Source organism: Pipistrellus kuhlii, unplaced genomic scaffold (assembly GCF_014108245.1).
Source record: "Pipistrellus kuhlii isolate mPipKuh1 unplaced genomic scaffold, mPipKuh1.p scaffold_m20_p_10, whole genome shotgun sequence".
In the NCBI taxonomy this organism is placed as follows: Eukaryota; Metazoa; Chordata; class Mammalia; order Chiroptera; family Vespertilionidae; genus Pipistrellus; species Pipistrellus kuhlii.
In genome coordinates, this window is record NW_023425405.1 from 38,366,877 (window position 1) to 38,438,965 (window position 72,089).

The window sequence follows — 72,089 nt, forward strand, 5'->3', positions numbered from 1 at the left end:
TAAGTGGATAGAATGTCATTCTAGAGGGCATTTGACAATATGAATTAAGTAGTCTGTGTTTAGGAAGTGAAGAAAGGGAAAGACACATGTATAAGAATATTTATTACAGTATTATTCAAAAGAATTTAATGTTTAAATGATTATAGAATTTATATCAGGATTAAATATGATGCATCCAATTTTAAAAAAGCCAAAAAAAGAGAAAATTAAATTTAGTCAATTTCTATCATTTTTCTCTTTATAGAAAGATTTTAGATATTTTATGAATTATCAAAACCTTAAAGAGACATGTAACTTTAGCAAAGAAAAATGATACAATTCATAGCCCAGAAAGCTAAACAGCTATGGGCCTAAAACACAGAATGTATAAATATGCTGGAAGAGATTACTGCCTTTCAAATATATACCATTCAACACAAATGAGATAAAGTTCCTTCTGTGCAGAAAAAAATATACACATGTTCATCTTTCCAAAATAAAACACATTTCCATTGGGTTTCTATCCTGGACTGCATCTCTCTAATTATCATAAAGGAGCCTAATCTCTTCACCTCTGATTTGGGACCTACCACTTCTTATCTAATCATTAATTTACACCATCCATTATCACTTTTCTACTCTTTTGTATATTCAACCTTTCCGTTGAATGTGTTCCATTATATTTAAGTGTTTATTACCTGAAATAATAATAATGAATAAGCCCTCACTCAAACCCATGTCCTCCACCTCCCACTTCCAGGAAACTGTAGTCCTATCTCTAGCTCTCACTTCACAGTCAATCTCCTTAATATATTAGTGGCCCAGTGCATGGATTCATGCACATGGAAAGGAAATTAATTACTGTAGCTCAGCAGAAAACCAGATTTGGGGCCAACAGTGCCTCAACAAGAACATAACCCACAGCCGAAGATGGAATCAAGCGGTGGTCCTGCAAGGAACCGAAAACCACTACTGCCAAGTCACCACAGCTCCGCAGCTCTTGTGTTGAGCGCCTGCCCCATGGTGGTCAGTTTATGTCATATGTACTGGCTGGTCAGAAGGTCACCTAGCACACACACATGTTGATTTTTAGAGAGAGAGGGAAGAAAAGGGAGAGAGAAAAACATTGATTGGTGGCCTTCCACACATACCCTAACTAGGGATCAAGCCCACAACCTGGGCATGTGCCCTGACTGAGAATCATCAACCAACTAAGCCACACTGGCCAGGGCTCAGTCTGCTTAATTTTTATATTTGCCATTATAATTTTCACCTCCTGCTCAATCCTAAACTCACTCCAGTCTGGTATATGCCCCCATCACTCCATTAAAACAGCTCTCTCTATAAAATTACTGACATATATGTTACTAAATTCATGGATATTTTTCAGTATTCAGTGCAGCGTCTCAGCAGTAGTCCACACTGCTTATGCATCTTGACTTATGCCCCTTCCTGAAGCACTCACTACTCTTACCCTTCCCCTCTTCTCTAGCCACTCCTCTATTTCTTTTCCTGTGTATCCTCCTCTTCTTTGCTATTAAATATCATAGCTCAGATTTTGGCCCTCTTCTCATTCTTTAATCTCATCCTTGGTAATTTTTTAGTAGCTATAATTTCAATTACCACCTATATGCAAATAATTCACAACCCTAACTTCTAGCCCAGTGTTTTCCCCTAAGTTCCAGGAACACATATCCATATAGATAGATTGATGATAGAGAGATGATAGATAGGTAGGTAGGTAGGTAGGTAGGTAGATAATTTCTTCACTTCTTGGAGGTCTCTAACAGATCTCCATCTCTATTTAACCAAAACTTAATTTATGATTTTTCATCTTAAATATACTCTTTTAGTCCCCTTTTAGTTCTATAAATGGATCCATCACCAATCTAGCTATGAAACTAAAATTCTAACAATCATTCTTGATGCTTCTCTTTCTTTAACCATGTACATTTAATTCATCTCCAAGCTCTGTTGCTTCTAATTCCTGTCTCCTAAATCCAACTTCTTCTTTCCATCTCCATCACCATAGTGATTCAGGTCACCATTATCTCTTCTCTGCCTTATAATAACAGTCTTAGAAGTTTCATTAGTTTAAACAGTTATATTTCTTTTTTCTCCATCTGTATACCATGTATTTACTCTTTTGTCTAGACACCCTAGCTAGGACTTCCATACAATGTTGAATAGGAGTGATGAGAAAGGACATCTTTGCCTTATTGTTTTTCTCATAAATGAGAAAATAAATATCTTTACATTTCTTACACATAATTCATACATTTCAATGACCAAGAGGAACAACCAATTACATGGCATTTTAACAAGTGAGCTAATGGCAAGATTAGAAAACAAATTATGATTGATAAAAAGTAGTAACTAAATAACTTCAGTAGATATAAGTAAGTTGAAAATTACTCCCTACTTATACCTATTTTTCAAAGTAACAAGAAATACTCATGCCCTAAAGATATTGCTGGATAGTTACAAAATTGTTATGTATTATATAATAAATCTATCTTTTGTGCTAAAACTGTTGTCTATGTTTTGCTTTTAGTTGAATGGTGGAAGATAAAATGAAGCAAAAGGATTTAAAAAAAAAATCACACAATCAAGATCTGTCATACCTTGCCTGGGTTCCTGCCTCACTGCACTTCTCAAAATCTGCTTCCTTCTCCAGTCCCACTTCTCACCTGTACAGATGAGATTGGCACTTCCAAATTGGTGATATATCCAGTGGTGAACATATATTTTTAAAAGAATTACTTCCTCTTTCAGGGGAAGAACATCTTATTTGAAAGTATCTTTATTCCTTCTAAAATCATATTAACATTTCTTAGAAATTCTCAACCAAAATTTGATATAGATAAAAGCTCTGTCTATTTTACTTTTCAAGAAGAACACAAGATTTCAAAGGAAGCAAGTCAATCTCATCCAAATTAATATATGATGTTCTTTTGTGAAAAAAGAAATCTACATTGCTATTTCAAATTCTAACCACTTAGATGTATTCTATCCTGACCTTCCAATATCTTTGAACACATAAATGGAAAACAATGTAGAAACACTATCTTTCTTATGTGTACCTAATTGTGGCAAATCATCTCTAAAATTTATGGTAGTTTCTCTTTTTAAAACTTTAAATTCTTTATTGTTGTTTTACATATGAATCCTTCCCTCCACCCTCACCCCCCATTGACCTCTACCCAGCTGCTTCTACCCCCCAGCACATGCCCTCACCCCCCTATTGTCTATGTCCATTGGTTATACTAATATATTAATACATGCATACAAGTCTTTTGGTTGATCTATTACACACCCACCCCCTCCACACACACACCCCATCCTCCCCTGCCTTTCCTCTGAGGTTTGACGGTCTGTTTAATGTTTCTATGTTTATGGATCTATTTTTGTTCATCAGTTTATGTTGTTCATTATATTCCACAAATGAATGAGATCATGTGATACTTATCTTTCTCTGACTGGCTTATTTTGCTTAGCATAATGCTCTCCAGGTCCACTCACGCTGTTGCAAATGATTAAGAGTTCTTTCTTGCCAAAACCGGTTTGGCTCAGTGGTAGAGCGTCAGTCTGCGGACTGAAAGGTTTTGGGTTCGATTCCAGTCAAGGGCATGTACATTGGTTGCGGGCACATCCCCGGTATGGGATGTGCAGGAGGCAGCTGGTCGATGTTTCTCTCTCATTGACATTTCTAGCTCTCTATCCTTCTCTCCTCCTCTCTGTAAAAAATCAATAAAATATATATATATATATTTAAAAGATTTCTTTCCTTTTTTTACAGCAGTGTAGTATTCCATTGTATAGATGTACCAAACTTTTTTAATCTGCTCATCTGCTGATGGGCACTTAGGCTGTTTCCAAATCTTAGCTATTATACTTGTGCTGCTATGAACATAGGGGTGCATATATTCTTTCTGATTGGTGTTTTAGTTTCTTGGGATATATTCCTAATTCAGTAGTAGGTTCTCTTTTAAATCAATAAGCCAATTCTCACTTTGAAGTTGCTCAATTGCTATTTTATCACTTAGATTTGGTTGTGTGGTTTTTTGTTTGTTTTGGGGTGATTTTTTTTGTGTGTGTGTGTGTGTGTGTGTGTGTGTGTGTGTGTGCAAAATTCAATAAAGTACAACACAATCTCCAATTATTTTGTACAAAAGGTATCAGTTTAGTTAATTTTATGTTTATGGAAAGCCTTGTTCTTGATCTTAGGAAAAAAGCATCCAGTTTCTTACCTAACTATAGAGGATTTTTGTAGATATTCATCAAGCAGAGAAATTTCTCCTCTACTCCTAGTATGCTGAGAGTTTTAATTATGAATGAGTGTTGAATTTTGCCGTGTTTTTACTGTATCCATTGATAAGATCATATGATTTTTCTTCTCTAGCTCATTGATGTGGTAGGTTACGTTAATTTTCAAATGTTAGAACAACTTTCCATAGCTAGAATAAACCACTGGTGGTGATGTACTGTTCTTTTCAAACACTGTTAGATTCCATTTCTCTTTTTGAGCAATTTTGCATTTATGTTAATGAAAGATGTTGGTCTGTAGTTTTCCTTCTGATGTTTTTGTCTGGTTTTGATAATAGGGTAATGCTAGCCTCATAAAATAAATTAGAATGTTGGGGAGCACAAGAGACTTGGTTGGAAAGTTTGTAAGGAGGACATTATGAGAAAAGGGGAGTGTGTGGAAGACCACCTGCCCTGTTTTTCAGAATTTGACTTAGGGGAGCACTGAAGGTGATGCCCCTAATAATTCCTTGACCTTTCTAAACAAGTCTGTGCATGTGCAAACCCTAGGGTGTTTACTGGAATCCTTATCCTTAATCCCTGGGTGCCCCTGCCTAGATGACAATGTAAACACATGTGTTCTCCCACGATTACTCACCCTATTGAATGATTCTAAAGATAAAAATTCCAATAAAGCCTAACCAGGCAGGCAATTGAGTCTGCCTGGCTGTTAGCCCTCTCCTCCAGAGTGAAACCGTGTCAGAATAATCTGTTCATCCATTACTCAGGGGCTGCTGGTCAGCCCTGGCATTACAATGCATTCCCTTGGCATCTATTTTCTACTAGAGACTGTATGTATATAACCAGTCTCGTTTCTTTTTAAATGTCTGGTAGTAATCACTAGTGAAACCATAGAGGGCTTGTGCTTTCTTTATTGGAAAGTTACTAATTATTAAAGTAATACATACAAATATAAACCTATTCAGAATATCTATTTATCCTTTTGTGAGTTTTTAAAAATATATTTTATTGATTTTTTACAGAGAGGAAGAGCGAGGGAGAGTTAGAAACATCAATGAAAGAGAAACATCAATCAGTCACCTCCTGCACACCCCCCACTGGAGATGTACCCACAACCAAGCACATGCCCTTGACCAGAATCGAACCTGGGGCCTTTCAGTCCACAGACCAACACTCTATCCACTGAGCCAAACCAGTTTTTGGCTCCTTTTGTGAGTTTTAACAGTTTATATCTTGTAACAAATTTGTCTCCTTCACGAAAGATCCCAAATTTGTGGTATTCCTCTATATTTATAATGTCAGTGAAATAAGTGTATTATGGGTTGAGTTATAATCCCCCCCCCCAAAAAAAAAAATTCACATGTTGAAGTCCTAACCACAAGTGATACATATGACTTTGAAATGTGACCTTGGCCCTGGTCAGGGTTGCTTAGCGGTTAGAGTGTTGGCCTGCACACCGAAGGGTCCTAGGTTCAATTCTGATCAAGCACAGGTACCTGGGTTGCAGGTTCAATCCCTGGCCCTGGTTGGGGTACATGAGAGAAGCAACCAATTGATGATTTTCTCTCTCCCTCCCTCCCTTCACCCCTCCTGGCTTCTCCCATCCACTCTCTAAAAACTCAATGAAAAAAAATATCCTTGGGTAAAGATTAACAAAACAGAAAAAGAGAGAGATAAAGAAATGTGACATTATTGGAAAACTGCAGGAAACCGAAACCAAACATTGTCACTGGTAATAAAATGTAAAGAGAGCTAGCCAATCTTGATGGCTCTGAATGGTCAGCAATTAACTCATTGTCAAGGTTGAGTCACTAGTGGTAAAATGTAAAAAGAGCTGGCCAGCCTGGATGGCTCTGAATGGTCAGAGCTATTAACTCATAGTATAGTTGAGATAGTGGTAGTTGAGGCAACTTTAATTTGTTGATTATATGTAAATTCTTGTTGATTTTCTGTTGGAATTTCCTGCCTAAGAGATGTCTTTTTCTCAGAATCTCAATAAAAGGAATGGTAAAAGGCCAGAGCAATGGAGTAATCCTTAGAGGTGGACTCCCACCGGGCCCTCATTTTCCCAAATTAACTCTTTTCCAGTCCCAGTCTTTTTCTTCATTTTAGTGTGCAGCCTTCTCCAGAAACCAGACTCTGAGTGGGCCCTGAACCACACGGGTCGTGTTAAGGGATCCCACAGAAAACACAGTCATTGCAGATATATTTGGTTGAGATAAAGTCATACTGGAGTAAGGTGTGCCTCTAATCCAATTTAAAAAGAAGCCATGTGAAGAGACAGAGACACACACAGGAAGACTGTGCTCTAGGGAAAATGGGGACAATGAATCCCCTTTTTCTCTAACAGATCATGATTGGGATAATATAAGGAATATATATATGGCAGATTTTTTTTTTTTTTTTTTTAGTTATTTGTTTCTGCATAGTTGTCCTCTGCCATTTGAATAAACATGAACAGAAGCTCACATGAAAAGTTTAATACATGCCTAAACACTTTTCTGCTCATTATGTCCAAGGATAATTTGGGGGAAATGATGCCATGTATGAATATTTAAAGAGCTGGAAAACTGAGAAATATGGTCACTCAGAAGCCTGTCTGGTGCTCACAAACTCTGTTCGTTGGAAGAAATATGTCAGATCTCCCAGGAGTCCCACTTGCTATGCATCCTGAGTGAGTCAGAACTTCATCTATGAACACTGATTATCTTGGGCTCATGACTTAGCCAATCAATTTCAAGCTCCAAAATGCTTTAAATCTAGGAAAGTTTACATTTATAACAGAAAGAGACAGTTTCCAAGATAGTTCTTTCTCAGGAAACTGGGCAGTCCTGGTGTTAAGGGTAAACCAAAGGGGCACTCCCACTCGGAATGATAACTATACATGGAAGTTGCCTGAGAAATGAAAGCAATAAGCTGCCTCCATCCGGTATCTGCTCCCAAACACTAGAAGAAACCCCAGGGTCTAGGGATATAGGAGCTGCTGCAGGCACATTGCTTCCCTTAACAGATGGGAAATCCTATAGCATGTAACACCTCTTCTCTCACAACCTATACCTACAGACCTCAGCTCCACATCCAATTATACCTGATGGTATCTAAAGGGCTTTTCACACATCTTCTCATCATATATGCTCTTAACAAGATCTCTGTCACCCTCACCTTATTAAACTGAGACGAAAAGAGGTTAAGCAATTTTTATCCAAGATAACAAGACCAATATATTATTGAAGACTTTTCAGATTCTTCCGGAACAATAAATCTTATTTGCCTTGAATGGATCTCGAGTCTGATGCATTTTTTGGGTAGAATGCCATGACAGTAAATCACACATTCTGTAATCACTCAGACGAAATTCACTCCAGAGGCACTCCAGGTAGGAAGACAAACACATATGCACAGTGGGTCACCTCCAGGAAAGAGAAATTAATCCCAGGTGGAAGGTGTCTGATATAAGAAACTTACCATTAAGTGCCTGGCTAGAACCCCTGAAAGATGGTGTCATACTGAGGGCTCAGCATTAGTCTATGCTGTGGGTAGGTAGAGCAGGAGCTAGATCACACTTTGCAAGAGGGAGTCTATGCTACTGGGTACAAGAATAGCCTCCAAACCTATCATATGGCTACTTCATCCCAGGGCCTATTGTGCAAGTACTGAGGTGGCTAAGAACAGAGTGGTTGGCAGCTATATGCTGATTTACCCTGCTTGGTAGGCAGGTTGGTTGTTCAGTATATGTTCGCTGGTGGGCACAACATAAGGCAAAAAGGTCTACAGAGTCTGCAGTAACTCCCAAAGATCTTTCCATATTCCTCTTCCTCCAACTCCCCTGTTTCCAAGATTCCATTTTGCTTTTTCTAGGCCCATGAGCAGCCAGATAAGCCATTTGTCACTACTTAGGGGTCCACATATAGCCATACTTTAGGTAATTTCCCCCTTCTTACAAATGAGTGACCAACTGCACTACTTATAACTCTGCTCACTAGAAAGATTTCCCTTCACTATTATTTTAAAATCAAGTTTACTGTTGAGTGTGGCTGTGATGGGACAACAGTCCATTTTTGGTTAGTACCAATATATTGAGTTGACCCATCTGTGAACCAAGCCTTACTTCCTACCTGTTCTCTCTGTTAGCCATGAGGAATCTCCATAATGCCATAAGGATAACATATGAGTTAAAATAAATGATGTGGCATTCTGAGTCACCTCTTTCTGTAATTGCTTGTGATCTCTGGACTTGCTCAGCAATGATATGAATAAATTATTCCACCTTGAACCAACTTGACTTTATGATTCATTGAATCTGATAATGTATAGGTGTCTATGTGAAACTCTAGTCACATAATCACTTGATAGTCCATGGTGACTCAGTGTCTTCTAAGGCTCTTTTTCAAACATCAAGTAGCTGTTTTCCACAAAAATCCTATGATTGCTCCAGAATCGTGGAGAATCTGCAATGTGTCTTTCATCTCATGCCTTTCTATGGACTTCATGATGGATACCTGGGATCTGCTGAGCCACATGGATTGAATAGCAGAACAGCATGCACCACAGACTGGATCTTCTGCAAAGCTCCTTCTTCCTATAGTCTCCATAGAACATGAGATCCCTAAAAAATATAACTGATGTGACACACCCCTGAATTGGTGTGGTGTATCTTCTACACTCTGGTATGTGTTTGTCTTACTAAGGAATTAGGAGTGCTTGCCATTTCCTGAACACAAAGTCAATTAGTATGATGGCATCCAATACAGTGGACAAGTATGATGTTCTGTGGCATAGCAACATGATCCAGGTGCTTGCAGACTACATTAAAAGACTTCCTGCAGCCCTGGAGCAAACTGTTTTTATTATTGTTAGTGATAGAGATCAAAAGGAATACATTAACCAGTAGCTGCATATCAAATCCCAGAGGTTGTGTTAGTCAGTTGCAGTAAAGATACCATATTTGGCAGAATAGCTATAGTTGGGACTACCACTTAGTTAAGCTTATGGTAGTCCACCCCTGTATGATTGGTTCATCTACTTTTACAGGAAGCATACAGATGATATGAATAAAGACATGATGAGAACCATATCATATTTACCTGCTAAGATATTGCAGGGACTTCATCAAGAGAATGGACTCTAGATCTCTAAATGGGGTTAGGTCTCAAAAGTAGCTGTAGGAACATGATTTCCTAAGGTGGTGACTGACATGTGCTCTCCAGCTTTTGATCTTTTTGATTATGTAAGTTTGGTTACCCTTATCATACATAGCATAGTTTTTGACTGCCTCTGCATTTTATTCCTAAGAACACACTTAGGTCTCTATATTTCTATATCTAAGTATTTTGAAAACCATGCGTTCACACTGATATCTTCTATTGTAGTAGTATACCATCACTTACTCTCTTTCTGTATTTGTAACTCACTTCTCCATTAAAGAAATCAGATTTAGCACTAATTGTTTTGGCTCAGTGGAGAGAATGTCGGCCTGTAGACTGAAGGGTCCCAGGTTCAATTCTGGTCAAGGGCAGGAACGTTGGTTGCAGGCTCCTCCTGGCCCGGGCCCTGGTCGGGGCACACAATCAATCGATGTGTTTCTCTCACATCCATATTTCTCTCTGTCTTTCCCTCTCTCTTCCACTCTCTCTAAAAATCAATGGAAAAATATCTTCAGGTTAGGATTACCAAAAAAAAAAAAAAAAAAAAAAAGGGAAGAAATCAGTTTTAAATATAATTCCTTATTTGATTAATTCCTAAGTAATAAGTCTCCCAACCTCAGTGCTGCCATTCCCTGCCAGATGCAGATGCCACCCTCTCTTCCTTCAGCTCTGATGGCCTTACTGATCCCCTCAGCTTGACTAAACTTTGTACAGGCTTCTTCCTAGCCATAGCTACCTGTCGCAGTGCCTCCCAAATGCCTCCCATTTTTTAGAAAATCTGTAATTGAAAATTTTTTCTCTGCCTCTTTAAAATGTATGTGAATATTCTCCCAGTATGTTGCTAGTTTTACAACCCAGGATTGTCTTTCTCAAGCACCAGGGAACATGTCTTTAAAATGTAGACATAAAAAAAAAAAAAAAAAAAAATAGCACCCCTGCCTCCCAGTCTCTGTGGGAAAGTGGAAACCTAACTTAGATGGGTGCCAACTGGAAAAGCCAGAGGACCTATACACAGAGAAAAACATTTGCCAACTCAGGAGTTACTCAATGTGCTCCACATATCCCCTGTAGTTCAGTATTTTTCCATTAGCTCACCCCATAGCTTATAAACCTTCGTACCTTTTGCTTTCTTCAATTTTCAGTCTCTCTCCCTTGCTGTTGTCATTGTCTTGAGTAAAGTCTGTCTGGCCTCTTTAACTTTGTCCAGTACAATTTTTGTATTGACACTCCTCATTTCAGACTACCCTCCCAGAGGGACACCTGATTCTGCCTGTGCTCTGATCTCCCGCACTAGGCCAGCCAGCCATGTAGACACCTTGCACATGGTGCTTGAGCTCTGACACCCCAGCTCAGGTTTCCCCCTCCTCACCCTCCTCAGGCTCTGATTCTCCACACTGGTCACCCATGCAAGTGGATACTATTTTCACACTGTCCAGCTTCTGACTCCCCACCTGAGACCACTCCTCTGAAGAGCCACCATCTTGGGCCCTGTTCTGAGCCACTTAGACTCCCCCTTCCTCCCACCAGATACCCATCTTTCTCTGCCCATAGAGTGGTTTTTAGGACTGAGTTGTTTTAAAAAATGGGAGTAAAGGATAAAGAAGATAAGAAAGGGGAAGAGGAAGAGAGTTCGTTTATTTTATTCCAAATGTTCTTGCTCTGGTTATACATTAGTATAGAGGGCATCTGGGAAGGCACATGGGCATTCTTTAATTATTGTCAGCTGAACCCAGTGGTGTTGGCAAAGCCACACCCTGGGGACATGCTTTGCCGAAAAGGTAGATGTGTTCTCAGCATTGACTCTTCTTATCTTTGCCCAGGTGTAGGGGAGTGGGTTTTCATTGAAGTATGGCAGCAATCATCTCAGTAGAAACTGCGGTTTTAACTTTAACTTTAATCCTGCTGTTTTGGGTTCTGTACTTATTTGCTTGCTAAAACAATAGAAAAGTTATTCTGACTTTCTGAACTCATGTATGCTATCCCAATCGACTGAATACTCCATGGATGATGGTTTGAATATCCCATTGATTGTGATCTTACTGATTATCAAAGAACATTCTTCTGTATTTTGAAACCAGTACATCACAATTACCCTAAATTGTCTCAGTAGCTACAGATAATGTGTTTTGGTTGACTCAGTGGTCCCAAGATCAGGACAGCACAATTATTCTAAATGGCCTCAGTGGCTCCAGATAATGTGTTTCTGTTTATTCAGTGATCTGTAGACCCAAAACTATACTTAATCTTTATAGATAACTAACTTGCTCAATTTCACTTCTGTAACTGCTTTGTGCAAACCAGGTTCCTCATTCCAAACCCAAAGATGTAACTGATACCTTTGTGATATTCTGCATATATAAGCCATATGTGGCGAACCTTTTAGGGCTGCGAGATTTTATTGCCTCTCATAGCCACCGGCCTTTGAATAAATGACTCCATAATTTGACTTTTTGGGGAGTCCTTTGTGAGATTCAGAGTACACAACAAGATATGTAAACCCAGTCAAGCACCAGGAATGAATAGGACTTGAACCTCGGTTCTGGGTGAGACCTGAGGGACCCAGGCTGATATGGGGATAATCTAGACCACATGTGTCAAACACAAGGCCCGCGGGCCAAATCCGTCCCACCAGGCCTTGCAATGTGGCCCGCACCGCACTGTCATCACTGCACTCCACTGCGTTTCCATCACAATGACAGTTTAGGTCTGTTCAGTAAACCATTGGGCCCGCGATTTAGGCTGGATTTTAGATCTTGGCCCCATCTCTGATTGAGTTCAACACCCCTAATCTAGACTGTAAGGTGGAAACTCAGGGGAGCAGCAAAAGGCAGAGCCCCAGAGGCGCGCACGTAAATGTGCGCAGAGGACGGACTATTGAATATGCTGCTAGATTGCCTTAGCGGGAAGGAGACAAAAAGCTCTGGACTGTGCTGAGCCCCAGTTCTTGGCCAGACCCTGGGGACCCAGGCTCATTCGGAGAGAATCTGTGCTGTAAGACAGAAACTCAGGGGAGCGGTGAAAGGCAGAGCCTCGGATGCACGATATGAATGCACACAGAGGATGTACTGTTGACTGTGCCTCTGGATTGCCCTAGCGTAGGGGTGTCGAACTCAATCAGGGAAGGGGCCAAAATCTAAAATCCAGCCTAAATCGCGGGCCGAATGGTTTACTGAACAGTCATAAACTGTCATTGTGATGGAAACGCAGCGGAGTGCAGTGATGACAGCGTGGTGCGGGCCACATTGCAAGGCCTGGTGGGACGGATTTGGCCCGCGGGCCTTGTGTTTGACACATGTGCCCTAGCAGGATGGAGATAAAAGCTCCAGACCTTGCTGAACCTCACTTCCGACTGCACTAAACCCCAGTTTCGGGGTCACTGTGGGAGAGACCAGACATGGTAGTGGGAGAAACTCGAGGTCACCTTTCTCTCAAAAGTGCTTGCAGTGATAGGGTGGGGCTGACAAGAAGCCAAGGCTGTAGGCTCCACCCTGAAACTCCACTCATCCAAGCTGAGCACAGAGGCTTTTGCAATTTTGCAAGTCTAGTCAAATAAGGCTGTCTCCCGATGTAGACTCAGCTGATCCTCACAGCTAATTGGCCTAGAGGTCAGTTCCTCCCAGTGATACCAATAACAATCAAGACTTAATTACAACAAGGCTGTACACACAGTCCACAAAGGGGTGCACCAATAGTGTAACTGGGAGGCTGACCCACTGAACCATATAGGACACCTTAGCACACAAAGCCACCCTACCAACTCAGGAAAGCAGTGAAAATGCCGAGACAAAGGAAACAGGTCACAAATGAAAGAAATGGAGGAGAAGAAGCAACTGGGTATAGAGTTCAAAACCATGGTTATAAGGTTTTTCAAGAATTTCTTAGAAAAGGCCGATAAATTTAGTGAGACCCTCAAGGATATGAGAGAGACCCTCGAGGATAAGGAAAAGGACCAACTAGAAATTAAACATACACTGACTGAAATAAAAAATATTATACAGCCAAAACCGGTTTGGCTCAGTGGTAGAGCATCGGTCTGCAGACTGAAAGGTCCCAGGTTCGATTCCGGTCAAGGGCATGTACATTGGTTGCGGGCACATCCCCGGTGGGGGGTGTGCAGGATGCGGCTGGTCAATGTTTCTCTCTCATCGACATTTCTGGCTCTCTATCTCTCTCCCTTCCTCTCTGTAAAAAAATCAATGAAATATATATACAGACACCCAATAGCCAACTAGAAGAACATAAGAATCAAGTCAAAGATTTGAAATGCAAAGAAGCAAAAATCACTCAACTGGAAAAGCTAAAAGAAAAAAGAATCCAAAAATTTGAAGATAGTGTAAGAAGCCTCTGAGACAACTTCATACGTACCAACATCAGAATTATGGGGGTGCCAGAAGAAGAGAGAGAGCAAGATACTGAAAATTTATTTGAAGAAATAATGACTGAAAATTTCCCCCACCTGGGGAAAGAAATAGACTTACAAGTACAGGAAGCACACAGAACCCCAAACAAAAGGAATCCAAAGAGGACCACACCAAGACACATCATAATTAAAATGCCAAGAGCAAAAGACAAAGAGAATATTAAAAGCAGCAAGAAAAAAAACAGTTAATTACCTACAAGGGAGCACCCATACGATTGTCAGCTGATTTCTCAATAGAAACTATGCAGGCCAGATGAGGGTGGCAAGAGATATTCAAAGTGATGAATAGTGAGAACCTACAACCAAGAGTACTCTACCCAGCCAAGCTGACATTCAGAATTGAAGGTCAGGTAAAGAGCTTCACAGATAAGAAAAAGCTAAAGGAGTTCAACATCACCAAAACAGTATTTTTTTAAAATATATTTTATTGATTTTTTACAGAGAGGAAGGGAGAGAGATAGAGAGCTAGAAACGTCAATGAGAGAGAAACATCGACCAGCTGCCTCTTGCACACCCCCTACAGGGAATGTGCCTGCAACCAACGTACATGCCCCTGACTGGAATTGAACCTGGGACCTTTCAGTCCACAGACCGATGCTCTACCACTGAGCCAAACCGGTTTCGGCTAAACCAATATTATATAAAATGCTGAAAGGTATTCTCTAAGAAGAGGAAGAAGAAGGAAAAGGTAAAGATAAAAATTATGAACAACTAATACATACCTATCAACAAGTGAATCTAAAAATCAAGTGAATTAAAAACCTAATGTACAGAATAAAATGGTGAATATAATAGAATCAGGGGCATAGAAAGGAGGTGGACTAACAACTCTCTGGGGCACATGTGTCAAACACAAGGCCCGCAGGCCAAATCCGTCCCACCAGGCCTTGCAATGTGGCCCGCACCGCACTGTCATCACTGCACTCCGCTGCGTTTCCATCACAATGACAGTTTATGACTGTTCAGTAAACCATTGGGCCCGCGATTTAGGCTGGATTTTAGATTTTGGCCCCTTGTCTGATTGAGTTCGACACCCCTGCTGGGGAAAAAGGGTGTGGGGGGGTGCGGGAAGAGACTGGACAAAAATTATACACCTATGGATGAGGACAATGGGGTGGGTAAGGGAAGAGGGTGGGGTGTGAACCAGGTGAAGGGGAGCTATGGGGGGAAAAAGAGGAACAACTCTAATAATCTGAACAATAAAGATTTATTAAATTTAAAAAAAATGCAAATAATCTCCTTTGTCTTGACTTTTGGTGAAACTTCCTGGTATTTGAGGGTATAAAATAAACACTGCATGGGCTCCGGGTCACTGTCTCTCCATCAGAAGATGGCAGTGGCCCCAGCCCTTCCCAGCTTTTTCCTTCTATCTCTGTGTCTTGTCTCTTTCTTTTATTTTTCAATCCCCAGCCCCTCTACTTGAAGAACCAGATGATCTCTCTTTTCATGCTGGATGCAGAAAAGAGAGACCCATACGTTAGTACTGCTTAGAGATATTTTAAAAATTAATGATCCTTGCCCTAGCTGGTATAGCTCAATGGTTAGAGTGCCAGCCCCAGGACTGAAGGGTCGGGGTTAGATTCCTGGTGAAGGGCATGTTCTTGTGTTGCAGGTTCCATCCTTGACCCTGTCAAAGCACGTGGAGGAGGTAACCAATCGATGTGCCTCTCTTACATGGATGTTTCTCTGTTTCTCTCTATATACCGCCCCCCCCCATACCTTCTTCCCTCCCTCTCTTCCACTCTCTCTAAAAATCAATGGAAATAATGTTCTCTGGTGAGTATTAAAACATAAATAAGCCACTGATGTTTGGTCTTTTTCCTAGAGATATATGTCTATCTACTAGAGGTCCTATGCATGTGCTTCTTTGAAAATTTCCTAGTTGATGTTAAGTGGAGTCTGGGCTGAGAGCCACTTCCCTTCTTTCCTTCCTTCCTTCCTTCCTTCCTTCCTTCCTTCCTTCCTTCCTTCCTTCCTTCCTTCCTTCCTTTGTTCCTTCCTTCCTTCCTTCCTTCCTTCCTTTCTTTCTTTCTTTTTTTTAATCTCACCTTAAGATATTTTTTTTTTTTCTCATTGTTTTCAGAGAGTGGAAGAGAGGGAAGGCGGGAGGAAGAGAGAGAAACATGGATGTAAGAGAGACACATCAACTCATTGCCTCCTGCAGGCACCCAACCAAAGGCAGGGAATGAACCTACAACCAGGTACCTGCCCTTTGGTGACTGGCTGATGCTCTAACCACTGAGAAATACCAGCCAGGGCGAGAGTCACTTCTTATTAGGGACAAATTAGGAGTGGGATGTAGGGATGCAGATGAGTTTGAAGAGCTGGAGAATGGAACATGTGAGAAAGCCCATTTGAGGGCTTCAATTTTGTCTTTTAAGTAGAAAGAAATGTCATCAGTTGAGAGTGATGGTGGTCAAAATATTAGGATGTGGGAAGCAGAGAATTATGAATTTACTTATTCAGAGAGGGAGACAAAACTTAATAAAGAACTGTAGATTACTCAGCAGTGTACATTGCTTCTTTGAAGTTTTAAGCTTCAGGATCTGGTTAAGTTTCTAAATATTAAATTATTATATTTTTAAAGACATGTATAGAAAAAATGTAAAAGAAACTAAACAATGGAAAATGGAGACTGGGTTTGGATACTCTGGTTTTCTTTCTCATTCTTTATATATTCTGTATATCTTAAGTTTGAATGAATTCTTATATTCATAATGGAAAAAAATATTTTACTTTTCAAAAGATAATGAAATAAATGGTGATTCAGCACACACAGAAGACTTTAGGGACACTATGTTAGTTTGCTAGGGCTTACAAGGCACAGACTGGGCAGCTTAAAAATCAGAAATATATTTCCTCACAATTCTAGAGGCCAGAAGTCTGAGATGAAGGTGTGGCAGGGTTGTTTCTTTCTTTCTTTCTTCCTTTCTTTCTTTTTTTTTTTTTTTTTTTAATAATATATTTTATTGATTTTACACAGAGAGGAACTGAGAGGGATAGTTAGAAACATCGATGAGAGAAAGACATCGACCAGCTGCCTCTTGCACACACCCCCACTGGAGATGTGCCCGCAACCAATGTACATGCCCTTTACCTGAATCGAACCTGGGACCTGTCAGTCCGCAGGCCGACGCTCTATCCACTGAGCCAAACCGGTTTCGACAGGGTTATTTCATTGGAAGCCTCTCTCTTTGGCTTATGATGAGGTATCACCCCCGTGTCCTCACCTGGTCTGAAAGTGTATCCTAATCTCTTATAAGGACACCAATCATATTGGATTAAGGTCCATCCTAATGAGCTCCTTTACTTTAAATTAAAGACCCTGTCTCCAAATACAGTCATATGCCGAGGTACAAACGATTAGGACTGGGTTTGGAGGAACACAATTCAGCCCATAACAGATACTCAGATTATACTGAGACCTGAATTTCCTCTTGGTGTTTCTGTTTTCCTTTTTCTGCAGCTTCCTCCATCCCCGACCCCCACAGAGCCGGTTTCTTATTCTTATAACTTAAAATTCTGACTGGTGAATAGTTTCTAAGCAATTGTTCTAATTTATTGAGAATTTTTGCCATGTCATTTAAAAATATTTAATATTCTTCAAAACTCAAATGCGTTCTCAAGCAAAACTGAAACTGCCTGCAGTTGTGCTTCCTCCTTTGCTCCCTTCCCCATTCTGCCCGGCCCCCTGTCACGCCCTCAGGAAGAGGCATACCACTGGGAAACCAGAACACAACTTAACTCCTGGGCTGAATTTCTTTTAAAAACAAAAAAGATCCTCACAATTATATGTATCCTAGCCATCAGAAGAGGAATAAGAAAACAAAGGTTAAAAGCAACTGCTTCTCATATAAAAGTGGAAGTTTTCAAGAAAATCCTGGTAAGTTATTGATTCAAACTTTATTTTATACTTTTAAAGGTACAGCTATTTAAAAAAAAACAAAAAACAAAAAAAACTCCAGCTCTACCTTTTATATAAGCACATGTTTTTATACTTGTAAAAATACTGAAATTGGTTGTAAATATGAATGGACAAAATACACATGACTTTTAGAGAAAGTGTGAGGAAGGGAGGAAAAGTGGGAGGAAGGGAAAAAGAGGGGAAAAAAGAAATAGAGAGGGAGGGAGAAAGAGAGACCAACAGACAGACGTGGATTGGTTTCCTCCTGAATAAGCCCAGGCAGGGATGGGGATTGAACCTGCAACCCAGGTATGTGTCCTTGATCCAGAATTGAACCCATGACTCTTCTGTGTTCGGGCTGATGTTCTAATCACCTAGTAGGTCCTAGTCACACCAGCGAGCGCTGAGGCTAACTTTTTAAGTGTACTTCAGGTGTTGAGTGTGTTCCTGGTTGTGTAGGGAGTGGGAAAGAACTGGAGAAACAATGTAAAGAAGTTCAGGAATTAGAGCATAAAAGAATGTAAAGGAACCGGGGGTCATGTGAAATTATGCAAAATTCTGTCCTCAGTAACTTAAATGTTTCTGTGGAAGTGTTTCCTCCAAATCCATCTCATGCAGGAATCTGGTTAAAAACTGAAGTGAAAACAACTTCAGGAAATGAAACTTAACTTGTTTGTGGCCGTTTCTCTGCAGTCCTGGGAGAGAGCCAGGCCTCCTAAGTGTCCTTCCTGTACCAGCTCAAAGTCCTGCAGAGCAGAATTCCTCAGCGCATAGCTATCTGGGGGCCACTGAGGACCCCCCTGAGGTGAGGGTGGGTGGTGGCCAGCACTCGTCCCTAAAAGCTCTGCTAACTTGGTACTTCTCCTGCAATACTAAACAGGCAACTGATCACTCAAGAATGGCTTCCTGCTGCTTTGCCTGTAATTAATGTTACTACTACTACTAAGATTTATGTTCATGATTATTTCAAAACAGGAGGCTAAGGGCTCCTGGAAAACCAAGAGTTATGTCAAGTCATTCTCAATATTTTTCCACACCAGTCATAGTGATTTTTATCTTTACTTAGGCCCTACATTATATATGCAGATTCTCTTCAAGTTGACAAGTTATTGGAAAAGCATTATTAAATATAATAGCTTCAAATTATTATATGTTCACAACTGTTATCATGTGGAGTGAAGGAAGTTGAGAAACTTTTGACATTATTATCTTCAGTCCAAGGCCGTAATTAAAGAGTTGAATATATTATATTGAGATTTTTTTTCTTGTAACAGAAAGCAAGCTCCAGATTTGGAGGAATAAATGTCAGTGACCTTATTAGAGAAGAAGATTTCTGTCTCCCTTGTATCTATTAGCAGAATCTGATTAACAAGAAGTGAAATGACACTGTCACCTATTAGATGGCACCAAGTTCCCCTTGTGGCATCCCCTACACTAGATGTAGCACAAAATGAGCCACTAGCTATGTACAGGCCAAAGAGCTATAAGAAAAAGGGACGGACTACACTGGGAATTTCCTGATGTGCTGCTTCGTTTCTATAATGTGGAGCCCCATTTGAATATTGTAATAATCACTGGCTAATTCACAGAGAAAATCTGGACTCTACCCTCTCAGTCTTTACATTATTCTGAGAGGGAGGATGGTGAAATCGCTGAAAGAGGACTCTAAGGGAAGGTAGAGCATCATCAGACTTGAGGAGTGAGCCTGCGGAAAGGGGAAAGCCCTCCCTAGGATCAGTTCCTGGAGCAGGGGCAGCAGATGAAAACAGCGGAGGTGCTGAGGCTGTGACACCTGCTGCTTTGCCTGTAATTAATGTTACTACTACTACTAAGATAGTAGGAAGTGGCCTCCTCCGGGGAAAACAGGTGGGAGTTACGGCCTCATGTAGGGACATAGCAGAAAGCTGATACGGGACACCACGAAGGACTGCAGGAGAAAATGTTTATTAATTCATTTTCCTTTCCTTTTGAGAAAACTTCCTTTTCATTCTTTGTTACCAGATGACTGAAGTTAGAATTAGTTCTGGCCTACAGGGTAGCACAAAAGAGGTTTCTTCAGATTTCTGTCTGGAATTTAAGCCAAATTAAATAAGTGCCCTCGTCCTTTGACTTAAAAACATGGCAAACTCAAAGGTTTCCAAATATTTATTATTTTTAACTACTCTAGGAAACTATGCTATTCACTCAACAAATTTTTGTTAAGAAGCTTACTATGTGCTAGGCACTGGAAAATAGTGAACAAAATGCACAAAAGCTCTTGTTCTTATTAAGCTCACAGAGTAACGGGAGAGACAGAAAACAAACAGGTAAAAATATGTGAAATATTTGCTTGTGATTAGTCCTGAGTAGATTTTTTTTAAGCCGCAAGAGGAAGAGGAAATGTTGGGAGATGATTTACAGTTTTCTGTAGACAGGCCAAGCATTGCCTCAGTGAGAAGATGCCATTTGAGGAAAGACATGAGGGATATGTGGTGGCCGTGAGCTGTGCAGGTGTCTAAGGACCTCCTAGGGAGAGGAAACAAGTGAGGTGCCCCAAGCAGGAGCAGGTACTGCCTGTGTTAAGGAACAATGAAATCAGAGGGCTGGGCCAAATACATAGAGAGAAATAAAAGAAGGGGTAACAGGCTGCCAGGATAAGTAAGGCACCTATTAGTTCATAATGAGCTTGCCTCCACTCTGAGTCAAATGCAAAGCCTCTGGAAGGGATTGAACAGAATGTTGGTCTGTTATTTACATTTGAACAGACTCACTCAGGCTGCTATTTTGAGCTGTCCCCAAAGGGATCAGTAACAGCAAGAGGAAAACTAGTGAGGGTGCAACTCCTATAATGCAGGAAGAGAAGATGTGGCTTGGACTGGGTGGCAGCAGTGAGGTAGTGGTCGGCAGTCAGGTGCTGGGCATGTTTTGAAGATAAAGCCTATAGGATTTGCTCCACATTGAACGTGGAATGTAGAAGAGAAAGAAAGAATGCCTGCAACACTTTTCTGATTGCTTATTGATTTTATTAAAAATATTTAAATATAGAAGAGATGTGCTAGGTGAAGAATGTTTCTTTATTCTTTTCAATCTTCTGTATGTTTAAAAATTTTAAAGTAGAAAGTTTAAAGGAAAAGGTGTCCCATAAACAATTCCTAAACAACAGTCCAATCATTTGCATTTTAATTTGCTGGGTCATACTTTTTTTTGATGTAACAGATTCTCAACAAATATATCTCAGGACTAGGTCTGTTCTGCCTACATCTCTACTTCCTTGTAGGTGCTTTCCGGAACATGACTCTTGCAAACTCAAGAAAAGGTGACTAATCTAACAAACCAAAGAACCTCATGAAGACTTATTTCAATAAGCCGATAGAAAAAGTGGAAGTTTTCAGTAAAGCTCTGGTATGGGCTTTAAAGATATATTTCATCAACTTTCTTTAAAGGTTATATTTTAAACTAATTCTAAAAACTAATTAGAACTATGAAAACGAATATACTTTCAAGTGTACATGAGCTATTTCTAACAAAGCAATTCTGAAAGGATGAGAAATCTCACTGCTTTCATATACATGTTGCTAGGTGTAACTTACACTGACTGCGGAATTCTTTTAAAAAGAAACCTTCCCACAAAGAGAGTGCAGAATATTTCTGGAGGTGGAAGGCTCTGGTGATGAGGCTGGAAGAGCTAAGTAAAATATAGATCAGAAGATCAGGAATTGAAACATACCAAACTGTGTAGAAAATTGTAGCCAAACTCTGTCCTATATAACTCAAGATGATATCAGAAAGTTTACATCTAGTTAAAGATTAAACACTCCAAAGTTTAATTATTTTAAGGATTTCCTTCATTACTAGCTTGTACAGAGGCTTTGCAAAGAAATACAGAATTTTAGAGTGCACTTTGTAAAATGAAACTAACTTGCTTTGCAGTTTCATTTCTGAACATCAGAGCAGGGTGTGGACCTGCTGGAGACCAACCAAGACTGCAAGAATTCCTTCCTGAAGGTAAGTACATGCATGGGCCCAGCCTCTTAGAACTAGGGCTGGGCACTAGTGCTTGCCCTGCAGGTTTGATCCTTCCTGATCACCTGCCCTGTCCCACTCCTCGCCCAGGAGAAAATATCAAAGTCCAATGGAAATAGATCCTGAAATTAGGTACGCATAAGGAGAACTCTGGGGTTCAAAATATTCCCAAAACAAAATAAAGGAGATAAGGTGGAGGTCTTCTCCCCAGCTACAACCAGAACAACACCTTCACCCATTTGAAAAAGCAGAACAAAAACTATAACCAAGACAGCTTTCTGGTTCTGGGCCAATTCCCCTGCACCATGAACGGGAAAATAGGTTGGCTGAAAGGAGACACAATTCAATCATGAATTTATTTTCCTGATCACAACTGCCCATCCCCCATCCCCATTTACTTTATTTTTTTATTTTTTATTGATTTCAGAGAGGAAAGGAGAGAAAGGAAGAGGAATAGAGAAATAGAAACATCAATGATGAGAAAGAATCATCAATCGGCTGCCTCCTGCAGGCCTCACACTGGGGATCAAGCCTGCAACCCAGGCATGTGCCCTGTCTGGGAATGAAACCATGACTTCCTGGTTCATAGGTCAATGCTCAATCACTGAGCCATGCTGGTCAGGCTGTTTATTTACACTAGGTAGGTTCTTGACAAATATAAAGGCCCTTCGTGTTTAAAAAGCATGCCAACACTTTAAGATATCAATCAAATCAAATAATGTTCACAAATTTTCTACACAGTTTGGTATGTTTCAATTCCTGATCTTCTGATCTATATTTTACTTAGCTCTTCCAGCCTCATCACCAGAGCCTTCCACCTCCAGAAATATTCTGCACTCTCTTTGTGGGAAGGTTTCTTTTTAAAAGAATTCCGCAGTCAGTGTAAGTTACACCTAGCAACATGTATATGAAAGCAGTGAGATTTCTCATCCTTTCAGAATTGCTTTGTTAGAAATAGCTCATGTACACTTGAAAGTATATTCATTTTCATAGTTCTAATTAGTTTTTAGAATTAGTTTAAAATATAACCTTTAAAGAAAGTTGATGAAATATATCTTTAAAGCCCATACCAGAGCTTTACTGAACATTATTTGTAAGCCTCAATTCAGTGAAGTATACTAGAATTTTATATAAATATTAGTGGTCTGGTGCACAGATTGGTGCACATTGAAAGGAAATTAATTAGAAGAAAGATTTGTGCGGTAATTACGTTACTGCAAAAAATTACCTATCAAAATAGTATATATAATATAGTATTAAAAATTAAAACACATGTGCAGTTGGTGCCAGCAAGATATTTATATGTATTTTTCATGTGCGAGTCAATATTTATTTTAAATTGCCAGTGGGTGTCATATATATGGCTGGTCAGTAAGTTAGTTGGATGGATAGATGGTCAGGCACTTAGCCTTTTATATATATAAACAAGTCATCACCCTAAACTAGGTTGAAGACACTGATTATGCCAAGGAATTATGTCAAAGCATTATTAAAACCTTATTGACCAAATCATTGTCACCTTGAATTAAATACATGGCTCCAGCCAAATATAGATGTTAGATCATATAAAATGCTCAAAATTGACAGAGTGACAAATTCATGTGAAAGCATTACCAAATACATAATAGCTTCAAACCATTATGTATCTTCTCAGCTCCTGTCAAGGGGTGGGCAGCTGAGAAATTTGTTTATATTATAAAGGATCTTCATCTTTGAACAATGGAGGAATCTGTAAGATAAGATAAAAAGACAAGTTTGGTAGGACAGATATCATTAACTCTATTTATGACAGGTGCTTCCATCTCCCTACCGTCTCTCTCTCTCACAGACACACACACACACACACACACACACACACACACACACACACACACAGTACCTCTGGGCGTGTAGTGGCTGATAAGCAGGAAATCCTTCATGTGCTGCTTCATATAGAATGCTGGAGTACTCTGGATAAGAGACTGCCTCAGATGTGAACACAGTAAGTCTGTGGAGAGTGATAAGACCATTTCCAGAGGAGAGTCCATTTGCCCAGAGTAACAAGAACAGTTAACTCTGCAAGGCCCCTAGAAGCCTGGCTCATGAGGACCAAGGATAGAAACCTGTATGAGAAACATGCCCCTTCAGGGACTGTAAATAAGACAGCAAAAACTATTAAGAGGTGGGGCTCAGGTTGCTGTAATTAGCCTGTGGATGAAGAACATATGTCTACCAACTTCTCTTTTTACAAAATAAAACCCCTTTCTCATTCATTATGACCATCTGATTTGGAAGCTGAATTTGGTTCTGATCTAATGATAAAATGGAGAAATTAAAAAACCATAATGAGATATCATCTGTTAAATTGGCTTTTATAAAAAGGACAAGAAATAACAAGAGTCGGTGAAAATATAGAGAAAAGGGAGCCGATAGGCACTGTTGGTGGGAATGTAAATTGGTACAGCCACCAATAAAAAACATTAAGGAGGTTTCTCAAAAATAGAAAGAACTACCATATGACCCAGTGATTCTACTTTTGGGTATTTATCCAAATAAAATAAAAACTATGTCTCAAAAAGATATCTGCACTCCTATGGTCACTGCAGCATTATTTATGGAAACAACTTAAGTGTCCACTGAGGAATGAATGGATTTAAAAAATTTAATTAATACATGCAATTAAACCATGAGAAAGAAAGAAATCCTGCCATTGGTGATAATATGGATAGACCTAAAAAACCTTCTAAGTGAAATAAGTAAGATACAGGAGGACAAATACTATGTGATCTCATTTATATATTGAATTGAAAAAAAAAATTCATAGATACAGAGAATAGATTGTTGATTGCAAAGGCAGGGGATGCAGATGGGTAAAATGAGTAAAGGTAAGAAAAAAGAAATTTCCAAAGTCCTTTGTTCCATAGACAATGCTAACTCATGAGTTTCCAAAAATACAGTTCAAGCATTCCACTACTCTAAAATATTAATTTCTTCATTCAATACATATTTACTGAATACTTCCTTTATGTCAGGCATTAGGGGGTTCACCACTGAACAAAAGGCAAAATGTCTTCTCTCCTGGGAGTTATATTCAGAAAATGAGAAGATAAGTAAAATATAGTATGTAAATTCTTTTTTAAAAATAAAGCAAGGAAGAGTGATGGAAAGCACTTTTCAGTGGTTCTCAACCTTTCTAATGCCGCAATCCTTTAATGCAATTCCTCATGGCAACCCACAGGTTGAGAACCACTACCTGGGTCATCTAAGACCATCAGAAAACACAGATATTTATATTATCATTCATTAACAGTAGCAAAATTACAGTTATGAAGTAGCAATGAAAATAATTTTATGGTCGGAGGTCACCACAACATGAGGAACTGTATTAAAGGGTCACAGCATTAGAAAGGTTGAGAACCACAGCACTAGAGGAAGTACTGAAATTTCAAAAGGCTAGCCAAGAAAGGCCTCACTGAATTTGAATAAAAGGCTCAAGTGAGAGTGTGAGCTATGTGTCCTGAGAAAGAGCATCCCTAGCAGAAGGAATAGCTACTACAAAGACCTGATGCAGCAGCATGCCTGGCATGTTTGGGGAGCAGCAAGACAACCTGGTTGGCTGGAGTGGAGTGAGCAGAGTGGGTGGAAGTGATGAGGTTTAATAAAAGCAGAATGAGCATGACAGGTAGGAATTTACCTAAGAACGTTGGCTTTGACTCTGAGTGAGATGAGAAATCATTGGAAGGTCTTGAGCAGAGTGATGTAATTATACTTAAATTTAAACAGGATCATGTTGGCTGCTGTGTTGATAACAGAGTGAATGAGAGGCGGTGAGGGCATGATAAGGGGTGAGGAAAATGAGAAAGTAATAGTATCAAAGGATTAAAGGTCTTCGTGTTAAAGAAATATAGAATTTGAGCACTAAACATGATTCTATTAGTTTCCTAGGGCCGCTATAATCAAGTACCACAAACTGAGTAGCTTATACAACAAAAATACAGTATATTGTCTCATTGTTTTGGAGGCTGAATGTTTTCAAGATCAAGAAATTGGTTGGTTCCTTCAGAAGGATGTGGGGAAGAATGTGCTCCATGCGTCTCCCTTAGCTTCTGATGGTTTGTTGTCAATCTCTGGCATTCCTTGGCTTATGGAGGCATCACCCTGACCTCTGCCTTCATCTTCACATGATGTTGTCCCTAAACATGTGCCTCTGTGTTGAGATTTCCCTTTCTGATAAAGATACCAGTCATGTTGAATTGGGCCCACTCTAATGACCTCCGGTTAACTAGTTACATCTGCAATCACCCCACCAACAAACAAGCTCACATTCTGTGGTACTGAAGCTAGTAATTCAACACATGAATTTGGGGGGAAGGTCACAATTAAACTCATAACAATTATGATAAGGCCAATAGTGTGACCAGGAGAGTGGAGGTGGATGGAGGTCAAGATCATTAGACAAGAGGCAGTCAAGAGGGTACAAGGCCAATGTATTGAAATGATCTTCTATGTATCTATTTAGTCACCAAAATTTATGACAGGAATAGTATCTAAGGGCATGAGTGTCTCTTCCATTCAGCTGTCTACAAAATGGAGGTCAAAATACAGTAAAATGTATAAAAAGCAAATACTCGCAAACTCTCAAAGTCTGAAATATTTTAACACTGAAGTTTAAAATAACATAGAAGTCATATTTTTTATTCTGCCTTCTATCTAAGGGACTTCAAAAATCTTCCATGACCTCTATTATATCATGTTGAAAAAGTAAAACTTAAGACTGTTCCACCTTTCTCAATCTTCTCCACCTAGATTTGACATTCTTGGTAGTGTAAGTGCTAGGAGGCAGTCTTACACAAAAATTAGTGAGACATCAGCTAAGAGGGAACACCCGTTTATCAGCCACAATCTTCCTTGGTTCTATGCTGACATCCTTTGAGAAATAACTCATTTCACTATTCCTCAGTAGTGTTCACCCCCATGTCATGAATTCAAATAATTCCTACCTTGGTGGTCCACTCATTCTTTGTTTCAAAAGGCTGTAAATCTTTTTCTCCCATCAGAGGGGTCCCTGAAGACATGCCTAATATTATTTTTTTTTCTCATCCAATTTTCAACTCTGCCATTGTTATACAGTCATCTCCTGCAAATATCTAGCATTATAGGGAGGTGTGGCAAACTCTCCAGGGTTATTGATTCTGTTACTGACAACCCTTGAGTCTGTCTCAGTTTCTGATTTTCATGCCACAGGAACCTATTGACATTGGTGAGGCTGACAATTCCATAGTCCCAGATGAATGGGCAAGGCACAGGTCAGCTCCTCTCTGGAATACACCACATCTATTAGCACCCCTGCCTGGTCTCACCTCTGGTTTAACTGATGGCAGTTTGAATAAGCATATAAAAATTTAAGTCTCTGTTTCTTCTCTAAGGTTCTTCCTTCTCTCTAGCTCCTGAGATCTGAGTCTGTTAGAGTGAGGACTGTTGTGGAAGGCAGACTAAAATAGTTCTGTCTGGTAAACATCCTTTCTAATCTTTCTATGTTATGCTTTGGTTAAAGCTTTTTGTCTTTATGAATATACATGATGGTTTTATATGTCTTCTGTGGATATATGAAAAGTGTATATGCTTTGTATTTTCTTTCTTTATAATCTAATGTTTTGTTTGACTCTTAATGCTTTTAGTTTACTTATCTTTATAATACCTTTACTTTCCTATTTCCCTTATTTAAAGAACATTATTTATTCATCTTTTTAATTCTGAGTCAATAGGACTGGGTTGGGGTCTGGAAATTTATATTTCTAGCAAGCTTCCACGTGATGCTGATACTGCTGATCTAGAGATTACACTGTGAGGATTGCTCTCAGCCTTATCTGTACAATAGGATATTCCAGACAATTTTTAAAAAGTACTAATGCCTAACCTCCACTCCCTCAACCAATTAAATCAGTTTCTGAATGTGGAGTCCCAGTGAGCCAAGGTTGAAAACCTCTAATCTCGAGTGTTTCAGGATATTCAAAACTTGCAATTCAACCGAGACATAACTGTAGGACCTTCATTACTCGCACATCAATAATTTAGGCTAAAATGGTTTTATCAAAGTTAAAAACTCATACTATATTCCTTATCTAATTGCAGGCCTGCCAGTGCAGTGTGAACTAACTCTATAGTCCTTCTGAGGGCTGCAAGACTTAGCAAACCAAATCAGTTATCTAACATTTTGCTGTCACATTGCCCAAAGCTCCAGTCTTGTCAGCCTAACAGTTTGAGTTCTGAAAGACAAGTGATGAGTTAACCAATTGCCTTATTACTGTGTAACAAAAATGGCCAACTTCCTAGCTGTGGATGTAGTTTCCCATTCTCCAACCCACATCTAATTATCCAGTGTTGTATTTTAAAGTTTATTTGCAATATTCAACTATGTGAACTAATTTATGTATTACTTAAGATTCTGGTTTTGTCTTATGAAAAAAAGCAACTTTCACCAAGTTTAGCTTAAAAGGGAAAATTATTATAAGGATAAAGGTGTATGCCACCCTAATTAGCAGCTACTGCTCATGTCATAATCACAATCATCCATATATATACATATAGAAGTCTAATTAACCGTTCAATCATTCGACCATTTGACCACTTGACTGTTCGACTTGTAGCTATGACACACACTGACCACCAGGGGGAAGATGCTCAACACACAGGCATGGAAAGATGGAACAAACTGATGAATCTAACAGGGAAGCAGGGAGGGGGGAGGAAGGGAAGATATTAGCCAAAGATCTTATATACATACTAGAGACCTGGTGCATGGATTCATGCACTGGTGGAGTCCTTCGGCCTGGTCTGTGGGGATCGAGCTGAAACTGGCAGTTCGACATTCCCTGATGGATCCTGTATTGCGAGAGGATGCAGGCCAGGCCTAGGGACTCCACCAGTGCACAAATCCATGCACCAGGCCTCTAGTAACTATATAGGAAACAAGGGTGCTAAATGGAACTATAAAACAGTTAAAATAAGTATCAACCAGTTTTAAGACTCAACCTTGAACAGTATTTTATATATGTTGTTTATATGAGATTATATACGTAATTGACTCTGACTTCGATGATAAAGTATCATATTAAAACGCTTGTATTACTTTTTCCAAGGAAGAAAGTTGCAGCTGTGATATGAGTGAACAAGTAAATCTACCTGAAATGACCAAAGACTGGAACAAAGAGCGTGTGAAACAATGGGTAACAGAAGATCTTAAGATCGATGAGAAATACGGGCAAATTCTATTCAATGAAGAAGTGACAGGATTAGTCCTGCAGGAATTAACTGAAAAGGACCTTAGAGACATGGGGCTACCGCGGGGTCCAGCACTTTTGATAAAACGGATGTATGACAGATTGAATAATGTTTTTCCTGAAAATCACAATCAGGATTCTGGACAATTAGAGCATACAAAAACCTCCAAAAAACATCAAAAAAGGCCACAACAGACAAAAAAAGAAGAACAATCAATGCCATCCAATATTGATCATAATCTTAGAGAGACCAAAGATACCAAAGAACAAGAATCTGTTCTTATAAAAGAAAATGAATTAAATGAAGCAGTGACCACTAAAGACAAAAAAAAGAAAAAGCTAAAAGCTGAGCAGTTGACTTGTATGCCATATCCTTTTGATCAGTTCCACAGCAGCCATCGTTACATAGAACATTATATTCTTATACAACCTGAAACAGGACCACTCAATCTCATAGACCCAATACATGAGTTCAAATCCCTCATAAACACAGAAACAGCCACAGAAAAGGACATTAAGATGAAATTTAGCAATGAAGTTTTCCGATTTGCATCAGCTTGTATGAATTCACGCACCAATGGCACCATCCATTTTGGCGTCTTGGACAAACCCCATGGTGCCCATGGAGAAATTGTTGGTATGGAAATCACCAGTAAAGATGCCTTCATTGACCACTTCAATATAATGATCAAACATTATTTTGAAGAAAGTGACATCAATGAAGCCAAGAAGTGCATTCGGGAGCCAAGGTTTGTGGAAGTCCTTCTGCAGAACAACACACCATCTGACAGATTTGTCATTGAAGTAGATGTTATTCCAAAACATTCTGTATGTAAAGAAAAGTATTTCTACATTACGATGCAAAACTGTAAAGAAGAAATATGGAAACAAAACCAAGAGGCTTCACTGTTTGTGAGAGATGGAGCTAGATCTGTGGATATCCTGGCCAATGTCAAGCAACGGGATAAGGTTTTCAAAGCGTTTACAAATGATGTAAAGTCACTAGCAGTATCGAGAAAAGAGGCTGAAGAAGAATATGAAAGGATGTCAAGTAGGACGGAGAGTGAAGGACAAAAGCTGGTTAAACTTCTCATAGGAAACCGAGAGTCACTGGATGATTCATACTACAATTGGTACATTCTTGTAACAAATAAATGCCATCCAAACCAAACAAAGAACTTAGATTTTCTAAAGGAAATTAAATTGTTTGCTGTTTTGGAGTTTGATCCTGAATCTGAGAGCAAAGGGGTGGCCAAAGCTTACAAAAGAAGCCGGTTAGCAAACCTTCACTTCCCAAATCAATATGAGGAAAAGACTACTACAAGAGAGACAATTTCTAGCCTGAATCTTTATGATCAGCCCAGCTGGATCTTCTGCAATGGCAGATCAGACTTCAAAGATGAGAGGTATAAGCCTTTAGAACCACACTTATGGCAGAGAGAGAGAGCTTCTGAAGTCAGGAAACTGATTTTATTTCTCACAGATGAAAATCTAATGACAAGAGGCAAGTTTTTGGTAGTGTTTCTATTATTCTCTCTGGTGGAAAACCCAGGAGATCCACTCATTGAAACCTTCTGTGCTTTCTACCAAGCTCTCAAAGGAATGGAAAATATACTATGTATCTGTATAGACTCACAGATTTATCAACGATGGAAAGATCTGCTACGAGCAAGACTGACAATAACAGATGAATTAACAAGCCATAGTATTTCCACTTTAAATTTAGAGTTGATAAACAGTACTATCCTTACACTAAAACCAGTCACTCGTTCATCAAGAAGGTTTTTGCCCTCCCCTGGATCATCTTCGGTTATCCTAGAGAAAAAGGAAGAGGATGTCTTAACTGCACTGGAAATACTCTGTGAAAATGAATGCAAAGACACAGATATCGAAAAAAATAAATCTAAATTCCAAGAATTTCAGAAAACAAAAGAAGAGCACTTTTATCGAGGTGGCAAAGTATCCTGGTGGAACTTCTATTTTTCTTCTGAAAACTATTCTTTACCCTTTGTCAAAAGAGACAATTACGAAAAGCTTAAAGATCTGATACAGGATTGTGCAAAGTCTCCTAAACCAACATTTGTAAAAATTATCAATCTTTATCATCATCCAGGCTGTGGGGGCACTACATTGGCTATGAATGTTCTGTGGGACCTAAAGAAAAAGTTCAGGTGTGCTGTGTTAAAAAACAAAGCAACTGACTTTAAAGAAACTGGAGAACAAGTTATCAAGTTGATTACCTATAAAGCATCTAGCCAACAGGATTATATTCCTGTACTTCTCCTAGTAGATGATTTTGAAGAACAGGAAAATGTCTACATTCTGCAGAATACCATCAATTCCATTTTAGCAGATAAGGGTTTGAGATACGAAAAAACACTGGTAATTATCTTAAACTGTATGAGATCCCAGAATCCTGATAAAAGTGCAAAGTTAGCAGATAGTATTGCACTAAAATACCAACTTTCTGACAAGGAACGAAGAGCTTTTGAAGCCAAACTGGAGGAAATTGAAAAGCAACACAACGACTGTGAAAATTTTTATTCCTTTATGATCATGAAAGTAAATTTTGATGAAGCATATATAGAAAATGTAGTAAAAAATACCCTAAAAGGACTGAATATTGACAGTAAGGAAGCACAACTCATTTCTTACCTGGCTCTACTCAACTCTTATGTTACAGACTTTACAATTTCAGTGTCACAGTGTGAAATATTTTTGGGAATCACAGGTACTAGTACACCCTGGAAACCTGAAAGCCTAGAAGACAAGATGGGAACCTATTCCACACTCCTAATAAACACAGAAATGGCAGAATATGGGGCATGTGCAGGCGTGCGCATCATTCACCCTCTGATTGCCAGTTGGTGTCTAAAAGAACTGGAAAGAAGCTATCACTTGGATAAATGTCAAATTGCTTTGAAGGTATTAAAAGAGAATTTATTCTATAATTCTGGAATAGGAAGAGACAAATTTCAACATGACATACAAACTCTTCTGCTTACAAGACAGCGCAAAGAATATGGAGATGAAATAGACACTTTGTTTTCTCCATTAATTGAAACTTTACAGAATGATGAAGTTGAAAGGGTCTTGACTGAAGGAACTGTTCGATTCCCACAAAATGCATTTATTTGTCAGGCCTTAGCAAGACATTTCTACATTAAAGAGAAGAACTTTGACACTGCTCTGGACTGGGCAAGTATGGCCAAAAAGAGAGCACCTAAAAATTCCTATATCTCAGATACACTTGGTCAGGTCTACAAAAGTAAAATCAAATGGTGGTTGGATGCAAACAAAAACTGTAGGGATATTACTGTAAATGATCTAACACATTTTCTAGAAGCTGCAGAAAATGCATCAAGAGCTTTCAAAAAATCCCAAGAGCAAACTGATGGGAAAGACCATGAAACTGAGACTTGGTCACCACAGAAGTCCAAAAGAAAATATGAAATGTATAATACAGCTGGTTTCTTGGGTGAAATAGAAGTTGGTCTTTACACTATTCAGATTCTTCAGCTCACTCCCTGTTTCCACAAAGAAAATGCATCATCTAAAAAAATTATGGCAGAATTTTTATCAGGAAAGTGGGATATTCCTACAAAAACAAAAAATGAATATTATTTGGCTCTATCTAAGTTCACTTCCTACTTAAAAAATTTACAACCAGATATGAAAAAGTGCTTTGACTTTTTTACTGATTATATGCGTCTTTTGAAAACAAGGACTATCCAAAAAGAAATAGCGGAGATCTCATTAAGCAATAAAATTAGTCGTTGTTTCAGTAAATATAGGGAACATTTCTGCCATGTGGATGTGGGTCCATTACAAAGCAAAGAGAGTCAGTTACTCCAAGAGGAGAATTGCAGGAGAGATATAGAAGCTTTGAAAGCAGATAGTTTTTCTGGACTTCTAGAGTATCTTAATCCAAATCGCAAAGAGGCTGCAATCATTATGGAAAGCATAGTGAACACATATACTTTCCTCTTTCAGAAAAATCCAAACAAACGGCTGGCAAAGGAGAAACAAAATTTCATTTTGGCCAACATTATTCTCAATTGTCTAAAACCCAATTCCAAGTTTATTCAGCCACTTACCACACTTAAAAAACATCTCAGAGAAGTGTTACAATTCGTAGAACTAAGTCACCAATACCCAGACCCTTATTTCTTGGCCTGCCTCCTGTTCTGGCCAGAAAATGAAGAGCTAGATGAAGATTCCAAGCTAATGGAAAAGTATGTTTCATCCTTATATAGAGCCTTCAGGAGACAGTACAGGAGCATGTGCAGGTCCAAGCAGCCAAGCACACTTTTCTACCTAGGGAAGAAGAGGGGTCTCAATAGTCTTGTTCACAAGGCTGAGATAGAGCAGTACTTCAGTAAAGAACAAAATATAAATTCCCTCTGGCAGAGTGGAGATGTGTGGAAAAAAGAGGGAGTCAAAAACCTCCTGCGCCGTCTCACTGGTCTGGCTGAAGGCAAGAAAATCTCTATTGAATATGGAACAGAGAAAAAAATAAAAATACCAATGACGTCTGTTTATTCAGGTCCACTCAGAAGTGGTGGCAACATAGAAAGAGTGTCCTTCTATCTAGGGTTTTCCATTGAAGGCCCTCTAGCATATGACATAGAAGTTATTTAAGAAGATATATTAGCTCAAATATGTTTATTCATATTTATCTCTGATCTTATTCCCTCTATCCCCATGGCATTCTAATGGCATTATTAGCTTAGCTCTAGATTTTGCTTTCGTCTCCCCCAGTAAATTAAAAGTCTTTGTAGGGCATTAAACATGTCTACACACAGAACTTGGCACACTGTAGAGTGTATTGTTCAATGATTTAAATATGCACTTTCAGACTAACATTTAATTAAGAAGTTTCAATTGATATCCACTGGTGACATCATTATTGGTTGTATGTCAATAAAATCTGTTTAAATTCTATCACGCTTATGAATTTTCTGAATTATGAATTATTCCTTCACTGTGAAAGCAGATATTTAAATTACAATAGATGAGTATGGAAGAGAAAGCCCTTTCTTAATTTATTGAACTAAAAAACAGAGATACACACCAGAGTGCCACTTCCTCATCTTGGTATCAATAAAAATGTATGTGGAAGGTAAACATTTTGTTCCCACCCCACATCTACCCCCCCCTCCACACACACACAATTCCTTATACTCCTTGCCCTTCTCTCAATTCCTTGCTATGGGAGGGGGATAAGAGAAGACAATCAAGTAGCCACCAACTTGAATTCCATCTATCTTTTTGCTTCCATTTGGTACAGATGAAACTGTTTCCTCATTCTTGCATCCTGTCAACGCAGTCTTAGTTCCACCTGTTCTTTAGATCCCAACTCCCTGGCTTCTTTTTTCATTTACCGCCCTCTTTACTTCTCAGCCTGTGCTATATGAATGCTGTTTTCTCTGTCAAATAATTCCTTGTTTTCACCCAACATTTTCATGTGGCTATTGTAATTTCTCCATCACACTCAGTTAAAGTAACCAAACACCAAGAAGTCTTCCCTGACCACTGTAATCCCTGCCTGATTAGGTAACTTCCTCGTGGCAATATGTGCTCTCAGCTTTCCTGCTGGGAATGCCATCTCCAGAAGCTCGTTCCTAGACTTAACACCAGCCAGAATAGCCACAAACAGCTTAGAGGCTCATATTTTGGAGACATCTATTGCATAGGAAGTGAAACACATGATAATGTAGATGAAACGGAATACTTAACAAATATTGTATATATTTATTTATCCATTACTTTATATCCCCTATAACATAACTTAGAAATCATAGGCTTTAGACCCAATTCCTCTTGTCATCAAGATGTCTATTTCTTATCGGGGTTCTTTTCACTAGTTTCTATGAATCTTTGGGGAATACTCAGATTCTCCATGAATAGGTCCCTGTTGTTAGAAGCCACATCTACTGCTGAACCTGCTCCAAATTGCTGCTTCCCTCTTCTGCAGCCCACCTGCCCATTTGGTAGCAGGCTCTCCCAAGTGGCTACCCACCCCAAAGTGCTCACTGGCCAGTCCCTTCATCCTTCATAACTCAGCTAAGACTGGGTCACAGTATTCATTACACTTAACTAAAGGCTTGACATAAGAGGAAAAAAGTTATAATAAAAGGAAGAAACCTGTTACATATTCCTGTCATCCTTGACTACCCCCAGAGTTTATAGGCCCAGCTCCTGTACAAGGTTTTTCAAGGGGCTTCCCTCTCCTCAGCACCTCTTTCAATAACCATGTTGTAGGGTAGCCTTTGCTCAACTCTCCCAGGTGAGACAACCCCTAAATACAAACTGTTGACTCGGATATTAGGCTATAGACTCTCTAAGGTCCCCTGAAAGAATTATGTTTTGTTTTATTTTTTTCTGAAAAGAAATATAAAATGCAGAGATGTCACCCCACCCACAATCAGGACAAGGTATTACATTATAGTGCAGAGAAGTTCAACTCCCCTTTTCAGAAGAGATTCTTTACTCTTGTAGAATCAAAGAGCCCTTTGAAATGCTTTCCCCAAAACAAATGCTCAGTCTGTCTTCAAAGGTGAATTTGTATTCTATCTACAGGAAAGTTTAGTCTTAAATTCCATTGCTGTCATCTATATTTCAAAAATAATGGGGTGCAATTTCTGCTTAGGAAAGTCCATCAAAAATAAAAACAGCCAAAACTGGTTTGGCTCAGTGGATAGAGCGTCAGCCTGCAGACTGGAAGGTACCAGGTTCGATTCTGGTCAAGGGCATGTACATTGGTTGCGGGCACGTCCCCAGTAGGGGGTGTGCAGGAGGCAGCTGATTGATGTTTCTCTCTCATCGATGTTTCTAACTATCCCTCTCTCTTCCTCTCTGTAAAAAAAATAAATAAAATATATATTTTTAAAAAAATAATAAAAACAGCCAAAACCCATTTGGCTCAGTGGATAGAGTGCCAGCCTGCAGACTGAAAGGTCCCAGGTTCTATTCCGATCAAGGGCATGTACCTTGATTGCGGGCACATCCCCAGTAGGGGGTGTGCACGAGGCAGCTGGTTGATGTTTCTCTGTCATCGATGTTCCTAGCTCTCTATCCTTCTCCTTTCCTCTCTATAAAAAATCAATAAAATATATTGTTAAAAACATTAATTTAAAAAAATTTTAGCTGATTTTTTTTCTTTAAAAAAATATTTTTATTGATTTCAGAGAGAAAGGGAGAGGGAAATGGAGATAGAAACATCATTGATGAGAAAAAATCACTGATCCACTGCCTCTGGCATGCCCCTAAATAGGGATCGAGCCCACAACTGCAACCTGGGCATATCCTCAAAAGGGGGAATCAAACCGGTGATCTCCTGGTTCAGTTGCTGAGCCACACCTGGCTGGGCACTGATTCTTTTCTTCAAACCATCACCTTTCTCTCCTCTCGATAGATAGATAGATAGATAGATAGATAGATAGATAGATAGATAGATAGATATAGATATAGATGTAGATATAGATATAGATCCTCTTTCCCTCTCTCTTCCTTTGAATTGCCTTTGAAGAAAACAAAGTATAAAAAAAATTGTTGAACTAAATATTTGTGATACTGCGTGCTAATTCCACCACTTTTTCCCCTCAACTCACTACTCATGAAGACTCAGTACCCTCAGGTTATTTGCAGCTTGCTCAGGGCTCCACCTATTCCATAAATCATCAGCTCTACTCACAAAGGTAAATTAACTCACAACTGATAACAGTACAATGAATGGTTGCCCCAGTAGGTCTTATAATTTGGAATCAGGGTAAACCAAGACAGCCAATGGGAAACGTTCATACTTAAAAAATAGTCAGGCTTACAGTGCACGCCAAACTGTGAGAGTCATTCATCTGACCAGTATACATAGGTAAGTTAGAACTCTGGTTTTCTCATTTGCAAGATGAGGAAAATAAACTTGGGTTGCAAGCATTTGATAAGGATTAAACTGGATAGCATACCTCACATGTCTGCAATTCAGAAGGCTCTTATTAGGAAGCAAATTTAAACATCTTTATTGAGATAACTCACATACCATAAAATTCTCCCATTTAAAGTACATAGCTCAACCCTGGCTGGTTTGCCTCAGAGGGTCATAGATTTGTACCTCAGCTGAGGGTTCAACCCCCACCTCTAGTCAGGGCACATGTAGGAGGCAACCAATCAATGTTCCTCTGTTATGTTGTCATCGATGTGTTGTTGTTTTTTTTCTCTCTCCCCCACTTCTCCCTCCCTTCCATTATATCTGAAAATTAATGGAAAAAATATCCTTGCGTGAGAATTTAAAAAAAAAATTAAGTACACAATTCAATATCTGCTAGTATATCATTAGCACCATCAGCACAATCAATTTTAGAACACTCTCATCAACCCAAAAGAAACCATGCACCCATAGCACTCAATAACCATTCACCCCTTCCCCTAACTCCTGGCAAGAACTCTCTGTCTCTATGGATTTGCCTATTCTGGACATTTCATATAATTGAAGTCATACAATATGTCATCTTTCGTGAATGGCTTTGCATAATGTTTTCAAGTTCCATTCATGTCGTATCATGTATCAATTCTTCATTCTTTTTTATTGTCACATAAATTTTCATTGTATAAATAGACCACATTTTGTTTAGAATTAAAGGCAATTTACTTTTATAAAAGACTAAATAAAATAAATAGTTTTATTGATCTAAGAAGGGTGTATTTTACCAACTTTGTTTGAACTCAAACATTATGTTGCTCCATTTCAGTCTTTGGTTAAAGGGACTTAGACACTGATACTCTAATTTAGGGGTGTCGAACTCAATCAGAGAAGGGGCCAAAATCTAAAATCCAGCCTAAATCGCGGGCCGAATGGTTTACTGAACAGTCATAAACTGTCATTGTGATGGAAACGCAGCGGAGTGCAGTGATGACAGCGCGGTGCAGGCCACATTGCAAGGCCTGGCGGGATGGATTTGGCCCGCGGACCTTGTGTTTGACACATGTGCTCTAATTCAAGCTCCTTCCCCTAACCACGCAGCCTTCATTTTCTCACACTATATTGTTTACCCATTTTCGAACATTCATCCTCATATAGAGGTATATTGCATTACATCAATTTATATGTTTTTAATTAAAACAGTATTTCTTCAATAGTTAAAAAACTAATTATCACATTGGTAACAGGGAACAGAAGAGTTAGATAAAATATAACAAAATATACCCAAAATTCTTTTAGTTAATACTCATGTCCAAATTAAGTATAAAGTAAAAAAGTAAAAAAAAAAATTATACCCAGGATGTTTCTTCAAACAATTTAAAATGTTTATTTTTTCACTCTTATTTGAAATATTATTCCTGAGTATCAAATATGCATGAGTGATTTAAAAGGCAGAGTATCTTTAAACGTGGTTGGCTTCTACTGAGCACTATGAAGCCAATAGTGCTCAGTAAAAGCCAGCCATGTTTACTAGTAAATATCTCATCAGTGGTGAAAAAATATAGACTATTTATATCACCAAATCCCTTGTAGAACAATTATTGTATTTTCCCATATTAACAATGCTTTCAATATTCCCTCAAAACATATATTGAAATAAACACTGGATTAAAGAAAACTAAATTTATATTAAGCTTGGTATTCCTCTGAAGGGATAACTGGTTTATTAGTTTGGAAATACCTATGATATGGAAGACACACCCAATATGGGATTTATAAACATGTGAATAGTACTTAAAGTTAACCAATAGACTCTTAGCTAAGAGAAATGTAACAATAAGGAAGAAATTCTTAAAGAGAAATCAAAGGTCAATGGCCTGCTTAAAATAAAGCTGAGTTACCACATGCTCTAAGTCTAACCATTGTTTTTTTTATATATATATTTTATTGATTTTTGTACAGAGAGGAAGGGAGAGAGATAGAGAGTTAGAAACATCAATGAGAGAGAGTCATCGATCAGCTGCCTCTTGCACACCCCCTACTGGGGATATGCCCGCAACCAAGGTACATGCCCTTGACCGGAATCGAACCCGGGGCCCTTCAGTCCCCAAGCCGATGCTCTATCCATTGAGCCAAACCGGTCCCGGCATCTAACCATTCTTTAAAAATAAATAAATAAATAAATAAATAAATAAATAAATAAATAAATAAATAAAAATTATGTGAAACAGAGACTCTTGTTCAAGCATGCCTAGTCCCTGTGGGAAAGTTGGCTCTTCTAGGGTAGACAGTTGACAATGTTGTGTCTGATGCTCATGGCACAAGCCAGTTCCTGAAGGGAGTCAGCTCTTCCAGGGGCTTCATGTGTTCAACAACTGAAGATGTGTATTGAGTATAAATAGCCACAGGAAGATTCAATTTGTTCTTACAGTCTTAGAAAAATGGAAAATATCATTCAAAGTGAGTCATGGTAAATGATACACAGGTCCATCCAGAAAAAAAAAATAGTAATACCTAGAGAGTTGACAATAAATATCCAAGTGGTCTGCTATTATTTAAAAGGCATCTCAATTGTCTGCAAAGGAGCAAGATCTGCCTGGTAGGATACAATATCTGTATGTTATCCTCATGATGTCACTTTATCCTTGTTATTTTAACTAACTGTATTAAGTTTTAACTATTCACTCAATGTGTATAAAGCAGATTTGTTTTGCTGGCTCATCTTGGCAGTTCTGAAATTATGCTCATTACAGATATTGCAAAAACAAACATTTGCCAATGGGTGCCACATCTGACCACTCCTAGGAGGGTGAGGACATACTTGTTATAACATCAGGCCAGGTATTATGGGTACCAATGATACTAAATCACCTGTTACTCACAGATGGAGGATGGGGGTAAAACCGTGGTGCCTGGCAGCCTCAGACTCATGATACTGATATGCTAAATATCATTGTTCTTTATTTCTACACTAGTAGGTGAAATGACATGAGTTCCTTATTTCATTTTGATTTATACAGTGGCCTGACACACAGACTTACCATACCTTAGAGAGTACTGCTTCTGGTACAAGTTTTGACAAAGCCTTGACAGTTGTTTATAAAGTTAAACACATACCTATTTGATCAAGCAATTCCATGTCAAGGTTTTTACCAAAGAGAAATAAAGACACGTGTCCACAAAAATACTTGTGCAAAAATAATCATAGCAGCTTTATTCATTACTACCAAAAACTGAAATAACTGGGATAGGATGTCTACATAAAGAAAACTAGATAAATAAATTGTGTTATATTGACAAAATAGAATACATCTATAATAATAAAAGTGTACTATGCTAATTAGACAGGATGCCCTACTGGTGGCGGGAGGCCGAAGCTGCGGTGGCAGGGGACGAGTCCCTGGCATGAATTTCATGCATCGGGCCTCTAGTTTGTCAATAAGAAAAGAACAAACTACTGATACATGCAACACTAGAGCCAATCTCAATTACCTTATGTTGAATACAAGAAGCCAGTCACAGAGGAATATATAGTATATGATTCTATGTGTATGAACACCTGGAGCATGTACAATTAATCTCGGGTGGAAAATAAGTCAGAAGAATGGTTTCCTCTGGAGGACATTAGGAGTGAACGAGGAGGGACATGCCATATAGAAATATTTTATATCTAGATTGGGGCATTGGGTATTCCAGTTTGTCAAACTACTTGTGCCTTGTCATATTAGTTAGGGTTCTCCAGAGAAACAGAACCAAGAGGATATAAATAAACATGGACATATACTTGTATACATATATATGTATCAATATATGCTTATATACATATCCTATATAATAAAAGACTAATATACAAATAGACCAACAACCAAAAATCAGTAGCTATGATGTGCGCTGACCATCAGGGGGCATGTGTAGAACATGGTACGCGTTGGCCATGGAAGGATGGTGAAGCAGGTGAGCGGGGGCACCAGTTACTGTCATCAAAGCGAGCCTCTGGTGGTTACTGAAAATTCTTTTCTCCTGCACACCATGGCCCTGCCTGGAGCACACACCTGCTGTCAGTGCTGGCCTCACTTGCACCCATAGCCGGTGCCACAGCCACCACTTGCACTCAGCACCATCAGCAGATGCAATAGGCAGCTGCCAGCCCTGATCGCCCCTGAAGGCTTCTCCCCCACTCTGTGCTCCTGAGGGTCAATCAGGACAGCAGCTACCGCTTGCACTTGCTGATGGCACTGGCCCCAATTGCTTTGTACCTTCAATGGGTGCATGTGGCACCATCAGCACATGGGAGCGGCAGCAGAGGGAGCTGGGAGACAAGAGACCAGAGCCGCAGTGGGAGGGGCTGGCCTGGGTCTTGGAAGATGGGACAGGATCCACCCCTGTGCTTACCACAGCCTCGTGGCCCACAGTTCCCTTCAAGGTTCACTAATTCGTGCACTGGACCCCTAGTCCTATCTAATAAAAGAGTAAAATGCAAATTAACTATCACTCTGCTACACCCACACCCTCCAGCCAATCAGGAGTGAGTATGCAAATTAACACAACCAGGATGACTGCAGCCACAGAGAGCAGAGTAATTACAAAAGAAAAAAAAAAAAGGCATTTTACAGGCAAAATAAACTTAGCTCTAGGAAAACGAAACTGAAAACCAGCAGATGACGGGTTTCCTTTCTCATATCTGCCAGTTTCGACACACCCATTTCTGAGACACACCCTGTTGTTTCTGAGCCAGTTAGAGCTCAGACTGAGGTAAAAGCAGAGTATAAATAAATGTTGATGAAAACTCTACAATGTCTTTTTCTGACATTGTAGGAGGAAGAAAACACAGACATTACATATTTTCTGCACTAAAATCCATGGTTTTCCTGCCATTTATGTATCAATAGAAGAAATTTGCAAGACAAACTGGGTAAGTACAATATCTATTATCAATATCATTATTGCTATCTATAGCATCATTTTATTCAATAGGAAGGAATCTACTTTTCAGTTAGAATATTGAAATATACCCAAAAATAAAAAATAATATTTAAGCCTAGACATTCTAGACTTAATTTCCGTGACAGGAGTTGGTTTTGTATTAGTTGAAAAAGGAGTCATAACATTCCAAAAAAGATGCAATTGTTAACTAAAGGCACTTTTATTGATGAAATTCTCCAAGGTATTAGCATCTTCAGAAAGAACATTTAATGAAAAAAAATTTTTTTAATAAAAACTTTCTTTCTTTTCACTCAGTTTATTTTTTAATTTTTAATTTTTAATTTTTAATTTTTATTTTTATACGTTTTTATTGATTTTGTACAGAGAGGAAGGGAGAGAGATAGTTAGAAACTTTGATGAGAGAGAGTCATCGATCAGCTGCCTCTTGCACACTCCCTACTGGGGATATGCCCTCAACCAAGGTACATGCCCTTAACCGGAATCGAACCCGGGACCTTCCAGTCCCCAAGCCGACGCTCTATCCATTGAGCCAAACCGGTTTCAGCACATTTAGTGAAAATTTAAAGATGTGCTTTACATTAATCAAAGATACTTACTACCATCTACCCTAGAAGTTGGCAGCTGCCAGAAAATAAAACTCCCCAATAGATTCTCAAATATTTAGTGTCAGATGACAGATATAGAGAGACAGAACAGAGACTGGAAGTCCTTGAAATTATGACATCTATACATTCCTTTTAAATGTCCTAGTTCTTATGTCCGATTTCCTCCCAAGTAAGGAACAGGGGCTAAGGGTTTACATTTCTAAATAAAGGCCTGAAATTCAACTCTCTTTAGAAAAGCTGACAAACCCTACAGTTAACAAATAAATGTATGTGGGTTTAATCATGCAACAGATTGTTTCCTTTTTTATAGTGGTTGCTGAGAAGCTCAGAACCAAAATTCCAGGCCACTTCTATTATAGTATAGTATATAGAACTGAAAAGTTATTTTAGGCACTAACTTTACTCCTTGGCTTCATTTTTTTTTTCCCACCTTCTATCTTCCCTGATTAGTCTTCCCCTTGATTTTAAAAATATATATATTTTGTTGATTTCAGAGAGGAAGGGAGAGGGAGAGAGAGAGAGAGAGAGAGAGAGAGAGAGAGAGAGAGAGAGAGAGAGAGAGAGAGAGAGAGAGAGACATCAATGATGAGAGATAATCATTGATTGGCTGCCTCCTGCACAGGCATGTGCCTTTGACTTTGACTAGAATCAAACCCGGGACTCTTCTGTCCATAGGCTATATCTTCTGAGCCAAACTGGCTAGGACCACCTGCCCCCAACCTCTCCGGAAAAAACAAACAAACAAACAAACAAACAAACAAAAAACACCAATTTCTCTACCCCAGGGTTTTCACATATGTGTGATCCTATAAAGTTTCTGAAATATCTAAGAAAAATTTTTTGGAACAAGAGAGGATATAAAGGAATCATTAATATGTGAAATACCTCTGAATAGTGTAAATGTAGAAAACATAGAAGTTAGCAATCATTCCTCTAATGCAGCAATTTTCAACCTTTTTCATCTCATGGCACACATGAATTAATTATTAACATTCCATGGCATACCAAAATATATATTTTTTGCCACTCTGACAAAAAATAGGTGTAATTTTGATTTCAGACAGCTATTGTTGTGTTAGCTATTGTCATTTTTTTTTTTTTTTTTTTTGACGATCTAAGGGAAAAGAGGTTAGTGCCCTTGACTAAATAGTTAGGTATTACATGTTTTGAAATTTCTTGGGACAACACTGGTTGAAAATCATTGCTCTAGTTAATATGCTCCCAACATCTTCAACACTTTATTTAAAGTACATTATTGAAAGACTCTCATAAAGGCTTTAGAGGAAGCTGTGTGAAACTTCAAGCTGCTCTATCATGACTTAAAAATCATACACATAGACAACAGTAAGGTGGTTATCAAAGGGGAATGGGAATGGAAGAGGATGAAGCGGGTAAAGGGGGTCAAATATATGGTGACAAAAGGAGACTGGACTTTGATTGGTGAGTACCCAATACAATATACAGATGGTGCATTATAGAACTGTATACTTGAAACTTATATGTTATTAACCAATGTCATCCCAAAATAAATTTTATTTTTTTAAATATTGTAAAAACATCCACAATCAGGTAGAGAAAATAGTCAAAAGCCATTCCTTTTTTATTTGCTCACATTCTCAACCAAACATTCAGTCCTGGCACCCCATTCACCTGGCTTTAAGTTTCATGTGTACATGGTTTGCAACTCATGCAGGAATCAGATAATCCATTTAAGTCAATACTCAGTCTCATAATCTGATCTTTGAGGTATCACATAGGATACAAGGGCTGAGTATATAAAATTGTTACTGGAAATCAGGGAGACTCTTGGAGAAGTATACTGATAGGATGGGGCAGAAGAGCTCCAGGTATGAGGTTTCAGGAGCCTGAACACAGCTGGCAAGGGCACCTCCTGCTTTAGGTATGACAATAGTGAGCTGTACATTTACAGGGTGGGGTAGATGAGATTTAGATGGACATATGAAAATGACTCACATAGCAAAGTTCCTAGAGGGCGGTAGGTCCAGGTTTTAGATAACTATAAAACAGTATGAATCAACAATGGCATGTAAAACTAAAAGCTGCAATAATAAATCTCTAGTGTAACTTTCAGACCTCATGTGCCCAGAATTGAGTTAATCATTAAACTTGACTGGTAACATACCATTATCTTTTTCTATGGAAGTATATTTTTTATTTCACTCATCTGTTTATTTTACCATGCATTTTGGAGGCATCACTGGCTTTTCACATGAAGTATAATTTCTATGAAATGAACACATCTTAAGGGTATAGCTCTATGAAATTTCTGTGTATTCATCAGTGTGACCACTAACCAAACCAAGATATAAAATTATCAGTCTTTAAAAATAAAAACAAAGGTTATTGAGCAGCAAATTAGTTTATTTGGTAATACGGTAGCAGAGGAATTGTAATTTTGGACATGCAAACTATGGTGGACCATAGCCAAGTACAAAATGACAAAAGGGAGTTCAGTTGGGGGGGAGCATTTCTTTTATAATATTGGGAAGGGTTGTTTTAACAGGAGCACGTTTGTGGGGGGTGAGGGCAGTGTATAAGGTTGTGGCAGTTTTTTATTGGCAATGAGTGAAAAGCAGTTGCTATTACTGAGACAAGCAGGGAAGAGGAGAGCTCTCCCTCCATGGCTTCCCAGCTCCATGTTGAATAAGGTTTCCCTTATTCATTTTCACAAAGTATTTTTTATGCCAATCCCCAGAAAATACTGTTCTGCCAGAAGGTACCCACTGAAGTCTACTATAATAAATTAATTTGCCTGTTCTTGAACTTCATAGAAATGGTACCTTACATTATGTTTTCTATCATTACTGGCACATTTACCTTTATTAAAACTGCCAAATAGTTTCCCAAAAGTGGCTAAATCAATTTACATTTCCACCAGAAATGTATGAGCATTCCATTGACTTTACCTCACCACCAGCATTTGGTATTGTTTTGAGCCATTAAGCTGGGTATACAGTATTATCTAATTGTACTTTTACTTTGCATTTCCAAGGTGATTAAAGATTCTGGGGCAGTTTTAGATTCCAATTCATCACATCCATCCATGTGACCATGAAAAGCCCTACTGGTTTCTCTTCTCCCAAACGGCCAGGTCTAGTCCTCAACCTCAGCCTAGAATGAGCAAATGCCCCAAAGCTTACCTAGGAAGGGATCTTCTCTCTCTGGAGTTTTTATTTAACTAGTCCTTGTCATGAAGTCCATCTACAACTCTGTGAATACTTCAAAAATATGTTTTGTAATGTATCTGACTTCTTTTTTCCTGGTTGTTATAGTGGGAGTGCTGGTTTCCCCTCTGGAATCGACTACATCACATTGGGAAGTGGGACTCCTTCCATTTCTTCTTCAGTCAGTTTTGGTAAATATATTTTCAAGGAATTTGTTCAGTTCACTTCAGTCTTCAAATTTACAGCATCTGATATTTGTGCCATCTCTTTTTTTCTTGATCACTCTTTCCACAGGTGTGTCAATTTTATTACTCTTTATCAAGTACAACTTTCGGGCTTCTTTGATTCTCTCTGTTGTAATTCTGTTTCCATTTTATAGATTGCTGCTCTTATCTTTATTTTTCCTTCCTTTCATTTAGTTCTGCTTTATTCTGTTGTTCTTCTTTGAACTTATTAAAGTGACATTTAGCTTATGTTTTCTTCTAGTTTTATAAAAGCATTTAGACCACATGTGTCAAACACAAGGCCCGCGGGCCAAATCTGTCCCGCCAGGCCTTGCAATGTGGCCCGCACCGCGCTGTCATCACTGCACTCCGCTACATTTCCATCACAATGACAGTTTATAACTGTTCAGTAAACCATTCGGCCCGCGATTTAGGCTGGATTTTAGATTTTGGCCCCTTCTCTGATTGAGTTCGACACCCCTAATTTAGACTATAAATATCCTCTCCAAGTATTATTGACACTGTATCTTAAAAATTTTAATGCAGCACTTTAAAATAAAAATTGTATATATTTAAGGTATAAAACAATGATTTTATGTACACGCTAGAATTACGGTGCAAGAAATTCATGCAAGAGCAGGCCTTCCTTCTACCAGCTGCCTGCACTGGCTTCCCTCTGACACCGGGACCCGGGCTTCCCTTGTAACTCCGGCTTCATCTAGAAGGTTGTCTGGAAGGACATCCAGAAGGATGCCCAGTCTAATTAGCATATATGCTTTTATTATTATAGATGTATAGTGACATGACTACCATTGTCCAGCTAATTAACCTATCATCTCCTCACACAAATATCATTAATTTTTGTGATGAGTGTACCTGAAATCTACTCTCCACATATTTCCAGCATTCAAAATAGTATTATTAAGTATAATCATCATGCTCTCTAGACATCTCTACATAACTGCAAATTTGTATAGTTTTGTCAACATCTGCCCATCCCTTTCCTCGCCAACCTCTTATCCCTTTTTCTATGAATTTGACTTTTTTATTAGATTTCACATATAAAGGAGAAATACAGTAACTTTCTCTTTCTAGCTTATTTCACTTAACATCAGACATGCATTCAGGTTGTCTTTATATCTTGTCTGTTGTGAAAATGCTACAATAAACATGTGAGAGCAGATAATCTCTTTTAGATAATGATTTCATTTCCTTCTGATATATACCCAGAAGTGGAATAGTTGAATCATATATAGTTCAATTTTTAATTTTGGGGAAAATCTCCATATTCATCTCCATAATGGATATACCTATTTACATTCCCACCAGCAGTGTACAAGGGTTCCCTTTTGTTCTTATCTTTGCCAACAGCCTGGTCCTGGGGCCAGATGATGTGCCTAGGTCCATAAAGCCAGCTTTGGAGGCTAGGAGCCTCACTCTATGGGAGCTAATCTGGAATCTAGGTCCATGGGGCCCAGCCCAGCACTGGAGCAAATACAGAGCCTAGGCCTGTAGGAACTGGCCTGTCCCTTAGGTGGGACAGAACGTAGGTCCATGGGAGCCCACCTTCAGGCTAGGTTTGCAAGGGCTTTGCTATCAGAGTAATACTAGCTTCATAAAATGAACTGGTGAGTTTTACCACGTTTACAGTTTTTTTAGAAGAGATTGTGTAGACTCAGTGTTAATTCTTTAAATGTCTGGTAGTATTCTCCAGTGAAACTGTCTGGGCCTGGAGATTTGAGGGGAGATTTTTTTTTTTTTTTACTTAAAAAATCCAGTTCTCTGCCTAGCTGGTATGGCTCACTTGATTGAGCATCATCCTATGCATGAGATAGTTGCTGGTTTAATTTCTGGTCAGGGCACATGCCTGGGTTTTAGGTTTGATCTCTGATGAGGACATACAGGACACAGCCAGAAGCAGTCTCTCCCCTTCTTCTTCTTCTTCTTCTTCTTCTTCTTCTTCTTCTTCTTCTTCTTCTTCTTCTTCTTCTTCTTCCTTCTTCTTCTTCTTCTTCCTTCTTCTTCTTCTTCTTCTTCTTCTTCTTCTTCTTCTTCTTCTTCTTCTTCCTTCTTCTTCTTCTTCTTCTTCTCCTCCTCCTCCTCCTCCTCCTCCTCTTCCTTCTTCTTCTCTCTAAAATCAATAAAAACATTTTTGGGAGGTTAATCCTCACTTGAGGATATTTTCCCATTGATTTTAGAGAGAGTAGAGGGAGAGGGAGAAACAAGAGAGAAATATCAATGTGAGAGAGACACATCAATTGGTTGCCTCCTGCACACACCCCAACCAGGGCCAGGGTCAAACCTGGGACCCTTCAATCCCAGGGCCCATGCTCTATCCACTGAACCAAACCGGCTAGGGCAATAAAAACATATTTTAAAAATCCAGTTTTCTTTGAAGTTCTGGGACTATACAAATGATCTATTTAATATTGAGTGAGTTGTAGAAGTTTGTGCTTTTTGAGGAGTTAGTCCATTTCATTTGAGTTGTCAAATTGTTCATAGTACTCATTATTGTCCTTTTGATACCTGAAAGTTTTTAAATGATATCCACTGTTTTGTTTCTGATACTGGTAAATGTGTCTTTTTTTCTACTCTTTTTCAGTCTTACTGGAGATTTGTCAATTTTATGATCTTTTCAAGTAAGCAGATCTTTACATCACTGACTTTCTCCATTATATTTCTGTTTTCAATTTATTTCTATACTTTATTTTTTCCTTTCTTCTATTTGCCTATATATATATTTTTAAAATATATTTTATTGATTTTCTTACAGAGAGGAAGGGAGAGAGATAGAGAGCTAGAAACATCGATGAGAGAGAAACATCAACCAGCTGCCTCTTGCACACCCCCTACCGGGATGTGCCCGCAACCAATGTACATGCCCTTGGCCGGAATCGAACCTGGGACCTTTCAGCCCGCAGACTGATGCTCTACCGCTGAGCCAAACCGGTTTCGGCTATTTGCCTATATTTTATTTTGTTCTTTTTCAAAGTTGTCTAGGTTTCTGGGTTAAGAGCTTAGATCAAGTATGTCAAACTCAAAGACTAACATGGGCCAAATAAACAAGGTTTAAGTTTATGTGGGCCACACGGAGGTGGGGTAGAGTCCCTCAGCTCAGCCTGCCCTCTCAGGGGCAGGAGGCAAACTGGTGATCAGGGGAAGGCAATGCGCGACACCCCCATCACACCTCTGCTTCTGTCACTGCCGGCAGCACAAGCCTCAGCTGGCCATGACTACTCATCCCTCGTGTGGCCCTGGGCAGCTAGGGGATGAGGAAACAGGGGGACTCCTGAGTCAATCATCCTGGCAAGGCTAAGGGGACTGGGCACTGCCATCTTGTGGCTTTGGACACTGCCATCTTTGAGGGCATGGCGGTCAATTAGCATATTCCCTCCTTATTGGCTGTGGACATCTTCATCTTTGCAATGGCATGAGGGTTAATTAGCATATTCCCTCTTTATTAGATAGGATAATTTATGACAGTGTAATGATACTATTTTATTAGTTTGAATAAAGGGAAGAAATCTTAGTACCTATATATCCTTTTACCCTATCCACTTTTAATTATCTTAACTATTTCCACTATATACATTCAACAGTGCTTCAACAAACAATTTAGAAAACCAACTAGAGAAACACTATCATTCTTATCAATATTTCTGCTTACCATGTTATTTTCCTTCCTAATATTCCAAGGTTCCTTCTCTAATCATTTTCTTGCTGTTTAGAATGCTTTAACCATTCTTTTAGGGTAGGCCATGTTGGTTGCATTATATATTTCCCCCAATGGTACACAATTTCTCCACATCCTCACCATACTTGTTATTTTCAGAGTCTTTTTTTTTTAGCAATTATCATATGGTTGTGAAATGATATATTATTATGGTTTTGGTTTGCTTTTCTCTAATGATTAGTGATGGTGAATATCTGTTCATATGCAAGTACACTTCAGTTTTTAATTGGATTATTTGTTTTGTTGTTGAGTTATAGTTTTTACTATATTTTGGATATTAACTAGTCAGTTACATTATTTACCAATATTTTCTCCCATTCCATACCTTGCCTTTTCATTCTGTTAATTGTGTCCTTTGATGCACAGTCTTATGTTTGATGTAGCCCCACAAAAGGGGCTTACTTTGAAGATTAGTATAACAAAAACAATTTCCCTCTCCACTCAGTTTTCTTTACCTAGATAACTTAAAATTTGAACTTCTTAATCTCTATAGGCTAGATTGCTAATGGAAAATTCATCTAATTCACATTATTTAAGAAGGCAGTACATCTTTTAAGTTTCTCATTGTCATAGTGTTATAAGAGAGTAAAATTCCCACCAAATTGCCTATTTTGACTATTTTGTATTACTGTAGCTGTCAGATATGTGAGCTTTTTACTTTTACTGTTTTTAGAGAGAATGGGAGGGAGATGGAGAGAAAGGAAACATCAATGTATGAGAGAGTAATTGACTGATTGTCTCCGGTATCCACCCTGATCAGGGACCAACCCCGCAAGCTGGGCATGTGCCCTGATAGGAATTGAACCAGTGACCTTTTAGAACATGGAATGACACTAAACCAACTGAGCCACACTGGCCAGGGCATAAGATATTATTCACTTTCTATGCATACAGAAATTACTAACCACAAATAATAGCTTTAACCTTAGATTACCACTCCAGGATCTTTATGCCTCAAATGGAAGGTAAATCCTAACCTTGAATTTATATCTATATTTGGAGGCAATATTCCTGTGCATTATTTCATAAAAGTGGGCCTATATAACCTATTTGCCACAATTTCCCAAGCTTATCTCCTCTGTTAATTTGATTTCTCCCATGATGGCTTTGTCAAAATGACTCACATTTTGGAGCCATTTATGGATTGTACATAAAGCTATTTGGATTTTATGTTTTCTAACCAGTGCTATATTTTTGTAGCAAATATTGCCATGAATATTCCAAATACTCATCTTCCAACTTGTAGACCAAATAGTAATGCCATTTGTTAATGCCCAGGAATAAGCTATTATCAATTATTATGTGAAAAATTAATATAATTTTCCCCTACCCAACAAGCTATCCCAGAAGTCCTGGAACAGAAAAGCTCCACACCAAATTAAGGTGCTTAAGGCACCTGACTTATTAAATCAATTTAAATACACAACAAAAAATCAAGGAGAAGATATGAAATAATAGACTTTTTAAGTTACAAGAAGGTAGAAGGATTTTATTATCCAAGTTATGCAAGATCATATATCCTCTCTCGTTCTCTGCTGCATCAGCATTCTTCTCCAACTGTATAATTTTGAGAACCAGAGTTGAGGTCTGTTCCAAGGGGGATCAACATATAGAAAATACAATGAGTTAATGACATGCACTTGCTCTAATCAACTACAGAGAGATGCAGAGGGACATGTATGCCTGACTACAGCTATAGCTTATTAACCAGCCTCATAAGCTATTCTGGATTTTATTTCTGTTTCTTGAGTAGAGGACCCAAAAGATAAAGAAGGTGTTACCCTGTTAAGACCCATTTAAGACCTTAACAATACCAAGTGCTTCAATTGTGTCTTAATAATAATATCTATTTGGCCCCTCTATCCCTTCCTTTGTTTAACACTCATATGTTCTATATACTTTACACCTATGATAACATGATTCACAACTATTTGCTTCTATACTTAGTTTCATTTCTCCTCATTTCACAAATACTTCTCTATTTAGTTTCATATATTCTCCTCTGTTTCTCTTACTTTCTATAGCCAAATTGAGTATTTTATAATAATACCACTAACTTACATTATAGCAAATAAGCATTAATGAGGATGAAATGTCTCTATATATACTGTCTGAAAGTGCCCCAGCATACTTTTAGTGAATAAAGGAAGGTGACAAGAATTGTGTATACTATGCTGTCTTTCATTGGTGGGGGTTTGGAGGAAAGAGAGGGAAGGCCAGGAGAAGAACTGTATTTGGTAACATTTTTCTGGTAGGATACAGAAGAAACTGGTAACATTAATTTTCTCTCAGGAGGATAACTAAATAGCATGCACAATCTTTGAACTTTTAAAACTGCATAAGAAATACATATTACCTATTGAAAAATTGGTTGATTATTTTAAAATTTATTTATAACAATATTAATTATATATTTTTCTATATACAGATATCAGAATGGCAGCACAACTAAACCTGCCAGAAAATACAGATGAGTGGACAAAAGATGATGTAAATCGGTGGCTAGATAGTCATAAAATTGACAAAAAACACAGGCAAATCTTGACCACACAAGATGTGAATGGAGCAGTCCTGAAATTTCTAACTAAAAATCATCTCATTGATATGGGCATAACACATGGACCAGCTATCCAAATAGAACAACTATTCAAAAAATTGCAGAAAGCATCCTCTGATGATCCTATTCAGATATGTCAGAAGAAAAAAGGCAGTAAAAAGGTGCCTAAAACACAAACTTTGATGCAAGAGGAAAATGAGGAAATTTCAAAGCGAAAACAAAAGGGCAAAGAAAAATCAGATATGGCTAATGCCTCTGCAATGAACACAGTTTCTAAGTCACTAAAAAGTGAGTTCATAGAAGATGAAATAGGTGACACAAAGGAAAAACAGCCATCCATAGAACTGACATGTGTATCATACCCTTTTGATGAATTTAGTGACCCATATCGTTACAAATTGGATTTCTGCCTACAGCCTGAAACAGGACCACTCAATCTCATTGATCCAATACATGAATTCAAAGAGTTCACTAATACAATGAAAGCCACAGAGGAGGATGTTAAAATGAAATTTAGCAATGAAGTTTTCCGATTTGCTTCAGCATGTATGAATTCACGGACCAATGGCACCATTCATTTTGGAGTAAAAGACAAGCCCCACGGAAAAATTGTTGGTGTGAATGTCACCAATGTCACCAAAGAAGCCCTCATTGATCACTTCAATCAGATGATCCACCAATATTTTGAAAACCATCAGGTCCAAAAAGCAAAGAAGTGCATTCGAGAGCCAAGATTTGTAGAAGTTTTATTGCCAAATAGTACTCCATCTGACAGATTTGTTATTGAAGTGGATGTCATTCCAAAATACTCTGAATGTGAACATGATTATTTCCAGATTAAAATGCAAAACTACAATAATCAAGTATGGGAACCAAGAAAAGATTTCTCAGTGTTTGTGCGAGATGGGGCCAGCTCTAAAGACATCATGAAAAAAAAAGTAGATTTTGAAATGTTTAAATTAGATTTAAAAGCATTGGCAGAACATAGAAAAGAAGCAGAAGAAAAATGCAGAATAAAAACAAATAATAAAAACAGTGAGGGCCCAAAGCTTATTGAATTGTTGACAGGAAATAAGGATTTGTTAGATAATTCATACTATGAATGGTATATTCTTGTAACAAACAAATGCCATCCTAATCAAATAAAACACTTAGATTTTCTAAAGGAAATAAAATGGTTTGCTATATTGGATTTTGATCCTGAATCTGTGAGCAAGGGGGTAGTCAATGCTTACAAAGAAAGCCGAATAGTAAACCTTCATTTGCCAAGTCTCTATGTAGAGGGGAAAACCACACCAAACGAGAAGATTTCTAGTCTGAATCTTTATCAGCAACCCAGCTGGATTTTCTGCAATGGTAGGTTAGATCTTGACAGTGAAAAATACAAACCCTTAGATCCAAGCTCCTGGCAAAAAGAAAAAGCATCTGAAGTCAGGAAATTAATATCATTTCTTACACATGAAGACGTAATGCCAAGAGGGAAGTTTTTGGTGGTATTTCTTTTACTCTCCTCTGTGGATGACCCAAGAGACCCCCTCATTGAGACCTTCTGTGCTTTCTACCAAGATCTCAAAGGAATAGAAAATATATTGTGTATTTGTGTACACTCACACATATGTCAGAGATGGAAAGATCTACTTGAAGCAAGATTAACAAAACAAGATGAATTATCAAGCCAATGTATTTCTTCTTTAAGTCTTGAAGAGATCAATGGTACTATTCTTAAAATAAAATCTGTGACTAAATCTTCACAGAGATTTTTGCCATCTATTGGTTCATCAACTGTCCTTCTAGAAATGGAAGAAGGTATCATGACTGCTCTGGAAATTCTCTGTGAAAATGAATGTGAAGGTACACTCTTAGAAAATGATGAAAATAAATTCCTTGAATTCAAGGCTTTAAAAGAGGAAGACTTCTATAGAGGTGGTAAAGTATCATGGTGGAACTTCTATTTTTCTTCTGAAAACTATTCTTCACCTTTTGTCAAAAGGGATAAATATGAAAAACTTGAGAAAATGATTCATAGCTGTGCAGATTCTTCAAAGTCAACATGTTCCAAAATTATTCATCTCTATCATCATCCAGGCTGTGGTGGGACTACCTTGGCTATGCATATTCTCTGGGAACTAAGGAAGAAATTCAGATGTGCAGTGCTGAAGAACAAGACAGTGGATTTTTCTGAAATTGGAAAACAAGTGACTAATTTAATCACCTATGGGACAGCAAACCATCAGGAATACTTACCTGTACTGCTTCTTGTTGATGATTTTGAAGAACAAGGTGATATTTATCTCCTGCAGGCCTCTATTCAAACAGCTATAGCTAATAAGTACATCCGATACGAGAAACCTCTAGTGATCATCCTAAATTGCGTAAGATCACAGAACCCTGAAAAATGTGCAAAGATGTCAGACAGTATCTCCCTAATACAACAACTATCTTCCAAAGAACAGAGAGCATTTGAGCTTAAATTGAAAGAAATTGAAGAGCAACATAAAAACTTCGAAGATTTTTATTCCTTCATGATCATGAAAACCAATTTTAATAAAAAGTACATAGAAAATGTTGTCAGGAATATCCTGAAGGGACAAAATATTTCCACCAAGGAAGCAAAGCTCTTTTCTTTTCTGGCTCTTCTTAATTCATATGTGCCTGATACCACTATTTCACTTTCACAGTGTGAAAAGTTTTTAGGAATACAATCGACTTACTGGGGGACAGAAAAACTTGAAGATAAGATGGGCACCTACTCTACAATTCTGATAAAAACAGAGGTAATAGACAGTGGAAACTACTGTGGAGTGCGCATTATACACCCTTTGATTGCTATCCGCTCACTGGAAGAATTGAAGATAAGCTACGATTTGGATAAAAGTCAAATTATGTTGGATATGCTAACAGAAAATGTGTTTTATGATACTGATAGAGGAAGAAGCAAATTTTCCCAGGATATGCAAACACTGCTGCTCACAAGACAGCAAATTGAACATGAAGGTGAAACAGGGACTTGGTTTTCCCCATTCATTGAAGCATTACATGAAGATGAAGGGAACAAAGCAGTTGAAAAAGTATTACTGGAAGGTATTCTTCGGTTTAACCCAAATGCATTCATTTGCCAAGCCTTGGCAAGACATTTTTACATTAAAGAGAAGGACTTTACCAGTGCCCTCTATTGGGCAAATCAAGCAAAAAACATAGAACCTAACAATTCTTATATCTCAGATACACTGGGTCAAGTCTACAAAACTAAAATAAGATGGTGGATAGAGAATAATGAAAGAAACAGAAACATTTCAGTTGCTGATTTAACTGAACTTTTGGATTTAGCAGTTCATGCCTCAGAAGCATTCAAGGAATCTCAACAGCAAAGTGAATATAAAGAGGATGAGGCAACAGAAAGGTTTAATCAGAAGTCAAAGAGGCGGTATGATACTTACAATATTGCTGGCTATCAAGGAGAGATAGAAGTTGGGCTCTATGCAATCCAGATTCTTCAACTCATTCCTTTTTTTGACAATAAAAATGAACAATCTAAAAGAAACATGATCAACTTTATATCAGGAAATAGTGATATTCCTGGGGATCCAAACAATGAATTTAGATCAGCCCTCAAGAGTTTTATTCCCTATCTAACTAAATTGCGATCTTCTTTGAAAAAGTCCTTTGATTTTTTTGATGATTATTTTGTCCTTCTAAAACCAAAGAACAACATTAAGCAAATTAAACAGTCCAAAACTCGGAGAAAGGTGGCTGGATATTTTAAGAAATATGCAGATATATTTGGTCCCTCTGAGGAATTACAAAACAAAGATCTCGGATCACAGCTTAGTTTGCCACTTCGAGTAGAACTGTATCGAAGAAGCCTAGAAGTTTTAAAAGCAGATAAGTTTTCTGGGCTCTTGGAATACCTTACCAAAAATCAAGAAACCATGGAAGACATAGTGAGAAAATACACTTTTCTCTTTCAACAGTCCACTGTGAAAATCCAGCAAAGGGAAAAACAGAATTTCATCTTGGCCAATATCATTCTCTATTGCATTAAACCTACCTCCAAAATTGTGATACCAACTAAAAAATTGAAAGATCAGCTTCGAGAAATCTTGCAACAAATAGGGCCATCTTATCAATTGTCAGAACCTTATTTCTTAGCTTCCCTCTTATTCTGGCCAGAAAACCAAAAACTAGATCAAGATTCTAAACAAATGGAAAAACATGCTCGGTCACTACAAAATTCTTTCAGGGGGCAGTATAAACATATGTATCGTACAAAGCAACCAATTGCATATTTCTTTCTTGGGAAAGGTAACAATATGAACAGACTTGTCCACAAAGGGAAAATTGATCAATGCTTTGGAAAAACACCTGATATTAGTATCTGGTGGCAGAGTGGAGAAGTATGGAAGGATAAAAAAGTCCAAGAACTTTTGCTTCGTTTAAAGGGACGAGCTGAAAATAACTATTTATACATAGAATATGGAATCAATGAACGAATCACAATACCCATCACACCTGCTTTCTGGGGTCAACTAAGAAGTGGTAGAAGTATAGAAAAAGTGTCCTTTTACCTGGGATTTTCCATAGGAGGCCCACTTGCTTATGATATCGAGATTATTTAAGAGCATGATCTTCTCCCTGCAGGAATGTGATCTCAGTATAATTTTTTTTTTAATCTAAGACTTTAAATTTCTCTTGAAAAAGAAAAAAAAAGTGAGAAATGTGAAAAGTATCAAATATCTTCCTTGGTTTGTATAACACTATCAAAGACAAGATAAGAACAAGATAAGAAGGAGCTAGGAATGGAATTAGGAGAAGTGAACTCCACCACTTCCCCCAATTCCCAACCAAGGAAGAGGGAGAGAGAGACAGTGCTTCCCTCTCAAATGGAAATTTTTTTCAGAATGGGAAAAAATGTATGACTCCAATACATTATAACATTGGGAAGCATTTCATTAAAAAGGTGAAATTCTCTCAAGCTGAAGAGCAACATTTGTTCTTACCAAGCACAACAGCACTCAAGGGTCTTTCCAAGCAGAGAAGCAACCAATTCTCTGAAGGTCAGCAGAAGTCAGCAGATTTTACCAAAGCAGGCTGGAGAATTAGACTGCCTTTTCATGTAGTTGGAGGCAGTTGAGCAAAAGTGTGTGTGTATGGGTGGGGGTGGGGGTGGGGCTGGAGGAGAACTCTACACACACACACACACACACACATACACACACACAAAACAACAACAACAAAAAACACACAAACAAAAAACACCGAAACTCCAAAGCTAATGAATAAAAAGGTCTCTTGTGAAAAAAGACTAATTTGTCTCCCATCCAGGGAATCCTAACATACTTGGGAAGATATGCATGTAATCTTTGCACTGAATAAGCACAACCAGTGAGAGCTAATCAAAATGTAATTTTCATCCAATAAAATTATGGACATGGACAATCACCAATGGTTGCAAAAACTGATAAAAAGCTGATAAACAACTTTATAGCAGATGAATCAGACTTTCCTAAATCCTGATCAATATTAACAGAGAGAGAGCCAGACGTATGAGATTATAGGAGTGCACACATCACCAAATAATTGAACCTGAATCTGGATCAATTCAGGGTCTTCCTTCCAATTGAAAGGAAATACAGATGTTGGATATGCTTCAAAGTAATTCCATGTGTAAAGTATGGAGATGGTGAAAGGAAAGTAGATAAACAGTATAACTGCAACAAGATGGGACATGAGTTAACAATTGCTGCATAATGCATATATGGGAGTTCTGTATACTCTATTCTGTTCTTTGGACGATGCTCTTGAAATGTTATGTTATAAACAATTTCTAAAACAAAAAATGCAATTTGTTTTTTCCTTCACAATTCCATTCCGATTTTTAATAGTGAGTTATGTGTGTGTTGGGGCGGGGGGGAGGGGGGAGGGAGGGAGGGCAATGCACACAGTTTCTTTCTCCTGAATGAAATTTCAACTCCCTAACTTCTCAGCACATTCATGGTTTAAAAAAAAAATTATCTGGTTAAACACAATCTCAATTTTAAAAATGAGAATGTCCAATCACATTTTTCTCTGGGGCCATTTCCCACTTTGCCCTACGTTAAATCCAAACTGTCTTTTAAATAACGTTTTATTGGCACACAGCTACACTCATTTGTTTAAGTATTGGCTATGGCTGCTTTTGCACTGCAACAACAAGGTTGAATAGTTGCAACAGAAATCATGTATCCCACAAACCTATCTGGTTCTTTAGAGAAAGAATTTGCCAACTCCTGCTCTATGCTATCAACTCACATCTTTTTTGGTAGGTCAGCTGTCTAATTGGTTTTTAGACATTTATTTTGCAAATATGCATCTTAGTTTATCACCTAATTTGATATCTGATTTCTATCATTTTAGGACCAAAGATAAAACTTAGCAATACTTTAACACAATAATTTTTTTCACATTATATTAACCCAGATCTAACACTGCCAAGAACAGCAGAGTAATAAATGTATGTGGGTTTTCCTTTTGCAAATAGAAATCAAACTGAATGATGCTGGATAAATTGGGGAAGCTAATTGATCTATCATAATTCTTTTTACCCATTGACCTTTATATTTTCTTTAGGTCCATGGAATTCACTCTTAAAAAATATAGATTTAGAAAGTAAGATTTAAATATTAATAATCTACTCTTCCTTAGGCCAGCAATCCTCAATTGAACAAAACCCCTGTAGAGGTCTTTCCAAGTTGCATATTTCATCTCCCAATTCAGATAGAGCCTAGTGCAAGAAGGTATGGAAATTAGGATTAGAAAGTAATACCAATGGGAAGATCAGTTATTAAACAGATTTTTCTTTAAAAAAGTATTCCCTCACTTAATTTTTTATATTATTTTATATCCCCTGCTGCACAATTTAGAACATACTAGGAAAAAGTTCATATGCTCTTAAATATTTATAGATTTTTTTTTTGCACTTTATCGGCAAAAAATGTAGAGCCAGTTAAAATATGTATGCTATTATTCTGGGTGGTTTCTTTTTAATATGTCTTTATTGATTTTTTTAGAGAGAAGAAGAGAGAGGAATAGAGAGTTAGAAACATTGATGAGAGAGAATCATTGATCAGTTGCCTCTTGCACATCCCCCCTGGGGATGTGCCCACAACCAAGGTACATGCTCTTGACCAGAATCGAACCTGGGACCTTTCAGTCCACAGGCCGACGCTCTATCCACTGAGCCAAACCGGTTTCGGCAGAACCAGTGACCTCTTGATGCATGGGATGATGTTCAACTACTGAGTCACACTGGCTGGGCCTTTCCTGTATTTTTAAAACTTATATATGTATACATACCAACATTAAAATATTGTAGCCAACTTTCCAATTCTAAGGCAGTCTTCATAGTATGATGGTCCTACATCTCCACTGAAAACCTTGCACATACATAAAAAAGTGCATTTTCCTTCATTAGTGGAAGAAGAGAAGCGTTCAGTTTTAAATCCAGAATCTACCCTTTAATATTTCATCATCATCTCTCTTCCTAGTTGGAGGCAATAAAAGTTTAAGCCTATATTTTAGTGTTTTGTGTAAGATTATGATTACACATGTAAGTCCTGGCCAGAAGCAAATGGCACATTCCAAAGGAGTTATTTGATGACAGGTTAGTAAGAGAACTATTTTTAAAAAGTGTAGGTAGGCTTTACACCAGGGATACAAGAAGGAAAAATTAATCAACTACCAAAAAATTAATTAACTACCATATTAACAGGCTAAAGTAGAAAAATCACATGATTATATCAACTGATAAAAAAATCATGTGACAATACTAAACATCCATTTGAGATAAAGTATAATAGAACATTAGAAATAAAGGAAGACTTCCTCAACTTAAGGAGCATCTTCAAAAACAAACAAACAAAAAAAACAACAATTCTATAGTTAGCAACATACTTAATGGTAAAATACCGGATGCTTTTCTCCTGAGACTGATAACAAGGTAAAGATACCTGATCTTTATATTCTTATTCAACATTGTACTGGAAGTTCAAGCTAATGCAATAAAGCAAGAAAAGGAAATAATAACAAACAGAAAAGATGAAATAAAACTTTTCATATAAAAATAACATAAATTTTTAACTACAAAATCCAATGGAATCTACTAAAAAAAAAAAAAAAAATCCACCTAGAACTAACAAGTGAGTTCGGCAAGATTATAGAATATAAAATGAACATTCAGCCCTAAACTGTTTGGCTTAGTGCATAGAGCATTGGGCTGCCAATGGAAGGGTTTCAGGTTCGATTCCAGTCAAGGGCATGTACCTTGGTTGCGGGCACATCCCATTAGGGGGTGTGCAGAAGACAGCTCATCAATGTGTCTCTCTCATAGATGTTTCTAACTCTCTATCCTTCTCCCTTCTTCTTTGTAAAAAAATCAATAAAATATATTTTAAAAAATAAATACAACAGTTAATTTTCTTTCTACATATGAGCAATGAACACATCAACACTATGTATAATTACTCAAATATTGAATTGTGATTCTAACAAAAACGTGTTTATAACTCTTATGCTGTCAATTATAAAGTGCTAAGAAATAAAAAAATCTAAATAAATGGAGAGATATGTTCATGAATTAGAAGATACAATACTGTATCAATCTGCCCAACTTAATATATAGTTTAATGTGCAATTTCTATCAAGAATTCTACAAGATTCTTTGCAGATGCAGACAAGAGTATTATAAAATGTATATGGAAAGGTAAAGGAAATGGAAAAGCTAAAACAATTTTTCAAAAGAAGAATGCGATTTCTTTAACTGTAATGGAATTTTTCAAATTTACTTTTTTAGTCTATTTGTAAGTTTTCTCTAACTTAGAGTAAAGAATAAATGTATATTGTGTAAATGTATAATATATAATATAAATATTATATATATACAAAATATATGTATAAATAATACATATGACTTAAAATAACTTGACTGTTAATAGCCCCTGGCATGCTGTAGCACTGTAGTTAATAAGATTTTCATCTGTGGTAAATCTGGATGGGGTACAGTAGAAGGAGATGCACTGACCTATGTAATAGGTCATTTGAGACTTATAAGAAAAAATAGTAACTACTAAGCCAGTGGAATTAATTGGTAGTTGCTAGGCCCTACTGATACAATGAAGAGAGAGAGAATAAAATGCTCAAGTCGTAGTAGGGTAGTAGAAGCTGTAATCCATTGTCCAATAACCAAAGGCTCATCAGTTGTTTAATCTGAATTATTGCTGAAGGCTTTAGAAATATTAAGTATCATTTTCTCTACTATTCTGTATCTAGCACATTGTTATGCATTAGCCAGACTGGAATCAATTGGTTGGTAGATTTTATCCTCCAAGGTTTTCATTGTTCTGGTAGCTGCCATATACCCCTTAATTCTACTCTCTTCCCTTCTCCACCCTCCTTTCTGCCCAAGTTGCTCATCTATATGGACTACATCGATAGGATTCCTCTTGCCTTCTGGCTTCCAGTTGGGGTTGGCCATTAGGAGACTCAGAAATGGGAAGGAAGGAGAACAGTAAGGATATTTATTACCCCGTCTTTCTCTTTGCAAAGCCACCTTTCTGGTTGAGTTCCTGAGTGAACGTAATTGCTTCCTTCTAAGGATCTTGCTTCACAAGACTTGCCGTTGGGTTTCCAAAACCTCTTTGTCTTCATTTCTTCAGGCCTCATAGGAAATAGCTCTGCTGCCACTAACTCCAGGATAGTGCTATGGTTTCCCTCCACTGATACCTTTTTATATGTTTCCTTTAATAATCTTCCTCAAATTACCCGAATATGCATGTCATCTATTTCCTTCTGGGATCTGATTGATGCACATATATTCTGTTCTTTGCCCTAAAGCAGTGGTTCTCAACCTTCCTACTGCCACGACCCTTTTAACACAGTTCCTCATGCTGTGGTGACCCCCAACCATAAAATTATTTTCGTTGCTACGTCATAACTGTAATTTTGCTACTGTTAAGGATCATAATGTAAATATCTATGTTTTCCAATGGTCTTAGGCGACCCCTGTAAAAGGGTTGTTTGACCCCCAAAGGGGTTGCGACCCACAGTTGAGAACTGCTGCCCTAAAGCATCTCCTAGTCGATGGATGTGATTAGCAAGAAAGGAGTTCAGCCAATTCCAGAAGGGATGAAAATTTTGTAGAGAAAGTCTCACACTTAGTACTAGGAAGCCTGGAGCTCACCAAAATGAAGTGGGAGGGGGAGAACAAACAAACAAATAAACAAACAAAAAAACAGGAAAATGTTTACATGGTCCTTTTTCTCCCCCACTCTCCTCAGGTCAGACACTCCTATACCCCTGTCTTAACTGATTGCTGATGCTAATTTTGTGGAGTGTTTTCTAAACTTTGCCCTGCAAAACCCAAAATCTTGGTGGAGAGTCTTTGGGAGGTTCTATGGGAGGAAAAATTATAGCTAGCACCCATTTCATTCAGAACATTTTTTAATTTTTTTAATTTATGTGCTATTATCCCATATAAAATCTTATTTGAAGGAAATTCATCCTACCAATTAAAAAGTTTCTAACAACTGGTTTAATTCACTTTGCTAAATAATCACTGACAAATTAAACTCTAAGATTCAAAAAGGAAACCTCTAATGGTAGAATTTAAGGTAATGGAAGAAACAGAACTGGAAACAGTGTAGAGATTTAGAGTCAAGCTATTCGAGTCCAATGCACTTCAAATTATGCCCCATAACGAGCTGCTTATATGAACAACCACTCAAAAACTCTGATGATCTGTTTCTTTGTCAACATGGACGACTCTGGCAATTTTCAAATCCCAATCTTTATCTAATTCTTTTTAATTTTGTGGTGATAACATTTTAGATTTGCTCTCTTAACTTTCAAGTTGCTGTACTATTATCTGTAGTCACTATGCTATACATTAGATCCCCAGACTTTATTCATCCTAGACCTGGAAGTTTGTACCCTATTAACCAACATATCCCCACTTCCTCCACCCCTGGCCTCTGGCAACCACTATTCTGCTATTTCTATAAGTTTGGCTTTTTATTTTTTTATTTTTATTGATTTCAGAGAGGAAGAGAGAAATAGAAACATCAATGATGAGAGAGAATCATTGATCACTTGCCTTCTGCATGCCCCACACTGGGGACTGAACTTGCAGCCCAGGCATGTGCCCTTATCTGGAATTGAACTGTGACCCTCCTGGTTCATAGACTGACACTCAACCTCTGAGCCACACCAGCTGGCCAACCTTGGCTTTTTTAGACTCCACATGTAACTGAGAACATGTATTATTTCTCGTTCCTCTGTCTCACTTTTTCATTTAGCAGAATGTATTCAAGGTCTGTCCAAATAGCAAAGGGCAGAATTTCCTTCTTTTTTATGGCTGAATAATACTCCTATATGTGTAGATAGATAGATAGATAGATAGATAGATAGATAGATAATAGACAGATAGTTATCATTGATATAGTCACTTATGATCCTTTGTATTTTGGTGGTAGCAGTTGTAATGTCTCCTATTTCTGATTTTATTATTTGCATTTTCCTCTTCTTTCTTAGTCTAGCTAAAGGTTTGTCAATTTTATCTATCTTTCAAAATAAACAGAAGCTTAGTTTCATTATTCTTTCCTAATGTTCTCCCAATTTCTGGAGTATTTCTACTCCAACCTGTTATTTCCTTCTTTCCACTAACTTTGAGCTTAGTTTTTTCTAGTTCTCCGAGGTATAAAGTTAGATTATTTGATATCTTTCTTTTTTCTTGACATAGACATTCATCACTATAAACTTCCCACTTAGAACTGCTTTAGCTGCATATAATGAGTTTTAGTATGTTATTTCCATTTTGTCTCAAGAAATATTTCTATTTCTTCTTTGACCTTCTTTTAGTGTGTTATTTAATTTCCACATATTTGTGAATTTTCCCACTTTCCTTCTATTACTGATTTCTAGTTTCATACCACTGTGGTTGGAACAATACTTGGCATGAGTATCAGTTTTCTTAAATTTGCTAAGATTCATTTTGTGGCCTAACATGTGAACTATCCTCAAGAATGTTCCATGTAAACATAAGAAGAATGTATTCTGCTACTGTTGGATAGAATGTTCTGTATATGTCTGTTGGGTCCATTCAGCCTAAAGTATAAAGTTCAAGACCAATATTTCCTTGCCACTTATATATGATATAAAATATACTATTATGTAAAATATACTTATATTTCTTTAGCAATATTCTATAAAGTTGAAGATGTACATTTTCTAACCCAGCAATTCCACTTTTGATTATATTCCTTTAAATTGTTGATCTTCACATCAGAATATTTGGTTTTTTTGAGGGTACATAAAAGCATTTCAATGGATACCAGGGTATAGAAAATAAAATCAGTTTTAGACTTTTCATTTTCATATCTATTCTTTCCTAAAAGTGATCTACCTAAGAACAAACAAAACAAAAAAACACCTGCTCCATGCACTCTAAGGCTCATATACTTTGTGCTTTTCCTCACCCCATTTACAAATACACTGCTGACTTTACAATCCTCAAATCACTGAATTACCAAAATAAACCATTTCAAAACTCTTACTTTTGCTACAATAACTGGCCACACCTCAGGTGGAGGCAGCTATTTCAGTCTGGGTCCTACAGTGGGACAAGATACAGTAGAGCTCAGCTAATCCAAGATGGAATGTAAAATGAAATAATCAAACCCTGTTTTTTTAAAGCCACTGAAGTGTGATTGTTTGTTACTAGAACATAAATTACCTGTACTGATTGATATAAAAATAAGCCCTGGCCACTTTAATCTATATTATGGTTACTTATTTTTTTAATGAGAGGGCATTTTTTTCCCTCATTGGTTTTTAAAATATACCTTAAAATTTGTATTAACACATATCTGAATTTTTAAAAATGAAGTCAAACTTTCTTAAAGAGCTTAATTCAGCTAATAGTTTTGCAAAATAAATTTCAGGTTGTCATTTTCAGTGAATTGAATTAAGATAAATCTTAGTTCTACGATATTGATGAAAATATCTTTAAAATATGAGAGTACTGCATTTTATAAAAATTATTACATTAGCAAAGCTATATTAAAATTAACAACATATTCATTTCCCCAAAAAACTTTCTGATTATATCTGGTTAAACACGATGCCTCTAAGTAAAAGAGCAACCAATATAACTAATCATTTTTCCATTAAAGCCCTGTTGGTATATTTCCCAGAAAGTAATGACTATAATATCTGTAAAATAAAATATTTTCCAAGTCAAGTTTTTTCCAAATCATTTTTCAATAAAATTGAACACAGACCTAATTGAGTTGTCAGATGATAGATCATCAATGATTCTGATAGATAATTGCCTTATTTTCTCAATATAACGTAAGTTCAAATAATTGATATAGTTTTAGCAAAATATTCCATCCCATCCACTTTTTTATTTTAATTTCCTCCAGTCGATTTTAATAAGTGACAGTACTGCATCACCAGCTACACAGTTCAGGGTGAGAATTTTCTAATAAACCTTTCTGATACTAAACTGCTTCCTTTCATGATCTACCCTGAGCAGAGGGAAAAGAAGCCTGGATGGACTCTGAGTTTCTTGGGGGGAATCAAGTCCATGTGTTGCCTCTTTGCAAGAAGGTGGGGCAGAGAGAGTGACTTCTAGACCACAAAGGAAAGACTAACAAGCAAAAAAACATATTGCTTCATCCTTCCTGTGAGGCCTTCCCCCAGCCTTTATAAAGGAACTACGTATGTCCTTCACCCCAGGTATTTTTCAATTTAACCGTGGCTCACATTGTTTTTTGCAGCAGAGAGTCCTGGGCTCCTCCTGGAGCCTCTGCCCTCCTCCACTACCAGCAGTAGTGGGCCAGGGCAAGGTTGGCCTCAGCCTCCTGATGCCTGTCATGCTTCCTCTTGACTTCAGGGCCCTGGTTGTGGAATGCCTCCAGCAGCTAGCCGACAGCTTCTCTGGCATCAGCATCTGCCGAGCTTCTGCCTGCACTCAGTAATGATCCACTCTATGACCAGGAAGCGATGCCTCTGGTTAGCTAGCAGCACTGGGACCTGGTAGAAATGGCCACCTTGCCCAGCCATAGTGGTTGACCATCAACCTATGAATCCAGAGGATACAGTTCAATTCCGGTCAGGGCACTTGCCCAGGTTGCGGGCTCGATCCCCAGTAGGGGGCATGCAGGAGGCAGCTAATCAATGATTCTCATTGACATTTCTCTCTCTCTCCCCCCTCTCCCTTTCTCTCTGAAATCAAAAATACTTTTTTTAAAATAAAGAAAGAAATGGCCACCTTTGAAGATGGGTACCAGCCCGACCTCAGGCTCACAGATCTTCAGTACTTGGTGGGAGATGGTGTAGGTGTTGTGTTCAGTGTTTGCCTTTTCCTCTGCAGAGGCAGCATGGTACTTCTCAAACTGCTTCCTTGTCACAGCTTTCAGAGCCTGTGCCATGAAGGAGCTGGCCAGTACTTTGCTTCCTCCTTTCATCATCACGTTGGAGAAGTTACTGATAAAAGGGTCTTCAAACACAGAGCTTGTTTTCGTGGCTCCTGCTCAGACTTCTCCTCCTCAGTCAGCTCTGCCCTTGCAGTAATATTCCTTGTCAATTTGAGGATCCTGGGATTCAGGGCCACAGGGCTCTACCTCACCTGGGTTAGCCATGGAAGCCATAGGCAGTACTGCTTAGACCAGTGCTAGGTCGGATCATCCTTCATACTGCCTTCACCCCTACCCCCGCCCACTTTTTTTATATATTTTATTGATCTTTTACAGAGAGGAAGGGAGAGAGATAGAGAGCTAGAAACATCGATGAGAGAAACATCGACCAGCTGCCTCTTGCACACCCCCTACTGGGGATGTGCCTGCAACCAATGTACATGCCCTTGACCAGAATCGAACCTGGGACCTTTCAGTCCATAGACCGATGCTCTACCGCTGAGCCAAACCGGTTTCGGCCCCTGCCCACTTTTTTATGTGCATGAGATTCTCAGCAGCTTCAGCTATAATAGTAGAAAGCAGAAATAGAGTTGATGCTTAACTCATCTTTCTATTCATAACTATTTCCCCCATATATATATAAACTATAAAAAACACTCAAATACATTTTATCAAATGTTTCTAATAAAACATTTAAGTTTATGTTAAATAACTATTCACCAAAGTTATTACGTTGCCTTGGCTAATTGCGTACTACCGATACTACTAATAGTGATAATAACTCAGTTCAGAATAAAATGTTTTAAAATTCAGAGTCTTTGGTCATGGAAAAAAAATCTTTTAAGATTTTTGATTTAGCTCAGCCGGCATGGCTCAGTGGTTGAGTGGTTGGTAAGGAGGCCATGGTGTGATTCCCAGTCAGGGCACCTGCTTGGGTTGTGGGCTCAATCCCTAGTGTGAGGTGTGCAGGAGGCAGCTAATCAATGATTCTCTGTCATCGTTGATGTTTCTATCTCTCTCTCTCCCTCACTCTGCTCTCTGAAATAAATAAAAATGTATTTTAATATAAATAAATTAATTTTTATTTATATTTAGTTATAGAAAATTATGATAGGGCAATTGAGAAAATATTTCCGAACATCAAAAACTGCATTAGGGGTCAGGGTGTGGTGTGGGCATCCACAGAGGGTCGACTCTTGGAACCCATGGAGGCGAACAGGGAACCAGTATTATGGCGGAACAGGATGTGGAAAACGAGCTTCTGGGTTATGAGGAAGATGAAGAGACGCAGGCACCTGCAGAGAGCACCCCAGAGCTCCCTAAGAAAGATGTCAAGGGGTCCTAAGTTTCCACCACAGCTCTGGCTTCTGAGACTTTCTGTTGACACCTGAGCTCCTGGGGGCCATAGTGGACTGTGGCTTTGAGCATCCATCTGAGGTTCAGCATGAGTGTATTCTCCAAGCCATCCTGGGCATGGATGTCCTGTGCCAGGCCACGTCTGGAATGGGCAAGACTGTAGTCTTCGTGCTGGCCACCCTACAGCAGATTGAGCCGTCAATAGACAGGTAACAGCCCTGGTCATGTGCCACACTCGGGTGCTGGCCTTTCAGAGAATCAAGGAGTATGAGTGCTTTTCCAAGTACATGCCCAGTGTCAAGGTGTCCGTGCTCTTCATGGGTCTTTCTATCAAGAAGGACGAAGAGGGACGAAGAGGCGTTGAAGAAGAACTGTCCCCATGTCGTGGTGGGGACTCCAGGGTGCATTTTGGCACTCCTGCGGAACAGAAGCCTCAACCTGAGAAACGTGAAGCACTTCGTGCTAGATGAGTGTGACGAGATGCTGGAGCAGCTGGACATGCGGCGGGATGTACAGAAGATCTTTCACCCGACACCACGCCACCTGAGCAAGGAGATCTGGCCTGTCTGCAGGAAGTTCATGCAAGATCCCATGGAGGTGTTTGTGGACAACGATGAAACCAAGCTCACACTGCATGGACTGCAGCAGTACTATGACAAGCTCAAAGACAGTGAAAAAGAAAATCATAAACTCTTCTACCTCCTGGATGTGCTAGTTTCCTCAGGTGGTGATCTTTGTGAAGTCAGTGCAGCGCTGCATGGCACTGGCGCAGCTACTAGTGGAGCAGAACTTCCCGGCCATCGCCATCCATAGGTAATGGCCCAAGAGGAGCGCCTTTCACGCTATCAGCAGTCCAAGGACTTTCAGGGGTGGATCCTGGTGGCCACCAATCTGTTTAGCCAAGGGATGGACATTGAGTGAGTCAACATCGTCCTCAATTACGACATAATTATGACCTGCCTGAGGACTAGGACACCTACGTCCACCAGGTGGCACGTGCGAGTCGCTTTGGCATCAAAGGCCTGGCTATCATTTTTGTGTCTGGTGAGAATGATGCCAAAATCCTCAGTGATGTTCAGGACAGGTTTGAAGTAAATGTGGCAGGGCTTCCTGAAGAAATTGACATCTCCACATACATTGAGCAGAGCCTGTCACCGCACACCTGACATTCCGGAGCCACCCTGCTTCCCGTGTGCTGCTTTAAGTCCACTTTCTAGGCGACAGTGGGGCTTCCTTTTTACTGTTCAAAAACCGTAGATTTGTGTAAGAATACATTTTTATTATGAAAAAAATACTGCATTAGGATAAAAAATGTTTTTTAGAATGGAAATGTGAATTCAAGAAGAAAATAAAAACAATGAAATTTCAGACTATTATATGATAGATGATAGAGCTTATGTTTCTTTACATGGATGATGATGGTGCTACCAACCTATTTTGATATCTAAACAATTGTATTTTAAAATATCAATATTTACAAAAAGTTTAAAAATCGCATTTTCCACGATCAAATTTGAAATAAAAAAATGAAGTATTATCTTGAAACTGTGCAAGAAATCACTCAGTGTAAGATTATTTTAGGGGGTACATAAGAGTTGCTTTAAAGAAATTTTCATGCATGTGCACTTGGAAAAATGTAAAAGAACATCATTCTAATGTTGCTTGAAATAAGAAAAACTTAGAGGAGGAAAAATTCATCAACAGAAGAACAAAGGAAAAATGTATATATATGTATGTTATACTACTATATGGGAATTAGAATGATGAACCAGATGTACATACTATTATAGTAAATAAACATGAATGAATTTAAAAAATAAGATGTTGACAAGAAAGCTAAATTATTTATGTTTTAACTAGCAAAACATTTAAAACTATTGAAACATATTGTTTTAACTAGAAAATATAGAACAAAAATTTAAAACATTCATAGAATTAATAAACATCAAATTCATGACAAAGGTTAATTCTCAAGAGGAAAAAAAGGAAAAATGAGATTAATGAGGTTTCAACTGAACCTGTAATTTTTTTTTCTTAATTTATAAAACTAAGGCAGTTTTAGCCAAATGTTAAAATTATCAAAACTTTGTAAAGCTGAGAGGTGGACACATTAGTTGTTATACCTATATGTACAGTTGAATAATTTCTTAATAAAAATAGCTAAAAGTAAAAGACAATATATAAAATAAAAACAATAATATAATGTATCCTAAAATGGCACAGGGAAGAATGTTTTTAATTACCAATCCAACAGATCATAGGAATAAAGAAAAAATAAAATACAAAGAAAAAAGTGATTTAAAAACATGGTGGAAATTTAAATAAATCAATAAGTACAATATACTCTTTAGTGGCCAGATTTATTATGATTTCTGAGCAAATAATAATCTGGCCACTCAGTGTATATCCTATATAATAAAAGGCTAACATGCAAATTGTCTCCTTGACCAGGAGTTCCACCAGCAGACATGCCAGCTAACCGCCCATGTCCCCTCCCCTTGGCCAGGCTGGCTGGACCCACCCATGCACTAATTCATGCACCAGGCCTCCTCCTTTATATATATTGTTAAATATAAATATAGATATAGATATAGATATAGATATAGATATAGATATAGATATAGATACAGATACAGATACAGATACAGATACAGATACAGATACAGATATAGATATAGATATAGATATAGATATAGATATAAATATATATATATATATATTATACACACACACACACACACACAATGAGTGACCAGATTATTATGCATTCAGAGATCATAATAATCTGGCCACTCAGTGTATGTAAGGAGAATAAAGCCACTATTAAAAAAATAGAGACCCTGTGATTTTTTAAAAGCCAGCCATGTAATGCTTACAAGAGATACAACTTAAAACAAAATGGCACTCAACAATTAAAGATAAGAGATTTAAGAAATAACAGGCAGATTCTTTTCTAAGAAAAGCTATTATAGATATATTAATGTTAGATAAAGTTGAACTTTAGGCAAAAGGTAATATTGGGGTTAAGGAGATAATCTACATAATTAAAATGAGATCAAAAGTCTTAAATCAATATGTACTTAACAATATATATAAAAAGCAAAAAACTGACCAAAGTATAAGATATTGACAAACCATAGTCATGAAGAAAGATTTTTATCCCATTTATATCATAATATGATAAATTGAGTAACTTTCCCACCTCCCAAATCTATAAAATATAGCAAATTTGGACAACCAAATTAGTATTTAGACTTCATAGGTATATCTAAATAGAACCCTGCAAAAAAAAAAATGAAAATACTATAGTTCCCCCTTACTCAAAAGGGATACATTCCAAGACACCCCCGCCCCCAGTGGACACCAGAAATTGTAGATAATATCAAACCCTATATATACTGTTTTTTTCTTATACATGCATACCAATAATAAACGTTAATTTAAAAATTAGACACAGTAAGATGCTAACAAAAATTGCTAATAACAAAATAGAACAATTATAACAATATATGTAATACAAGTTATGTAAATACGGTCTTTCCTCTATCTCTATCTCTATCTCTTCCCAAATACAGTATTGAACTCTACTAACCTTTTCACTTAAAGAGGCACTTTCCAAATTCTCTTTGGCATAACTTTTGTGCTTTGGGGCCATTATTAAGTAAAATAGGGTTATTTGAACACAATCAGTATGATACTATAACAGTCAATTTGATAATCCAGGTGGTATTAAGTGATTGATAGGCAGAGAATGTGTACAGCAATGGAGTCACTGGATAAATGGATAATCCACCTCCAAGGCTGCATGGAGTAGATAGGCATACGATCATACTATGCTACTCAGAGCAATGCACAATTTAAAATTTATGAATTGTTTACCTCTGGAATTTTCCATTTAATATTTTTGGACCACAGTTGACCACAGGTAACCGAAATGGTGGAATGTGAAACCCCGAATAAGAGGGACTATTGCATATTGTCCTTTCAAGTGTCCATAGAAAATGATGAAAATGACACAAGTTAGCTTTTAAAAGAAGTCTCAACAAATTCCAAGTCATAACACAGTTCACACTCCATTACACAATAAAAATAAGTTCGAAAACAATAAAATGATAATTTTAAGTATTGACATATGTTTGAAAA

General features: G+C 38.1%; 2 protein-coding genes and 1 pseudogene across 10 annotated transcripts; all 3 read left to right on the forward strand.

The window, feature by feature from the left end:
• Positions 1–17,564: 17,564 nt before the first annotated feature.
• Positions 17,565–33,918, forward strand: SAMD9L (sterile alpha motif domain containing 9 like). 7 transcript variants are annotated; one of them, XM_045578435.1, is made up of 4 exons: positions 18,349–18,518; positions 20,970–21,135; positions 21,623–21,697; positions 28,834–33,918. In XM_045578435.1, the coding sequence occupies exon 4, from the start codon at positions 28,855–28,857 to the stop codon at positions 33,613–33,615; it is 4,761 nt and encodes a 1,586-aa protein (XP_045434391.1). In that variant the 5' UTR covers positions 18,349–18,518; positions 20,970–21,135; positions 21,623–21,697; positions 28,834–28,854; the 3' UTR covers positions 33,616–33,918. The 7 variants fall into 7 exon arrangements, with proteins under 7 accessions (XP_045434389.1, XP_036285315.1, XP_045434392.1 ...); XM_036429424.2 differs by having other exon boundaries at positions 20,970–21,094; XM_036429425.2 differs by having other exon boundaries at positions 20,970–21,094; positions 28,838–33,918.
• A 7,678-nt stretch (positions 33,919–41,596) lies between these two features.
• SAMD9 (sterile alpha motif domain containing 9) lies at positions 41,597–57,345 on the forward strand. Of its 3 annotated transcripts, XM_036429433.2 has the most exons (3): positions 41,597–41,799; positions 45,721–45,817; positions 52,012–57,345. In XM_036429433.2, the coding sequence occupies exon 3, from the start codon at positions 52,020–52,022 to the stop codon at positions 56,754–56,756; it is 4,737 nt and encodes a 1,578-aa protein (XP_036285326.1). In that variant the 5' UTR covers positions 41,597–41,799; positions 45,721–45,817; positions 52,012–52,019; the 3' UTR covers positions 56,757–57,345. The 3 variants fall into 3 exon arrangements, with proteins under 3 accessions (XP_036285326.1, XP_036285323.1, XP_036285324.1); XM_036429430.2 differs by lacking the exon at positions 45,721–45,817 and having other exon boundaries at positions 41,597–41,804; XM_036429431.2 differs by lacking the exons at positions 41,597–41,799; positions 45,721–45,817 and adding an exon at positions 45,844–45,920.
• A 10,424-nt stretch (positions 57,346–67,769) lies between these two features.
• Positions 67,770–69,238, forward strand: LOC118714297 (annotated as a pseudogene).
• The last annotated feature ends 2,851 nt before the right edge of the window (positions 69,239–72,089 follow it).

Excerpts from the sequence above, each read along its gene's own strand:
- SAMD9L (XM_045578433.1), top strand. The coding sequence starts at position 17,602 with ATGTATCCTAGCCATCAGAAGAGGAATAAGAAAACAAAGGTTAAAAGC. Across the intron at positions 17,693-21,622 it reads AAGTTTTCAAGAAAATCCTG|TTTCATTTCTGAACATCAGA; the intron begins GTAAGTTATTGA and ends CTTGCTTTGCAG. Across the intron at positions 21,698-28,837 it reads GCAAGAATTCCTTCCTGAAG|AAAGTTGCAGCTGTGATATG; the intron begins GTAAGTACATGC and ends TTTCCAAGGAAG.
- SAMD9 (XM_036429430.2), top strand. The coding sequence starts at position 52,020 with ATGGCAGCACAACTAAACCTGCCAGAAAATACAGATGAGTGGACAAAA.